Below are 72089 nucleotides of genomic sequence, written 5' to 3' on the forward strand. Positions count from 1 at the left end.
CAACCGGAACACAGGTACATCTGCAAAATCAGCTCCCGCCATAAGCAGTAATATCAGCTCAAAAATCTGCACACCCGCAGAAGTGTAGTATGAGTATAACCGACCCCATATACTCAATAAGTAACAAACCTAACCTTAGGTTGAAGGCAGTGATAAGCTTGGACAATAGTCAGAGTCCAACACCAATAACCAATAACAACTTGTAATAATATAATAAAAGCAGTACAAGTAATAATTCCAAGATTTGATGCTTAACTCGTTCACAGTTACGGAATATAGGCATGCTCTTCAAGCATAACAGTAAAAACCAAATTTTTCACCGAAATCACCAAGATATGAGTATATAAGAAAAATATAATTTTTCCCAAAAACTTTCAACAACAGATAAGATGTTTTATTATCAGATAGCATGAGGAAAGTACATCTCTATGCCTACATGTTAATGTGCATGTGAAGTCATGAATGTCACAATACCGTACATCATGAGGAAATGCATCTCTATGCCTACATAGAAAGTATGCATGTACAATGTAATGCAACAGAGTGATAAAACCATATACTCATACTCTCGGAGTATTCAACCTCACTCAGGACCTCCCAATCACTCAATATGCTTAATCACTCAGCGTCTCCCAATCACTCAGCACTCTCAATCACTCGGCACTCGCACTCAGTAGGTACCTACGCTCACTACTGGGGTATGTCAGTATCTGGAGGGGCGCATCCTGCCCAAGCGCTAATATAAGCCAATCATGGCACGCTGCGGCATGCAGCCATTCCCATCATGAATCAATAAAGCCTGCTGCGGCGTGCAACCCGGTCCCATAAATATCACTCATGATCAGGCCGTCGGCCTCACTCACTCATCCTCTCAAGTCTCTCATCATCATAAATATCATACCAATCAGCCCAAACAATGATAACATGATGTGACAACAAATGATAACTGAGACTGAGATATGATATGCAAATGAATGAGTATGACTGAGTGGGTTCCAACAGGATAAGCATATATCCTAAACATGGTTTCTAACATGGATCACAACTCAATTACTCTAGCACGTAGAAATTTTGTGGATAGAAACAAGATTAGGTCACTACACAGTACAACCGAATCAACCAAGTCATAATTCACATGGTGCACGCCCACATGCCCGTCACCTAGCATGTGCATCACCTCAACACCAAACATATAACATGTATATTCAGGGTTTCATACCTTCAGCACTAAGTTTAGAAGTGTTATTACCTCGAACAAGCCGAACCCAATACTGAGCAAGCCAAACAATACTCTAGAAATGCCATCCCACGTGTACGGATCTCCGAATGACTCAAAACTAGCCAAAAGCAACTCAAGAACATCAAATAATGCCAAAGGAAACAAACCCAATCGATAAAGGTGGGATCTTTAATCGAAAGCCCAAAGTCAACTATAAAGTCAAACTCGAGCTCGCACCTCATAACCCGGCAAAAGTTACAAAATCCGACAACCCATTCAATTACGAGTCCAACCATACTAGTTCCACTCAAATTCGACTCCGAATCGATGATCAAAACTCAAAAATTCAATTTATAAAATTTTAGACAAAACCCTCAATTTCTCCTTAAAATTCATAATCCAAATGAAAAAATCGAAGATAGATTCACGAATTATAATCGAAATCGAGTATAGAACATTTACCCTAATCCATGTGGTGAAAATCACCTCCAAACTTGCCCAAATCCTAGCTCCCCAACTCAAATATGCTAAAATGAACAAAACCCTCGATTTATAACTTCTGCCCAGCTATTTTCACATTTTTGAACAAATTCATGCTTATGTGAACTCGCATGTGTGGCCCAGCCTTTGCTTCTGCGAACATGCCCAAACTCAGCAGCCACTGCTTTTGCGATCATCTCTCCACTTTTGTGCATAAAGACCCGCACCTGCGACCTTCACACCCAGCCTGCCACTTTCGCTTTTGCGATGAATCGTCCGCATCTGCGGACTCGCATTTGCGTCCAAACCTCCGCAGATATGGAAACACCAGTATCAGCACTTGTTCAGCAATGCAACATGAGAAAAAATGATCTGAACCACGTCCGAAACTCACCCGAGCCCCTCGGGACCCCGTCCAAACATGCCAAAAAGTCCCAAAGCATAAAACGAACCCACTCGAAGCCTCAAATGACGCCTAACAACATCAAACCCACGACTTGCACCTCGTATCGAACTTAATGAACTTTTGAATTTTCAACTTTCAAAATTCGTGTCGAACCGTATCAAATCAACTCGGAATGAACTCAAATTTTGCACACAAGTCCCGAATGACATAACGAAGCTCTTCCAATTCCTGGAACCTCAATCCAAACTTGATATCACCAAATTCAACTCCTGGTTAAACTTATGAACATTTCAAACCTTCAAATTTCCAACTTTCGCCAACGAGTGCCGAAACCTTCTAGAAATATCCAAATGCAAATCCAGGCATACGCCCAAGTCCATAATCACGATCCAGACCTAACGAAATCATCAAAACTCCGATCCGGGGTCAAATACTCAAAAGTCCAACTTGGTCAACTCTTCCAACTTAAAGCTTCAAACATGAAATTCATTCTTCCAAACTAATTCCGAAACACCTGAAAACCAAAACCGATGATTCACACAAGTCATAATACATCATATGAAGCTACTCAAGACTTCAAACTACCGAGCGAAGTGCAAATGCTTAAAGCGACTAGCCATTAAATCGACGTGTAACCTTACCATGCACATACCCGGGGGTGATCCCACATCACCCAAATCCATATAAGTCTGACAACAAAACATAACTGAAGATCCTTAATTCAACCTTAGCTCATAAGTCTTAGAACCCAATTTCTAACAACTGGAATTCCTTACAAGACTCGAATCTCGCATTTACACAATGTATAAGTCTGAACAAGATGTATCAAGCCATAACCATAACCCAAGACATAATCACATGATATACCACACAACTCGCATAGTCGTATTAATAATTCTCGATCACAGTAGCTGCTCAAAACAAACCCAGTACCGGTAATAACCTCATACCAAGTAAAATGTCATTCAAAACCTTCATACACTGCCGATGATGAAAGAAACATACAAAAACTCATAACCACTCAGCAAATCAACAAGTCATGGAGCCCTCTCTTGTCCGTCAAGAACCAAGGCCAAATCCTAAGCTGACTTCCGATATTATTCTTCCAAACATAACATAATAAAATCCGATAGTATCCATTCTAGGTCCAATGACATTACCTCATCAAGCACAACTATTCTATTGACATGCCACACCAATACAACCTAATGATACAACCGTGCAATCCATGTACCAATAAGCAACAATTCAAATGTACTCAAACATAGAAAAATGACTGAAATGAGAGAACCGTCCTGCAAGCTGAACAAGTACCTCCAAAACGCAATGCTATGAACCCATCACACGTGGTAGAACCATGATACACGAATCAATCACAAAGGATCATATCTTAACATTACTCCACTGCGATGTGTGTCCCTATCCAAACACCGGTTCTATGAAATACCTCAAGCCACAATGCTCAAAATCAACAACCATATGCAATTTAACATCAAGTACGCGAAGTGCATGACCATAACCATGGAGAAGCAAATAACCCAATATATCACAGCCCGAAAGGACCATAACTAAGGCGCAATCAACCATTCAACACCCGAATAACCATCTCGCTTGAATTTCGCTACAAGGCCCAAACAGAACCGCACCATGTGTGCACATAACCAATGAATCACAACTCCTCGTAGCATAGAAGAGTAATATATAGAACTTATCAGAATACGAACAAGCTCAAATCTAACCGAATGACATACCCTTCAACAATAACGGTGTTGAGTCAACAAATTCGACCCGGTGTAGGATAGACATCCTCATTGGTCCTACCCATGGGCCCCCAAATCAACTCCGGTCCTCCCCAAATGGACAAATAGCCCTCCAAAATTCCACCATGATCTAACTATAACACGTATCACCATCTAGCTAACTTTGGCCACATCTTCCCAGTTCACAACTCCAAGACAATCTGCTTCTAAGAACTCCGAATCTCCAAATCCATATAACACATGGATCGCCATAGCTGATCTAAACTCCACCACTCGAATGACTAACACATCTCTCATACATAATCATTCCCACGAGAAATACTTCTATAATTCTTCCACACCACATAGAAAAATCTGAACATCAGCAGTCGATCAACCAAGAAAGTATCGCCATACCAATGAAGTATCTGTAAGTTAAAACACAGTGCGCCTTCCGAAATGCGCACCCAGGCAATACAAAGAAATACTAGCATTCATACGTGAGATCATGAACTATGGAGTATGTGCTGAGAGTGACACACTTTCTGTTAACGTTTTTCTTGTATTAGTTGGAGGTGAAACTTGTCTAAGGGGATAACACTTCTAAGTTTGGAAATCACATACCTGTTCCTGTTCTTCTTCTCTATTATTTTTCTTCTATTTTTTTAGACTCTGCAGCTTATTTTCATGGCACACAACACCTACATGATCGTGCCTATTGTTAGAATTTCATTTTATATTAGTATGCATGATGTGGCATTTCTGTGATCTCAATAGTTGGTCCTCACTTTCTAAAGATTTTCTATTGTCTTTGCTAGTATATTCATAGGATTTGAGAATAACAAATTTTGATCTCTTCCATTTTTACTGATTCTTTTCATCTATTTCTCGAGAGTCATCCACTCTGCTCAAATCTTATAATCACCGCCCTAACAGGCCGAATGACATGTGTACCATTAGCACGATGACACCCAAAGAAGTAATCCACACCTCTAAGCAACCGAATGAACCCTTTTTCTTTGGTACATTACATCCATCACGAACAACAACTCTAGACCATTTCCAAGACTTCCATATATCCATAAGGGGTATTAGATCATGTATCCCAAAATTCCTTACTCAAGTCATCCTCAAAACCAACCTATGCGAGTCATAACCGACCCACAAGTATGCCTCAGACCAAAACCAATATAACACATAACCATACAATCAAATCGCCGATGGCAAACTCCCCCACTTGGCTCAAAGCCATAGAATAAAACATCTGATAACTCATAATGCCCATACTCTATTACTGCCATAATACCGCAGTGAGATTCAACTAAATCCTTCATAAGATCATGTAACACAAACCATATAATACCTCAAATCATTTTCTAAGCTCGCATTCGTCCTCGTGACGGTCAAGTAAACTTTCTTAACCCATCCAAACTCAAATCGCAACACCTATACCCACTAGTAGAAAAGAAAGCCTACATACAACATCGTAAGGATTGCACAATCGTAGATTACCCCGCAGGTGATAACCCACTTGCTTAGCCTCAAACTGATGTCTCTCTATACCCTTTCACAGCCACAACTACTACGCAATCATTTAATCTTCCTGAGCCTGAACTTATCAATAAGAAATGAAAATCTTCTTCGTTCCACTAATAAAAAACATGAAAGATCCCTCAATACGATCATAACTCAAGACTGTACAACACAACGAGACAGAATTCAAGCATCCAATAGTCCTTTTCACATCTCAAGCAAACTCTTCCTGTCACATTCAAACCATCTGAATACATCCCATCGTCACATCCTACTCATCATATAGCCATCCAACCACTCACCGAGCCACCGGTCCTACTCATAGGGACACCACTGGAGATAGAAGTCTAAAAGCACATACTCACGCAACTAAAACTACCGAGCCTAAGTTGTGGTTCAAACCTGGCCTCAAGTCCTCTAGACTGGCCCATCATGAAATCATAGAAAACGCATCTCGAACCTCATCCATGGAATCACAAGACGTTGATGTACATCTGATACCGACCGCTCCCCTATACATACGAGTGAGTGGAAGGAATTCCAAGATATAAGCTTCAAACTGAATCAATGTCGCACGATAAGGAGAGAAAGATGGGAAGTTTATCCTAGATGCCATGTAGACTCTCGAAGATAGGTATGGACATCATCATACTGATCCGCAAGGCTCTACTAGACATTTTCTCATAACTCGTAGAACCTATGAACCTAGAGCTTTGATACCAACTTGTCAACATCCAAAATCCAACTAGTCGTGATGGCACCTAACCCTCATTTGTTAGGTAAGCCAATTAGCAACCATCCAATTCAAATGATATTTACTAAGAGAAGTAATGATAATACAACTGAACTTTTATACAAAAATCCCAAGGACTGGTAGTATAAATCATGAGCTTCTAAGATTTAGAGTTTATAAAACTGGTATGAAATAAATACATCATTTTTTTTGAAATGTACATAAATAAATTCTTTATAAATCTAAAGCTACCATGAACAAGAGGTAGCTACAACCGGAACACAGGTACATCTTCAAAACTAGCTCCCGCCTAAGCAGCAATATCAGCTCCAAAATCTGCACGCAAGGTGCAGAAGTGTAGTATGAGTACAACCGACTCCATGCACTCAATAAGTAACAAACCTAACCTTAGGTTGAAAGCAGTGATAAGCTTTGACAACGATAAGAGTCCAACACAAAACCAAGAACAACTCGTAATAATATACTAAAAGCAGTACAAGTAATAATTCCAAGATTTGATGCACAGCTCGTTCACAGCTACGTAATATAGGCATGCTCTTCAAGTATAAAGGTAAAACCCAAATCTTTTACCGAAATCACCAAGATGAGTATATCAGAAAAATGTAATATTTTCCAAAATCTTTCAACATATCATAAGGAAAGTACATCTCTATGCCTACATGCCAATGTACATATAAAGACATGAATGTCACAATACCGTACAATATGAGAAAATACATCTCTATGCCTACATGCTAAGTATGCATGTCAATTGTAATGCAACACAGTGATAAAGCCATATACTCATACTCTCGGAGTATTCAACCTCACTTAGCACGCTCAATCACTCAGCACCTCCCAATCACTCAACACTCTCAATCACTCAGTGCCTCTCAATCACTCAGCACTCTCAATCACTCGGCACTCGCACTCACACTCAGTAGGTACCTGCGCTCACTGCTGGTATGTCAGACTCTGGAGGGGAAGATCCTGCCCAATCGCTAATATAAGCCAATCATGGCATGCTGCGGCATGCAACACAATCCCATCATGAATCAATAAAGCCTGTTGTGGCGTGAAACTCGATCCCATAAATATCATTCATGAATAGGCCCTCAGCCTCACTCACTCACCATCCTCTCCAGTCTTTCGGCCTCACAAATCTCATGCCAATCAGCCCAAACAAAGCTAACATGATATGACAACAAATGATAACAGAGATTGAGATATGATATGTAAATGAATGAGTAGGACTGAGTATGTTATTGAAATTTAAGAAAATAACTCAACAACAAAAATGATCTCAGTGGGTCCCAACAGGATAAGCATACTCATACTCTCGGAGTATTCAACCTCACTCAGCACCGCCCAATTACTCAAAACTCTTAATCACTCAGTGCCTCCCAATCAATCAACACTCTCAATCACTCGGCACTCGCACTCATTAGATACCTGCGCTCACTACTGGTATGTCAGACTCTGGAGGGGCGGATCCTGCCCAAGAGCTAATATAAGCCAATCATGGCATGCTGCGGCATGCAGCCTGATCCCATCATTAATCAATAAAGCCTGTTGCGATGTGCAACCCGATCCCATAAATATCACTCACGAGCAGGCCCTCGGCCTCACTCGCTCATCATCCTCTCCAGTCTCTTATCCTCATAAATATCATGCCAATCAGCCCAAACAATGATAACATGATGTGATAATAAATGATAACAGAGACTGAGATATGATATGTAAATGAATGAGTATGACTGAGTAGGTTTCGACAGGATAAGCATATAGCCTAAACATGGTTTCTAACATGGATCACAACTCAATTACTCTAGCATGTAGAAATTTCATGGATAGAAACAAGATTAGGTCACTACATAGTATCACCAAATCAACCGAGTCATAATTCACACGGTGCACGCCCACACGCCCGTCACGTAGCATGTGTGTCACCTCAACACCAAACACATAACACGTATATTCTGAGGTTCATGCCCTCAGCACTAAGTTTAGAAGTGTTACTTATCTCGAACAAGCCGAATCCAATACGGAGCAAGCCAAATAATACTCTAGAAATGCCATCCCGTGCGTACCGACCTCCGAATGGCTCAAAACATCCCAATAGCAACTCAAGAACATCAAATAATGCCAAAGGAAACAAACACAATCGATAAAGGTGGGATCTTTAATCAAAAGCCCAAAGTCAACCAAAAAGTCAAACCTGGGCTCGTACCTCGGAACCCGACAAAACTCACAAAATCCAATAACCCATTCAATTATGAGTCCAACCATATTAGTTTCACTCAAATTCGACTCCGAATCGATGATCAAAACTCAAAAATTAACTTTATGAACTTTTCAACAAAAACCCTCAATTTCTCTTTAAAATTCATAATCCAAATGACAAAATCGAAGATAGATACATGAATTATACTCAAAACCGAGTATAGAACACTTACCCCAATCCATGTGGTGAAAATTGCTTCCAAAATTGCCCAAATCCGAGCTCCCCAACACAAAATATGCTAAATTAACCAAACCCTTGATTTATAACTTCTCCCTTTTATTTTCGCAATTGCGAACAAATTCACGCTTCTGTAAACTCGCACGTGCGGCCCAGCCTTCGCTTCTGCGTACACACCCAAACTCAGATGCCACCGCTTCTGCGATCGTCTCTCCGCTTCTGCGGTCGTGCTTCCGCGCATATAGAACTGCACCTGCGGTCGCGCAGATGCGCTCATGCACCCACACCTTTGACCTTCACACCAGCCTGCCACTTTGCATTTGCGATGAATCATCCGCATCTGCATCCAAACCTCCGCATATGCGGAAACACCAGTACCAACACTTCTGCAGCAATGCAACCTGAGACAAAATGATCTAAATCACGGTTGAAACTTAACCGAGACCATCGAGACCTCATCCAAAAATGACAACAAGTACCAAAGCATAACACTGACCTACTCGAGGCTTAAATCATGCCTAACAACATCAAAACCACGAGTCGCATCTCGCATCGAACTTAATGAACTTTTGAATTTTCAACTTTCAAAACTCGTGCCGAACCATATCAAATTAACTCGAAATGAACTCAAATTTTTGATACAAGTCCCGAATGACATAACGAAGCTCTTCCAATTCCCGGAACCACAATCCGAACCCGATATCACCAAAGTCAACTACCGGTCAAACTTATGAACATTCCAAACCTTCAAATTTACAACTTTAGCCAATGAGTGTCGAAACCTTCTAGAAATATCCAAATGCAAATTTGGGCATACGCCCAAGTCTTAAATCACCATCCAGACCTAACATAACCATCACAATTCTGATATGTGGTCAAATACTCCAAAGTCAAACTTGGTCAACTCTTCCAACTTAAATTTTCAAACATGAAATCCATTTTTCCAAACTAATCATGTAACACCTGAAAACACCGATGATTCACACAAGTCATAATATATCATATGAAGCTACTCAAGACTTCAAATCACCAAGCGAAATGTAAATGATCAAAATGACCGGTCGAGTCGTTACAATAATGTGGATTCTCTAAAGTTAATCATGTGCGGCTGCAATTGAGTTTTGTTTGGCTGCAAAATTCTCCGCGTTGATGACAAAAATTTTAGAGGTTGTGCATTTGGGCACTTAAGCTGCCCCCCCTTTTGTGCGGTCTACACTCAAAATCTGCAGTCACAAGTCCGATTGTGTTGTGCGCAACTAAAGTTTTGCGGCCTTAATTTGAAGTGTTTTCCTTGCCATCTCACAACACGTAACACTGGTTAGTGCAACACACATAAAATCTTATCAAACATAAGAAAACAACTTCTATACTAAGAAATGAAGAAAAAGAAAAGGGGAAAAGAGATTGGGTTGCCTCCCAAGAAGCGCCTTATTTAACGTCGTGGCATGACACAATGTTAAAGCACTAGCATTTGAAGTAAAGAACCACCACCATGTGGCTCTCACCAAATTTTCTCAAGTAATTCTTCACTCGATGATCATTGACTCGAAAAATTTCATCGTTCTCATTCTTCAAGTCCAATGCACCAAAGAGAGGCATATTAATAACTTCAAATTGACCACTATGTTTCGATTTAAGCATCTTGGAAAATATCCTCAACCTTAAATTAAACAACAACACTAGATCACCAACTTTGAATTCCTTGTCCCAAATATACTTGTTATGAAGGTATTTCATATTTTCTTTGTACAAGGATGAACTTTCATATGCATGATACCAGAAATCATCCAACTCATTCAAATGTGTAACCCGCAAGTTAGCGGTTATATCGCAGTCAAGATTTAGCTTCTTTAAGACCCACATTTCCTTGTGCTACAATTCAACCAAAATATGACAAGTTTTTCAGAACACCAACCGATATGGGGACATTTCGATAGGTGTTTTGTAAGCCGTTCTATATGCCTATAAAGCATCATCTAACTTCTTGGATAAATCCGACTGGTTAGCATTCACCATCTTTGAAAGGATACTCTTTATCTCCCGATTGGACAATTTCACTTGAACACTTACTTGCAGATGATAAGGGGTTGTCACCTTGTGATTAACACCATATTTTCCAAGCAACGTGTCAAAAGCCTTGTTGCAAAAATGCGATTCACCATCACTTATGATTGTTCGAGGAGTTCCGAATCTTGTGAATGTGTTCTTCTTCAAGAAAGACACTACACTTTTAGCTTCATTTTTCGGTAGAGCGATGACTTCCACTCACTTAGACAAGTAATGCACCGCAACCAAAGTATAGGTGTTACCAAAGGAACTCACAAATGAGCCCATGAAATCCATATCCCAAATGTCAAAGATGTCAATCTCTAAGATGGTTGTAAGGAGCATTTCATGTTTTTTTGAAATTCCACCGGCTCATTGACATTCATTACACCTTTTCACAAAATCATTTGCATCCTTGTAAAGGGTAGGCCAATAGAAACCGCAACTTAGGACCTTTGCCATTGCTCGTGATCCCCTATGGTGACCACCATAAGGTGAAGAATGATAAGCCTCGAGAATATCAATTTGCTTATTATCGAGTACATATCTCCTAATCACCCCATCTGTGAAAATTTGTAGAAGATACGGTTCATCCCAATAGTAGCCCTTGCAATCCCGCTTGATCTTCTTCCTTTGGTTTGAAGTGAAATCTTACGGAAAGATACCGCTAGCAATAAAATTAGCCAAATTCGCAAACAATGGTACCTCTTTCATGGAAAATGCTAGGAGCTGCTCATCAAGAAAGGAGTCGTTAATCTCAAGGCCATCATGTGGCTTGCTCCCCTCCTCCAAACGAGATAAGTGGTCCGCCACTTGGTTTTCACTTCCTTTCTTATATTGGATCTTAATATCAAACTCTTGCAATATAAGCAACCATCTTATCAACCGAGCATTGAATTCCTTTTTGCTCATAAGATAACAAAGTGGTGTATGAACCGTGTGCACAATGACCTTGGCACCCATCAAATAAGGACGGAACTTCTCAATAGCAAACACAATGGCAAGTAATTCTTTATTCATAATTATGTAGTTGACTTGGGCACTATTCATAGTCTTGCTAGCATGGTAGACCGAGTGAAAAATCTCATTGATTATTTGCCCCAAAATAGCCCCAACCGCTACATCACTCGCGACACACATAAACTCAAATAGTAAGCTCTAATCTTGGGAAATAATGATAAGAGTGGTTGTCAACTTGATCTTCAATTCTTCAAAAGCCCTCATGTAATCATTATTGAAATTGAACTATGTATCTTTCTTGAGGAGCTTTCACAAAGGGTTCACAACATTAGAAAAATCTTTGATGAATCTCCGGTAAAAACCCACATGGCCTAAAAAGCTTCGCACACCCTTGACCGAGGTAGGAGGTGGAAGCTTGGAAATCACTTCAATCTTTGCCTAGTCTACTTCAATAACATTCTTCGAAATCTATGACCAAGGATGATGCCCTCTTCAACAATGAAATGACACTTATCCCAATTGAGTACCAAGTTTGTTTCCTCACATCTAGCCAACACCCTATCCAAATTACAAAGGCATTCATCAAACGAATCCCCAACAATCAAAAAGTCGTCCATGAAGACCTCAAGGTATTCCTCCATTATGTCCGTGAAAATGGTCATCATACACTGTTGAAAAGTCGCTTGCTCATTGAACAAGACAAAAGTCATCCTCTTGAAAGCAAAAGTACCATATGGGCATGTAAAAGTTGTCATTTCTTGATCTTCCGGCGCGATAAGATTTTAGTTGTATCCTGAATAACTATCTAGAAAATAATAGAAAGCATGATTGGCCAACCTATCAAGCATTTGATCCATGAATGGAAGGGGGAAGTGGTCCTTACTTGTAAATTTGTTGATCTTCCAAAATTCCATACAAATCCTCCATCCAGTTACCGTTCTTGTAGGTATCAACTCATTCTTGTCGTTGGTAATGTCATGCCCCCCCTTCTTCGAGACACATTAAAATAGAAAAGTCCATCAACTATCGAAAATGGGGTACACAACTCCAGCATCCAACCATTTGGTAATCTCATTTTTTACCACCTCTTACCTTGCTTCATTAAGTATCATTTGATGTTCAATAGATGGTCTTGCACCATCCTCCAACTTCATCTTGTGCATGCAAAAAATGGGGCTTATACCTCGAATATCCGCCAAAGTCTATCCAATAACTTTCTTCCTCCTTTGTAGGACCTCTAGTGTGGAATCTACTTACACGTTAGTCAAACAAGAAGAAATAATAATCGGTAAAGTAGAACAAGGGCTCATACCAAGGTGTAGTGGCAATGGCTTCAACTCCAAAGTGGGTGGGTCTTCAATTAAAGGCTTTGTAGAAGGAGTCTTCCTATTTTCAAGATTCAATGATAACTTTTAGGGTGCATAGTTGTAACACCCTATCCCTTGAACACATACCATAAAACCATCCATCTAGTCATGATCAAAATTGAGCAAAACGGCTTCCAACATGTCACCCACATTGATTGTGGCACTAACATCATCAATTATGACATTGGTCAACAAATCCACAAAAAAGCACACCTCATTGCTATTTGATTGACGCATAGAATTGCACACATGAAATACCACTTGATCAACACCAACCCGGAAAGTGAGTTCTATGGCCTCTACATCACAAAGGGTCTAACTCGTAGCAAGGAATGGCCTTCCAAGAATGATTGGTACTTTATAGTCCAATTCACAATTTAGAATAACAAAGTCCTCATGAAGAATGAATTTATCAACCCGAAGCAATACATCTTCATTCACTCCCAATGGTCTCTTCTTGTGCGAACGGCCATTTGTAACCTCATAGATGTGGGTCTTGGTTTCTCAATCCCCAAAGTTTTGAAAATCGAGTAGGGCATTAAGTTGATACTCGCCCCAAGATTACATAAGGCCTTAGCAAAATCAGCACTTCTAATGGTACAAGGAATTATGAAAGTACCGGAATCCTCTAATTTGGGAGCCATAGAATGAACAATAACACTAACTTGATAAGTGACCTTGATTGTTTCAAAGTTTATTGACCTCTTCTTGGTCATAATATCCTTCATGAATTTGGCATAACCACGGATTTGATCTAATGCTTCCACCAATATCACATTAATAAATAGACCTTTCATCATTTGGATGAACTTTTTGAATTGATTCTCGCCATTTTTCTTAGCAAGCCTTTTGGAAAAAGGGGGGGGGCTTTGGCAAAGGTGCATTGGCCTTTTGTGCTACCGGATCTAGTATATCAGTCATATGTTTCCTAGACGGACTCACCTCCTCTTGGGTCTCCTCCACATTATCATCAATGTCAAGTCGGAATTCATGATTTACTCGAGCATCATCATATGGAACCTCTTCCTCTTGGAGAATTTGGTCATCATCTACAAATCTTTTTCCACTTTGGTTGGGTACATCCCCACTTTTTCACTCCTTGTGATAATCTCCATAACATGTCCCTTGTTGTTATCGCCTTTTGAATTCACTACCGTGTCACTTGGTAATGTACCATTAGGCCTAGTATTAAGAGATTGAGAGATTTATCCCATTTGGACTTCAAGATTCCAAATAGATGTGGTATGAGAAGCAAGTTGAGCATATGAATCCACATTCTTTTCCATCATTTTCCTGAACATGTGTACGATCCATTTCATTGCTTGTAGAACTTGAACCTGGGAAGGGTAAGAAGGTGGGTTGCTTGGTTGTTGATACATTGGGGCTCTTTGGAAACCCTAACTTTGATTGGCATGATTGTTGTTTTCCCCCCCAATTCCCTTGACCATTACCTTCCCAATTCCCTTGGGTATTGTTGTTGTGTCAATTCCCCTGGTTATTGTTGGAACCCTAATTTCTTTGGTTAGTGTTATTCCCCCAATTGCCTTGGTTGTTTTATGGTCGCTATTGGATTTGATTGGAACCATAGAAATTACCCATTTGTTCTTGATAATTGTTCGCATATTGTACTTCCTCATCTTGTTCTTGATAAGATTCATTTTGGTCATAACCGCCATCATCTTGTACATAACTCTCCAATGGGAGTTGAAATTGGGGACATTTAGTCCGCTTATTTGTGGCCAATACACTCACTCCTTCCACTGCATGGGCTTGCTTTGCAGCTTGAAATTGATGGAGTTGTACCTTGGCAAGTTGAGTCATAGTAGTAGTTAATTCTGCAATAGTTTGCCCATGATCTTGCAATTCTTTATGAAGGTGAATCACGTTGGGATCACCTTGAGGAACACTGGACCGGTATTGCCAAGATGAATATGTCTCTGCCATCTCAACAAGAATCTCACATGCCTCTGCATAAGATGTTATTATGAAATTACCCCGGGCTAGTTGATTTACCATACATTGGTTCATGGTATTGATTCCATGGTAGAATGTTTGTGATCATATTATCGGTCATATCATTCTTCGAGCACTCCTTCACCATAGTATGATACTGCTCCCAAATCTCATGTAAGCGTTCATTAGGTACTTTCTTGAAGGCCAATATTTCATCCCGTAAGGTTCCATATGCCTGGGGGAAAAGAATTTAGAAATGAACTTTGCTTCAAACTCATCCCATGTGTGAATAGAATGATTGGGAAAGAATTCCAACCAATCTAAGGTCTTTTTCCCGTATTGAAAAAGGAAATAGCCTTAACCTCAATATATCTTCCGAAGCATTAGTTTGTTTGCTTCCCTAATACGGATCTACAAAACTTTTCAAATGCTTATAAGCATTTTGATGCGGTGGTCCAGTGAAATAGCATTGTTGCTCGAGCAATCATATTGGTAATTTAAAATTTGCCCACCCTAATATGAGGAGAACTATAGCACTAGCATACCCGTCATTGGACAAATATTGGTGTTTCAACGCTTGGGGTTGTGGTGGTGGTAGAAGTGGGGGAGGTGGAGGTGCATTGTCTTGTTGCGCACGACCTCGGCGATTTATTTGTTGTACCAAAGCATTTCATCAAGTTGCTCCTCCTAGCCATCCACCTCTCCCAATGGTAAATTACCAAGCTCGTTGTTCGCTATTGGTAACGTACAATCACTAAAACAAGTAAGACGAAAGTAAAAGAAGATAATCAAGAAACAAACTCAAGTATAACACCGTAAACTCCCCGGCAACAACACCAAATTCCCAAGACACACCCTAACATGGGATATACAATGGTCATTTGCAATATATAATGCCCAACAAGAGTGGGAGTCGAACCACAAGTAGTTTAATATGGTATTAAGTTAAACACTCAAGTAAGCAACTTAATATATTTTAGATTAATATTCAGCAAATAGTGGTTTAGTAACTGTATTAATTATATTAAGATGTGTCTAAGAAACAATTCAACAAACACTTAATATGCATGAATTTGATAAAGTTGCAACAAATAAAGAAAGCCCTAGAGTTGTAGTCCTAACCTAGGTGTAAACCTAATGGGTAAAACCCGATATGCTTGCTTATTTGATTGGGATTATTTTGACTCTCAAACATCAAGTGCTTACGTAATATCTCTCAATTCAAGAGTGATTATGCCCAATTTAGCTTTATCAAGTCTTAATGGGTAGCTATAAGAATATTGGATTATGAGCACAAGTTGGATTATTGCTATATCTAGTCCAATTTTTTTAATCAAACCAATCAATTCCTCAACTAGTTCAAATTCTTATTAGCCAAGTTTTCCTAGACTTAGTTCCTCTTTCTCAAGTAAGAACAAGGTCAAAAAGGCATGAATCAATATTTACAATCACTAATTCAACTTTAAAGCATAAATATGGCTAAATAACACTTAACCCAATCATAAACAAGCATAATATTAATAACCCAAAAGATTCAAACTAGGGTTGGATTACAATCTTAGATAAAAGTCTAGCCACTCATGCTAAAAACATAAAAGCACAAATACAAGATGAAATTAGAGACATAATACAAAAATAAAAGAAAGATTAGATGATCTTCTCCAATTGTAGCTTAAACGTGCTCCAAATAGCTAATACTAACTAACTCCTAGCTGCTACTGTGAATTAATGCCCTAAAAAACCTATATATTTTTATTTATAGGACTCCCGAAGTTTCTGCCAAAAAGGCCCTTCGAAGGGTTTTGCGGCCGCAAGATGAGATTTTCGGCCCGCACTATGCTGAGCTTGACTTTGCCTTTGCTTCGGTGAGTGAAGTTTTGTGGTCTCCCATCAAACAAGACGGTCACACATCAGCTTTTTTGTCCGCACTATTTATTTTGTGGACCGCACTTGGAGAGGATTCAGAATCGGCTACCTGCTCATTCTCTGATCTTCTATTTTATCAGTGCAAAGTATTTTGCAGATTAAAGTATGACCGCACATTTTCTGTTGCGCACCACACTTTTGCCTGAGGTTCTGAGGCTTCAGTTCATGTATAGTGGCCGCACTTCTTCTTTCGCGGACCACAATTTACTTTTGCGGCCGTGTGTTTTTCTTTTGCGGACTGCACTTTTTTCTGTCCTTCTCCTCTTCACTAAAATGCATATGATTATCTCCTTTTGTGACTTTCTTCCTCCTAGGCCTTAAATGCTTCTCAGCAAACCTAAAGTTCAATAATTTTCATTAGAATCGAGAATTAAATTGGTACTTTCATACTAAAGACAATAGCAAAAAGGTACTATTAAATGATTAAATTCTACGCTTATTACCTCTCTATATCTCTTGTCTTTTTTTATTTTATATTGTTACTTTGAGCTAAGTTTTTTAATAAGTTATCAGTACGAGTTGCTCATTTCATGATATTTTTTGTAAAGATTATGTGTTAGGTGTTCTTTAACTTCCACGACTTCAGCCATACCTTTCAGCAGTAAGGAAACTTTATTCTAATTTATCTTCACAATGAAAATGTATGAGATCTCTTGGTAAGCACTACTTCTGTCATTATAAGGAAATGTGTACATGTAATTATATAATGAACACAATTATATATTTTGGGGTTGCAATGACACAGAAATACGACAATGGATATAATTGTGATTACTTACATGATATGTTTCTATTATATTATTGATAACATGGTTATCATATAACATACTCTTATGATTTGCATGAATACGTCAAATTGCACTTCGAGTTGCATCACATGGTAGTGATTATGGCTCGAGGGTGAGTCTCAGTGCACTTTGGCTTATTATGCCATTGTTTAAGGGTAAGACGATGGGTGCAGTCCCAGCGCGCCATGAGGGTAAGACATCAGGTTCAAATCCTAGTATGCCATGATGATAAGAGTTGCGTTTGAGTCCCAATGTATTATGGCCTAACATGCTATTATATGGGTAAGGCTTTGGTATGAGTCCTAACACATCATACTAATGATATAATTATGACTAAAGCGAATAATGTGCTTTTGATGAAAGAATCATGAAGCTCGTCCCACTTGATATGGTCGATTCTTGAAGTGAATATGGTAGTTGTGCATGATAAATCTAAATGAAGACAAGTGGTTGATGAATGAACATGTACGTGACAAAGATCAAAATAATAATATGCCACGACCCTAATTTTCCTCTGTAGGGTATCATAATGGCACTTAGTCTTTAAGACTAGGTAAGCCTAATAATTTGCGGAATAACTGAATATAAAACTGAACTCAAATATCAACACATGAAATATAAATACAACTGCGATTCAATTAATTTACAACTCCCAAAACCCGGTAGAAACAAGTAACCAGCTTCTAAGAGAAAATACTAAGTGTCTCTATACATTAGAGTCTAAAGAGAATAAGGAAAACAATATAATAAGGATGGAGGGGGACTCCGAGGTCTGCGGACGCTGACAGATATACCTTGAAGTCTCCACGTGTGGTCCAGCTCACTGGTATCTGGCCTGGTAGGAAGAAGTTGTATCTGCACAAAAGATGTGCAGAAGTATAGTATGAGTACACAACAACGGTACCCAGTAAGTGCCAAGCCTAACCTCGATAGGGTAGTGACGAGGTCAGGTCAGGGCCCTACTGGAATAAAAGGTAATGAGGCAGAAAATATAATAATACAATGAAGCTACTGAGAAATGAATCAACGAGAAATTACAGAAAGGTAACAACACAGTAAATAGAGGAAAACAACAGGGGCGCTCCCGAGGTAACGCCTCGTAGTCCCAAATGTAAATACACAATAGGGGGATCTCCCGAGGTACCGCCTCGTAGTCCCAAAAGTAAATATGCAACAGGGGATCTCCTGAAGTACTGCCTCGTAGTCCCAAAAGTAAATATGCAACATTGATGATAGAGGATGGTGATGTCATAATCCTTAAGCAGCTCCAACCATCTCCGCTGTCGCAAGTTAAGATCCTTCTGTTTAAACAGATGTTGTAGACTCCGGTGATCGGTGAAAACCTTACAAGGGACATCATACAAATAGTGCCGAAAAATCTTCAAGGCATGAACAATAGCTGCTAACTCGAGTTCATGGACAGGATAGTTCTTCTCATGCACCTTCAGCTGCCTAGATGCGTAGGCAATCACCCTACCGTCCTGCATCAACACCGTACCGAGACCAATACGCGACGCATCACAATACACCATATAATACCCTGAACCAGGAGGCAACACTAACACTGGGGCTGTAGTCAAAGCAGTCTTGAGCTTTTGAAAGCTCTCCTCACAATCCTCGGTCCACCTAAATGGAGCACCCTTCTAGGTCAATCTGGTCATAGGTGCAGCAACAGACGAGAAACCCTCTACAAATCGACAGTAATACCTCGCCAAGCCAAGGAAAATCCGGATCTTCATAGCTGAGGATGGTCTTGGCCAACTCTGCACTGCTTCAATCTTCTTCGGATCTACCTTGATCGCCTCACTCGATACTACATGACCCAAAAATGCCACTGGATCTAGCCAGAATTCACACTTTGAAAATTTTGCGTATAACATAATTTCTCTCAAGGTGTGAAGCATAGTCCTCATGTGATGCACATGATCCTCCCGACTCTAGGAGTACACCAGAATGTCGTCAATTAACACAATGATGAAATAGACAAGATAGGGCTAAAATACACTGTTAATCAAGTGCATGAATGTTGTTGGGGCGTTGGTCAGCAAAAAAGACATCAAGAGGAACTCATAATGACCATACCGAGTCCTAAAAGCAGTCTTTGTGATATCTGGCTCTCGAATCTTCAACTGATGATAGCCTAAATGCAAGTCGATCTTAGAGAACACTCTAGCACCCCGAAGCTGATCAAATAGGTCATCAATATGTGGCAATGGATACCTATTCTTCACTGTAACCATGTTCAACTGACAATAATCAATACACATTCGCATAGAACCATCCTTCTTCTTTACAAACAAGAAAAGAGCACCCCAAGGCGACCCACTGGGCCGAATGAAGCCCTTTTCGAGCAAATCTTGCAACTGTTCCTTTAATTCTTTCAACTCTGATGGGTCCATATGATAAGGTGGAATAGAAATGGGCTGACTGCCCGGTAACAAATCAATGCCAAAGTCGATATCTCTGTCGGGCAGCATGCCCGGAAAATCCACCGAGAATACATTTGAATAGTCCCTCACTATCGGAACTGACTCGACGGTAGGAGTATCAACACTAACATCACTCACATAGGCCAAATACACATCACCCCTTCTCAACCATTCATCAAGCCTTAAGAAATGAGACAACCATTCTAGGAACATGATCTAAGGTACCTCTCCACTTTAGCCGTGGTAGACCAGGCATAGACAACGTCACCGTCTTGGAATGAAAATCAAGGATAGCGTGATAGGGCGACAACCTGTCCATGCCCAAAATAACATCGAAATCCACCATGCTGAGCAATAATAAATCGGCTCTGGTCTCAAAACCACTAAGAACGATCAAACACGACCGATACACACGGTCAACAATAATAGAATCACCCACGGGTGTAGACACATATACAGGTGAATTCAGAAAATCACGAGATACACCTAAATATGGAGCAAAATAAGATGACACGTAGGAATAAGTGGATCCTGGATCAAATAAGACTGATGCATCTCTATGAAAGACCGGAACACTACCAGTGATGATAGAATCGAATGCAACTGCCTCCGTCCTAGCAATAAGGGCATAATATCTGGCCTGGCCTCCCCCTCTAGGGTGACCTCTACCTGTCCGACCTCTACCTCTAGCTGGCGGTGCAGGTGGAGTGGTAGCTGGTGCTGTAATCATAACCTGAGCTCTCGATGGAGCACCCAGTGCCTAAGAAATCTGTGGAGTTGCACCCCTCCTAAGTCTGGGCAATCTCTCACCACATGACGAGTGTCACCACACTCAAAACAAGCTCTCGGAGGACATGACTATTGCGACTGGCTCGGGCCTGATCGGTTGGATTGACTGCTGAAGGCAACCCGTATGGGAGGTACACTAGATACTGGCGATGCATAATAGGGATCCTGGGGCCTAGGAGTGGCCGGAGCACCACTGGCAGCTGGAAGTGTTGAATGAACAGGGAGACCCATTTAACCCCTGCCTTGACGAGCTGGAGCTGGGGCACGAGTACTACTATAATTGTCAAACTCTCGAGACCTCTTGGCCTCTCTTTCCTCCCTCTCCCGGGTCAGCATACCCTCTAACCTCTTAGCAATCTCTACTACCTGTTGGTATGCAATATCCATTTCCAACTCTCGGGCCATGCAAAATCTGATATTTTGGTTGATCCCCTCAATAAATCGACGAACCCGCTCGCGAACAGTATCAACCAAGGTTGGTGCAAGCCTAGCCAAATGACTGAATCGGACCGCATACTCTGACACGGTCAGAGAACCCTAGCGCAACTTCTCAAACTCTATGCGCCATGTATATCTAAGACACTAGGGAACATACTCCCTCAATAACATATCCGAGAACGGAGTCCAAGTGAGTGAAGTTGCCTCGGCCGAACTACCCAACTCATATGCTTGCCACCACTGATAAGCCGCTCCTATAAGTTGGAACGTATTTAAAGAAACCCCATTAGTCTCCACAACACCCATAGTACTAAGGATACGGTGGCACTCCTCAAGAAAAACCTGGGCATCCTCTGACCCCAAGACACTGAAAGTAGGAGGGTGGTACTTCTTGTACCTCTCAAGCATGAGCTGCTCCACCTCAGAATTGTTGCCCTAACCTCGGGCTGAACTGGAGCTACCAGCTGCAATGATATGATCTTTGGAACCTGTTCGACCTAGACCCGCTACTCTGGGGTACTGGTGATGGGAGTCTATGCCCCTCCCCCGACCTGAGATGTGGCAGGAGCAAGTGGTATCAATCCTGCCTGAGCAAAGGTACTGAACATGCTCAGAAACTGGGCTAGAATCTCCTGGAGGGCTGGTGCAGTAACCGGCATCTCAGGTGCCTGCTCTCCAACTGGAGCTACAGGTGGCTCCTTTGTAGCAGCTCGTGGGAGTGCTCTAGCTGCACCACGTAGACATCCTTGGCCTCTACTCCATCCCCGACCTCTCGCGGCTCTAGTAGGGGGCGCGGGCGTCTGGTCATCTGATCCAGCTGTACATGTCCTCACCATCTGTGAGAGAATATAAAGACAGAAATTTAGAATCCCGAAGACAATATGTTCGCACGACAAGGAATCAAGAAGTGAAAATTTTCCTAACAGTTCCATAGCCTCCCAAAGATAAGTACAAACGTCTCCATGCCGATCCGCGAGACTCTACTAAACCTGCTTGTGACTCATAACACCTATGAACCTAGAGCTCTAATACCAACTTGTCACGACCCCAATTTCCCTCCGTAGGGTATCGTGATGGCACCTAGTCTTTAAGACTAGGTAAGCCTAACAATTTGCGGAATAACTGAATATAAAACTGAACTCAATTAATTTAGAACTCCCAAAACCCGGTAGAAACAAGTCACAAGAATCTAAGAGAAAACAATAAGTGGCTCTATATATCAGAGTCTAAAGAGAATAAGGAAAATAACATAATAAGGATGGAGGGGAACTCTGAGGTCTACGGACACTGGCAGATATACCTTGAAGTCTCCACGTATGGTACAACTCATTGGTATCTAGCCTGGTAGGAAGAACCTGGATCTGCACAAAAAGATGTGCAGAAATGTAGTATGAGTACACCACAACGGTACCCAGTAAGTGCCAAGCCTAACCTCGGTAGGGTAGTGATGAGGTCAGGTCAGGGCCCTACTGGAATAAAAGGTAATGACGCAGAAAATATAATAATACAATGAAGCGACTGAGAAATGAATCAATGAAAAATTACAGAAAGGTAACAACACAACAAATAGAGGAAAACAACAGGGGCGCTCCCGAGGTAACGCCTCGTAGTCCCAAATGTAAATACACAATAGGGGGATCTCCCGAGGTACTGCCTCCTAGTCCCAAAAGTAAATATGCAACAAGGGATCTCCCAAAGTACTGCCTCATAGTCCCAAAAGTAAATATGCAACATGGATGATAGAGGATGGTGATTTCATAATCCTTAAGCAGCTCCAACCATCTCCGCTGCCACAAGTTAAGATCCTTCTGTTTGAACAGATGTTGTAGAATCCGGTGATCGGTGAAAACCTCACAAGGGACATCATACAAATAGTGCCGCCAAATCTTCAAGGCATGAACAATAGTTGCTAACTCGAGGTCATGGAAAAGATAGTTCTTCTCATGCACCTTCAGCTTCATAGACGCGTAGGCAATCACCCTACAGTCCTGCATCAACACAGCGGTGAGACCAATGCGCAACGCATCACAATACACCGTATAGGACCCCGAACCAGGAGCAAACACTAACACTTGGTCTGTAGTCAAAGCAGTCTTGAGCTTTTGAAAGCTCTCCTCACAATCCTCGGTCCACCTAAATGGAGCACACTTCTGGGTCAATCTTGTCATAGGTCGTGTAACATACGAGAAACCCTCTACAAATCGACGGTAATACCTCGCCAAGCCAATGAAACTTTGGATCTTCATAGCTGAAGATGGTCTGGGCCAACTCTGCACTGCTTCAATCTTTTTCGGATCTACCTTGATCGCCTTACTCGACAGTATATGACCTAAAAATACCACTGAATCTAACCAGAATTCACACTTCAAAATTTTTGCATATAACATATTTTCTCTCAAGGTGTGAAGCATAGTCCTCATGTGTTGCTCATGATCCTCCCGACTCCGGGAGTACATTAGAATGTTGTCAATAAACACAATGATGAAAGGTCAAGATAGGGCTGAAATACATTGTTCATCAAGTGCATGAATGATGTTGGGGTGTTGGTCAGCCCAAAAGACATCAGGAGGAACTCATAATGACCATACCGAGTCCTGAAAGCAGTCTTCGTGATATCTGGCTCCCGAATCTTCAACTGATGATAGCCTAAATGCAAGTCGATCTTAGAGAACACTCTAGCACCCTGAAGCTGATCAAATAGGTCATCAATATGTGGCAATGGATACCTATTCTTCACTGTAACCTTGTTCAACTGATGATAATCAATACACATTCGCATAGAACCATCCTTCTTCTTTAAAAACAAGACAGGAGCACCCCAAGGCGACACACTAGGCTGAATGAAGCCCTTATCGAGCAACTCTTGCAACTGTTCCTTTAATTCTTTCAACTCTGATGGGTCCATATGATAAGGTAGAATAGAAATGGGCTGACTGCCTGGTAACAAATCAATGCCAAAGTCGATATCCCTATCGGGCAGCATGCCCGGAAGATCCACCGGGAATATATTTGAATAGTCCCTGACTATCGGAACTGACTCGACGGTAGGAGTATCAACACTAACATCCCTCACATAGGCCAGATACACATCATACCCCTTCTCAACCATTCGTTGAGCCTTAAGAAATGAGACAACCCTACTAGGAACATAATCTAAGGTATCTCTCTCTCTAGTCGTGGTAGACCAGGCATAGCCAACGTCACCGTCTTGGAATGACAATCAAGGATAGCGTGATAGGGCGACAACCTGTCCATGCCCAAAATAACATCAAAATCCACCATGCTGAGCAATAATAAATCGGCTTTGGTCTCAAAACCACTAAGATCTATCAAACACGACTGATGCACACGGTCAACAACAATAGAATCACCCACGGGTGTAGACACATATACAGGTGAATTCGGAAAATCACGAGATACACCCAAATACGGAGCAAAATAAGATGACACATAGGAATAAGTAGATCCTGGATCAAATTAGACTGATGCATCTCTATGACAGACCGAAACAATACCGGTAATGATAGAATCGAATGCAACTGCCTCCGTCCTAGCAGTAAGGGCATAATATCTGGCCTGGCCTCACCCTCTAGGGCGACCTCTACCTGTCCGACCTCCACCTCTAGCTAGCGGTGCAGGTGGAGTGGTAGCTGGTGATGTAATCATAACCTCAGCATGCGGTGCCTAAGAAATCTGTAGAATTGCACCCCTCCTAAGTCTGGGGCAATCCCTCACCACATGACGAGTGTTACCATACTCAAAACAAGCTCTCTGAGGACATGGATATAGCGACTGGCTTGGGCCTGAGCGGTTTGATTGACCGCTGAAAGTACCCCGTACGGGAGGTACACTAGATACTGGCGGTGCATAATAGGGATCTTGGGGCCTAGGGGTGGCTGGAGCACCACTGGCAGCTGGAAGTGTTGAATAAATAGGGCGACCCATATAAACCCTGCCCTGACGAGCTGGAGCTGGGGAACGAGTATCACTATAAGTGCCAGACTCTCGAGACCTCTTGGCCTCTCTCCCCTCCCTCTCTTGAGTCAGCATACCCTCCAACCTCCTAGAAATCTCTACTACCTTCTGGAATGCAATATCCATCTCCAACTCTAGGGCCATGCAAAATCTGATACTGGGGTTGATCCTCTCAATAAATCGACGAACCCGCTCTCGAACAGTAGCAACCAAGGCTGGTGCATGCCTAACCAAATCACTGAATCAGACCGCATACTCTGACATGATCATAGAACCCCGACGCAACTGCTCAAACTCTGCACGACATGCATCTCTGAGACTCTTGGGAACATACTCCCTCAAGAACATATCCAAGAACTGAGTCCAAGTGAGTGAAGTTGCCTTGGCCGGACTACCCAGCTCATATGCTCGCCACCACTGATAAGCTGCTCCTCTAAGCTGGAACGTAGTTAAAGAAACCCCACTAGTCTTCGCAACACCCATAGTATGAAGGATACAGTGGCACTCCTCAAAACAACCCTGGGAATCCTCTGACGACAAGCCACTGAAAGTAGGAGGGTGGTACTTCTTGTACCTCTCAAGCATGAGCTGCTCCGCCTCAAAAACTGTTGCCCTAACCTCGGGATGAACTAGAGCTACCGGCTGTAACAATATGATCTCTGGAACTTGATCGACCTAGACCCGCTACTCTAGGGTACTGGCGATGGGAGTATGTGCCCCTCCCCCGGCCTGAGATGTGGCAGGAGTAAGTGGTATCAATCCTACCTGAGCCAAGGTACTGAACATGCTCAGAAACTAGGCTAGAATCTCCTGGAGGGTTGGTGCAGTAACCGGCATCTCAGGTGCCTGCTCTCCAACTGGAGCTACAGGTGGCTCCTTTGTAGCAGCTCGTGCGAGTGCCCTGGCTACACCACGTGGATGTCCTCGGCCTCTACCCCGGCCCCGTCCTCTCGCGGTTCTAGCAGGGGGCGCGAGCGTCTGGTCATCTGATCCAGCTGTACATGTCCTCACCATATGTGAGAGAATAGAAAGACAGAAATTTAGAATCTCGAAGACAACAAGTTCGCACGACAAGGAATCAAGAAGTGAAAATTTTCCTAACAGTTCCATTGCCTCCCAAAGATAAGTACAGATGTCTCCATACCGATCCGCGAGACTCTACTAAACCTGTTTGTGACTCATAACACCTATGAACCTAGAGCTCTAATACCAACTTGTCACGACCCCAATTTCCCTCCGTAGGGTATCGTGATGGCACCTAGTAAGGTCAGGGCCCTACTGGAATAAAAGGTAATGAGGCAGAAAATATAATAATACAATGAAGCGACTGAGAAATGAATCAATGAGAAATTACAGAAAGGTAACAACACAGCAAATAGAGGAAAATAGCAGGGGCGCTCCCGAGGTATCGCCTCGTAGTCCCAAATGTAAATACACAATAGGGGGATCTCCCGAGATTCCTCCTCGTAGTCCCAAAAGTAAATATGCAACAGGGGATCTCCTGAGGTACCGCCTCGTAGTCCCAAAAGTAAATATGTAACAGGGGATCTCCCGAGGTACCGTCTCGTAGTCCCAAAAGTAAATATGCAACAGGGGTTCTCCCGAGGTACCGTCTCGTAGTCCCAAAAGTAAATACATGACAGGGGGAGCTCCCGAGGTACTGCCTCGTAGTCCCAAAAGTAAATACACAACACATAACCTATAGAACAACGAATTTACAGCACGGAATCATACAGTTAAAGACTAAATGCAATATCACGGAAGCAAGTAATTCAACTAAGCATGTTGCACAAATTGCAAGTAAGAGTTAAGACACTTAGACATGTGATACTAGGCTAAACATGATAACTACACATGCTAAGGCAACTCAGTTAAGGAATTTAAAAGAAGACTACTCAGCAAGAACCAGAATTTTCATATTTAGCCCGTATATGCACTCGTCACCTCGCGTACACGGCGCTCACATATCACAAATTGTCACAACAGTACCAAATCCTAAGGGGAGGTTCCCCCACACAATGTTAGACAAGTCACTTACCTCATATCTTGCTCAATCAATCGATAAGAATGCCTTTCCCTCGATTTTCCGACTCTGAACGGCCTAAATCAAGCCAAAAGATATTATATACTATAAATACAACTACAAAAAATTAATTCAAATAATGAAACTACGACTTTAGCAAGAAATTAGAAAATCGCCCCAACCTGTCGACCCAGGTCCACGTCTCGGAATCGGGTAAAAGTCATAAATTATGAACACCCATTCGACCACGATTCCAACCATATAAATTTTACCAAAATCCCACACCAAGTCGCCTCTCAAATCCCCAAATTAAACTCTCCAAATTCCTAGCCTCAAACTCCCAAATTTCACCTTAAATACACACAAACTAGGTGGAAAAATCAATGGAGAAACAAGATTATTGATCAAAATTGAGTACAAGAGACTTACCTCAAGAAATCCCTCGAAAATGCTCTCAAAAATCACCAAAACCCGAGCACAAAATGTTTAAAATGAAGCAAAATCGTGAACCCTTATATTTAAGTGTTCTGCCCAACACTTCTGCTTCTGCGGAAACTTAACCGCTTCTGCGGCGTTGAAGAAGCGACCACTCACCCGCATTTACGGCTTCTTCCGCTTCTGCATCCCCTCACTCTGCTTCTGCGGACTCGCTTCTGCGAGCCTCCAAGACGCTTTTGTGGTCCCAACTTCCTTGCCCAATTTCACTTCTGTGGCTCAAAGCTCGCTTTTGCGGGTGCGCATCTGCACAAACACGTATGCTTCTGCAGACGGCCTCCCAAGCACTGGTCCGCTTCTGCGATCACTCTTTCGCAGAAGCGACCCCGCTTCTGCGGCCTTCACGCCGCACCTGCGACCACAGGCCATTTCCCGCATCTGTGCACAAATGCTCGCTTCTGCGAGCTTTCACCTGCGGTCAATCCTGCGCAGGTGCGATTGCACCAGAACTGGTGCACTTTGGCCATTCTCACACGTCCAAATTGATCTGTTAACCATTCGGAAACCACCCGAGACCCCCGGGACCTCGACTAAATATACAAACTAGTCCTAAAATATCATACAAACTTAGTCGAGTCTTTAGATCACATCAAACAACACTAAAAATATTAATTGCGCATCGATTCAAGCCTAATGAACTTTAAAACATTAAACTTCTACATCCGACGCCGAAACATATCAAATCAAGTCTGATTGACCTCTAATTTTGCACACAATTCCTAATCGACATTACGGACCTACTCCAACTTTCGGAATCAAAATCCGACCCCAATATCAAAAAGTCCACTCCTGGTCAAACTTCCCAAAAATCATCCAACTTTCCAGCTTTCGGCAATTGATGCTAAAATGACCTATGGACCTCCAATTCAACATTCAAATATGCTCCTAAGACCAAAATCACCTTACGGAGCTATTGGAACTGTTAAAACTCCATTCCCGAGTCGTCTTCACACAATTCAATCCTATGACTTAACTTTCATTTTTAGGGACTATGTGTCACATTTCACCCCGAAACCAAAAACCAAATCTCCCGGCAAGTTACGTAACCATAAAGTGAAATAGAGGGGGTGATAAATAGGGGTTCGGGTCTAATTCTCTCAAAACGACCGGTCGGGTCGTTGCATAATAATTATCATTATGGTAACTATAAAAAGGAGAATAATAAGGGCTTTTAAAGTAATCCTTCAAAAAGTGAAGGCAATATTAGCATTAATATGGTATGGAAAAATAGTAAAGCATGTTCCGATAATTATAATCCATTGCTTGAAGAGAATGCGACTTGTTAAATATTGCAAATATTGTAATGACCCAACCGGTCATTTTGTGTAATTGCGCCTATTTCCCCTTTTTATTCTTTACACATGTATGTTTATGATTTTATGACTTACAGGGTTGATTAGTTTCGTTTCGGGAAGCCTTTGGGTTGATTTAGACAATTTAATTCGTGACTTAGAAGCTTAAGTTAGAAATGTTGACCAAACTTTGACTTTTATGAAAATGACCCCGGAACAGTATTTTGATGGCTCTGATAGCTTCGTATCGTGATTTGGGACTTGGGCGTATGTCCGAAATTGATTTCGGAAGTCCGTAAGTTGATTTAAGTTGTTTTGCCGAAATTTGACAATTTGAAGTTGAAACGTTTGACCATAGGTTGGCTTTTAGCTACCGAGCTCGGAATTTGATTTTGGGACTTGGAATAGGTCCGCTATGCTATTTAGAACTTATCTGCAAAATTTGGTATCATTGGAGTTGATTTGATAGGATTTAGACGTTTAGTTGTAATTCTTGAGATTCTTGAACTTTACTTTGACGTTTATGCATTTTAGTGTTCGATTCGTTGTTATTGTCACGAACCAAAAACCAACCGTTGTGATGGAGCCTATCGTGGAACTAGACAAGCCACTACTCAACTATCTCAACACAGTAAAAGCTTTAAAAATATAGGCGGAAGCAATTAATATTTAAGAAAACTCTTTTTTGGAACCGAAATAAACCCGCATCATAATAAAATCTATCCCAAAACTGGGGTGTCACTGAGTACATGAGCATCTACACCAGAATAAAGTCTACTACAATGTCTAAGGAGTAAAAACTGAAGTACAGATAAAGATAAAGAAGGAGAGTCAAGGCCTGCGAATGCCATGCAGCTACCTCGATAGTCTCTGAGATCCTGTCTCCTCAATCAGCAGCCGCCGTAACCAGAAGTACCTGGATCTGCACATGAGGTGCAGGGTATAGCATGAGTACAACCAACTCAGTAAATGACAAGCCCAAACTGTGGGCTGAAAGTAGTGACGAACTCAACCTGCACAATTCAATACATAAAATAACAGTGCAGAAATGTAGACATGCTTTCAAGTTCGATAGATATCTTAAGACAGTAAAATGGATCAATCTGAATGATATGAAAAATATAACTCCACTACTTCTACCATGCCAATGCACATGTTGTATGTGATGCACCATGCTAACAGCCTTATTCGCTCACACTCTCAAATGCTCAATCACTCGGTACTGTATATGGCCCAAACGGCCCAGGGAAGATCCATCATCCCGGAATATATACATCACTGACCATCAGTCACCCAGTACCGGGTAGGGCAAATCCAGCTCATGGAGAAGATCATTCTCTAGGTATAAACTGCTTCGGACAAGATCCATGTCCAGGGAAGATCCATCCCTCAATAATATCAATCGCGCTTACTGGGGATGTGTGCAGATTTCGGAGGGGCTCCTTCAGCCCAAGCGCTATCATAAATCAGTATAACCACTGCGGCGTGCAGCCCGATCCCATGAATGTCACTCATAATCAGGAACCCGACCTCACTCAGTCATCAATCTCTCTAGTCTCTCTCACGGGCTCACATTGTCATGATACTAGCCCGAAAACAATGATATGATACATCAATAAATAACAACATAGACTGGGATGAGATATGAAATGAATGAATATTACTGAGTACGAAATATCAATGAAATCGGTAAGACGACAGCAAGAAATGACCACTATGGGTCCCAGAAGTACCGGAATAAAGCCTAAACATGATATCTAGCATGAGTGACAGCTCAATTACTTTATCACATGGTGCCATAGAGTCAACCAAGTCACAATTCTCACGGTGCATGCCCGCGCGCCCATAACTTGGCATGTGCGTCACCTCAATACCAATCACATAACACATAATTCGGGGTTTCGAACCCTCATAACTAAGTTTGAAAGTGTTACTTACCTCAATCCGGGCTAAACTCTACTCCAAAATGCCCTTTCCCCTTAAATCAGTCTCCAAACATCCCGAATCTAGCCACAAGCAGTACAATACAATCGATATAGGTTAAAGGAATCAATTCCACAAGAAAAATACGAAATTATAGCCAAAATCCGAAATCGCCCCCTCCCCCTCCCAAACCCGGCCCTCGGGCCCACATCTCGAAATCCGACAAAAGTCACAAAATTCAAAATCCCATTCACTCATAACCATACCAAATTCATCAAAATCCGACACCAATTGGTCATTCAAATCCTCAAAAAATCTCTCCAAATCCCTAGCCTCAAACCCCAAATTTACACCTCAAAAATACACCATCTAGGTGGGAAATCAGTGGGGAAACATAATTATTGAAGAAATATGAACACAAGGAACTTACATCAAGAATTCCACTTAAAAAGCCTTCTCAAAATCTCCAAAATTCGAGCTCAAAATGATGAAATGAAGCCAAAATCGCGAAGTTAGGGGGTAACAATCAAGGCGGATGGAACAATAATCAAGGCAATCGGGGATCGGGTTTTCGAAGGCCCCCGTTGTATCAACAATCAAACAACCCGCCTCCTTATCATTCCCATAACCCAAGTTCTTCAAACAATGAGATAGAGCATATTGAGAACTTGTTCAAGAAAATTATAGAAAAGAATGCCGATTCGGATGCCCAACTTGCCTCAAGCTCTTAATTCCCGTCCTAAGGGGGAGCTACCAAGTGACACGGTGGTAAATCCAAAGGGTAGAAACAACACGGGGCATGCTATGACCATTACTACAAGAAGTAGAAGAGGTGGGAATGCATCCACCTCAAGTCAAAAGCAACTTGTGGATGATAAGCAAGTGGAACAAGAAGAAGAGGTCCCAAACAATATGGTGCAAGCAAATGATAAAGTTTGGATTGATATTAATGATAGTGTGAAAGAGACACAAGAGAAGGTGAACCCGTCTAGGGATTACATTATTGACATACCGGAGCCGGTAGTGTAAATGAATAAGGCACCATTGCCTAAGCCTCCACCTTCATACCCTCAAAGGCTTGCCAAACAAAATGACGAGAATCAATTCAAAAAGTTCATCCAAATGATGTCTCTCAATCAATGTGCTATTAGTTAAAGCTTTGGAACAAATGCCCAGTTAAGAAAAGTTTATGAAGGATCTTGTGACGAAGAAACGGTCAATGAATTTTGAAAATATCAAAGTCACTCATCAAGTGAGTGCAATTATGCATTCAATGGCTCCTAAGTTGGAAGATCATGGTGCTTTCACGATTCATTGTACAATTGGAAGTACCGAGTTTGCTAAAGCTCTTTGTGATCTTGGGGCAAGTATCAATTTGATGCCCTATTCGGTTTTCAAGACCTTGGGAATTGGGCAACCAAGACCCGCCTCTATGAGATTGCAAATGGCCGATCGTACCATGAAGAGACCTTTGGGAGTGATTGAAGATGTCTTGGTTCGTGTTCATAAATTCATTCTTCCGGCGGATTTTGTCATTCTAGATTGTGAAGTTGATTATGAGGTGTCGATTATTCTTGGAAAACCTTTGCTTGCTACAGGGAAGGCGCTTTGTGATATTGAAGCCGGAGAACTCACTTTCCGGGTGGGCGATGAAAAAGTGGTATTCCATGTGTTCAAGGCCATGACGAACCACATAGCAACGAGGTGTGTTCTTTTATGGACTTGGTGACCGATGTTATTATTGATGATACAAGTGCCACAACCAATGTTGGTGATATGTTGGAGGCCGTCTTGCTCAACTTTGATGATGAAGAGATGGATGACTTCATGGAATGTGTGAATTCTTTGCAAGGAATGGGGTCGTACAATTATGCACCCCGAAACTATCTTTGGATCTTGTAAATAGGACAACTCCTCCTACAATGCCTTCCATTGAAGAGCATCCTACCTTGGAGTTGAAGCCATTGCCTCCACATCTTATGTATGAATTCTTGGCCCTTGTTCCACTTTACCGGCTATCCTTTCCTCTTGTTTGACTAACGTCCAGGTAGATTCTACATTGGCGGTGTTACATAAGAGGAAGAAGGCTATTGGGTGGATATTGGCAGATATTCGGGGGATAAGCCCCGCATTTTGCATGCATAATATCAACTAGGATGAAGGTACGAAACCATTACGAAACCATCTATTGAACATCAAAGGAGACTCAATGAGGCTATGCAAGAAGTTATCAAAAAGGAGATTATCAAGTGGTTGGACGTCGGGGTTGTCCACCCCATTTTCGATAGTTCATGGACTTCTCCGGTTCAATGTGTCCCGAAGAAGGGGGCATGACGGTGGTCACCATTGACAAGAATGAGTTGATTCCTACAAGAATGGTGACCAGTTGGAGAGTGTGTATGGACTATCACAAGCTCAACAAAGTCACAAGAAAGGATCATTTTCCACTTCCTTTCCTAGACCAAATGCTTGATAGGTTGGTCGGTCGTGCTTTCTATTGCTTCCTTAATGGGTATTCGGGCTACAACCAAATCCTTATCGCTCCGGAGGATCAAGAGAAAACAACCTTTATATGTCTCTATGGTAATTTCGCCTTCAAGCGGATGCCATTTGGTTTGTGTAATGCACCAGTGACTTTTTAAAGGTGTATGATGGCTATCTTCACGGACAAGGTGGAGGACTACCTTGAAGTTTTCATGGATGACTTCTCGGTGGTTGGGGATTCTTTGGATGATTGTCTTGCAAATTTAGATAAAGTGTTGGCAAGATGTGAAGAAACAAATTCGGTGCTTAATTGGGAGAAGTGTCATTTCATGGTCGAGGAAGGCATTATCCTTGGCCACAAAATCACAAAGAATGGAATTTAAGTTGACAGGGCAAAGATTGAGATGATTTCTAAACTTCCACCTCCAACTTCGATGAAGGGTGTGTGAAGTTTCTTAGACCACGCGTGGTTTTACCGGCGTTTCATCAAAGATTTGTCTAAGGTGGTGAACCCGTTCTGCAAGCTCCTTGAGAAAGATGTTAAGTTTAACTTCAATGATGATTGCATGAGAGCCTTTGAATTATTAAAGTTCAAGTTGACAACACTCCCATCATCACCGCTCCAAATTGGAGTGTCCCTTTTGAACTCAAGTGTGATGCAAGTGGCGTAGCGGTCGGAGCTGTTTTGGGGCAACGCATTAACAAGATTTTTCATCCGGTCCGCTATGATATTAAGACCATGAATGGTGCCCAAATCAACTATACCATTACGGAAAAAGAGCTCCTTGCCATTGTGTTTGCAATTGAGAAGTTTCGCCCGTACTTCATGGGTGCCAAAGTCATTGTTCACACGGATCATGTGGAACTTCGTTATCTAATGAGCAAGAAAGATTCCAAAGCTCTATTGATGAGATGGGTTCTTTTGTTGCAAGAGTTTGATATTGACATCTAAGATACAAAAGCGAGTGAAAATCAAGTGGCGGACCACTTATTTCATTTGGAGGAGGAGGGGAGGCCGCATGATGGCCTTGAAATCAATGACTCCTAACCAGATGAGCAACTCTTGGACATTTCGATAAAGGAGGTGCCATGGTTCGTAGATCTGGAAAATTTCCTTAAGTGTGGTATCATCCCGGATGAGTTATCTTCAAACCAAAGGAAGAAGCTCAAACGGGATTGTCAAGATTATTATTGGGATGAACCATACCTTTTTTGGATTTGTACGGATGGGGCGATTAGAAGATGTGTACCGAAAGAAGAGCAATGTGAAATTCTTGGGGCTTGTCATTCCTCGCCATATGGTGGAGCACGAACGGCGGCACAAGTGCTAAGTTGCGGTTTCTATTGGCCCACTTTTTACAAGGATGCTAGTGAGCTAGTGAAAAGATGTGATGAATGTCAACGGGCCGGTGGAATCTCATAGAAAAATGAAATGCCTCTCACTACCATTTTGGAGATTGATATTTTTGATGTGTGGGGTATTGACTTCATGGGTCCTTTTGTGAGTTCTGTGGAAACACCTACATCTTGGTCGCGGTTGATTATGTGTCGAAATGGGTTGAGCCCGTTGCTTTACCCAACAATGAGGCGAGAAGTGTGGTGGCGTTCTTGAAGAAGAACATTTTCACAAGGTTTGGTACTCCGTTGGCTATTATAAGCAATGGGGGGGGTCATATTTTTGCAATAAGGCTTTCTACACTTTACTTAGCAAGCATGGTGTTACTCATAAAGTCACGACTCCCTATCATCCATAAGCTAGAGGTCAAGTGGAAGTATCCAACTAGGAGATACAGAGTTTTTGTCCAAAACAGTGAATGCTAATCGGATGGATTGGTCCAAGAAGCTTGATGATGCATTATGGGCCTATCGGACGGCTTACAAAACACCTATCGGAATGTCGCCATACCGGTTGGTGTTTGGCAAAGTTTGTCATCTTTCGGTGGAACTTGAGCACAAAGCCATGTGGGATCTAAAGATGTTGAATCTTGATTGGGATGTAGATGCTAACTTGAGGGTTGCACATTTGAATGAATTGGGTGAGTTTTGGTACCATGCTTATGCAAGTTCGTCCTTGTACAAAGAAAAGATGAAATATCTTCATGACAAATACATTTGGAACAAAGAGTTCAAGGTGGGTGATCTTGTGTTGTTGTTTAACTCAAGGTTGAGAATCTTTCCCGGGAAGTTAAAGTCTAAATGGAGTGGTTCTTTTGAAATTGTGGGTGTGACACCTTTTGGTGCATTGGACTTGAAGAACAAAAACAATGAGGTATTCCGAGTTAATGGTCACCAGGTGAAGCACTATTTGGGAAAAGCTGAAGATAGCCACGTCATGGTGGTAATTCATTTCAATTGATGGTATTCTGCGTCATGCCGCGATGTTAAATCAGACACTTCTTGGGAGGCAACCGATGTTTCTTTTTCTTTTCTTTTATTATTTTTTAGTTAGGTGTTATTTTTGTGCTAACTTGATTTGAAGTGTGCTACAGGGATGAGTGTGCCTTACAGGAATGGTGGACAGAAATCTAGCTAAGTGTTGCAAGATTTGCGGACCACAGTTGAATGGTGCGGACCGCACATTTACAGTTGCTGCAACAAAAGTGCTCTGTGGCCGCACAATTAACTTGCGGACCGCACAAGTGGAAGGTGGAATATACCAACTCTCTGAAGTTGGTCTGTCAGAAAAAAGGTCAATCTGCGGCCGCACCAGGAAACCTGCGGCCGCAACAAGGAATCTGCGGCCACAAACAAAATTCTGCGGATCGCAGATAGAGACTACAATTGAAGCCTCATGTAACAGAGTACAGACCACACATGAAATTGTGCAGCCGTGCTCGCCCCTCTTTCCCTTAGGAATATCAAAAGTATAAATAGAGGGCTAGGGCTATTGTTACTCTTTTCCCTCTCTGAGCAAAATCACAATAATCTTTTGAAGTTTCTTGTTGAGTCTACATGTGCATTCATACAACATCTTTGATCAATCACTCAATACACTCATTCATTTGGTATGCTTCACAATCTTGTTAATCTTTTTCTTTTAATTTGTATATTTTTAGTCAATTTTAGACCATTTGTCAATAGAATTCAATTGTACATAATTGTGGGGGTAAATCTGTAGTGGATTAACTAGTACCTGTTCAAGGGGGACTGTGTAAATGTATTCTCATGCTTTTAAGATGTTACCATGTCAAAATTTGCACAAAAATTTTAAATCCTAGATTGAAATAACTGATTGTTCGTATATTTTGAATTTTGCGGCCGCACCTGAAATTGTGCGGTCTGCAGAAGTTGACTATAGGTCAGTTTAGTTAAGAATGAGTCTGCAGCCGCAATAAAAAATTTGTGGACCGTATAATTTCTATTACGGCCGCAGAACAGCTCTTTCACCGTCTTCAGAGAGTTTACAAATTTGTGACTCAAATGTGCGGCCGCAAGACAAATTGTGCGAACCGCATAAAACATGTTGCAGCCGCATATCAGCCAATTATCTGTCATCAAAGAGTTGGCATAATTCTGGATTCTGATTTGCGGCAGCAAGGAAAAAATGTGCGAACCGCACTTCACATCTGCGACCATAAGAGAGAATTGTGTGGTCCGCAGTGCCTCATCTACAGCCACAAAGAAAAGTATGTAGACCGCAGATCCTTATTCTGCAAGCTTGATTTAAATGTGACCCTCAATGTATTTTCTGGTGTTTTCTTGTATATCTCCTGTGTCTGATTGAACATTGAATTGCCACTAACAACTATTTCTACTTGATACAGATAATGGTTGGATCGAGAGGCAGAGGTGATACTGCCAAAGGGAGGGGTGAACCTTCTAGGGGTCGAGGCAAGAGTGACTTACCCCTCGGCCAACAAAGAACAATCGCAAAGAAACCTACAACATGCATAGGGAGAGGTGTAGACCTTTCCGACACCAGCTCTTATGTCCTATCTAGGGAAGCATCAGAGGGCAACTCAGCCTCTGTACAAAAGCAGTCGACTGTCTAGTTAAGGCCTTCAAGGAGGTATCAACTTAGGGACGACTCGTCCACATCTCATAGCACTTATGAGGGCTCGAAAAGTTCTAGACGGGATTCTGAGCCATCTACTACACCTGTCCCTGAGGCACTAGATACATCAGTTCAAGACATCCCCGATGATGGCAGAGGGGGAGATGCTACAGTTGTCGGCCTTGAAAGAACAAAGAAGAAAGAGGTTTGGGAGAATCAGTTTGTCATCTTGGTCACCTTCACCATCTTCTATCAATGGTGGCCAGTGAGGTCGCTTACTCTTGAGCGGCAGTTTCAGTTGAAGGATTTGGAGAAATATAACCCGGTAGTGCTGAGACAGTTCAAGAAATGCAAGTGGTGGATGTGGTTTACCTAGAGTGTGGTGGATGCCAAAGAATATCTTGTCCGGGAATTCTATGCCAATGTGGCGCATATCAAGAAGGGGACAAAGGTAACCCAAGTACGTAAACTTAAAGTGAGATTTGATCAAAATACTCTCAACACGTACTTGGGTTTCGAAGATGTCGAGCCGAAGGAATACTTGAAGCATGCAATGGGAGATACAGCCCGACCTTGGTTAGCAGAGATTCTAGCATCTCCTGGGCCACCACCACCATGGATCACAGCAGGGGTTCCTATTCACATGAGCACTCTGAGCTTTGAGGCAAAGGGGTGGCAAACCTTTGTCTGCAGCAGACTGGACCCGAGCTAGAATGAGACCTATCTCCCGATTCCTCGAGCGATTCTAGTTTCTTCTATCATGGATGGATACCCTATCAATGTGGGTGCCGCGATGTAGGCAAACATCTCAGTGATTGCTCGGCAAGATGACTCGTCCTACCCGTATCCCAACACTATTACAGAGTATCTCACGGATGCGAGGGTTGAGCCGAAGGATTATGATACAAAGGTGCGGCCGAAGAAGCCTTTCTCATGGTACTCACTGATGGATAAGAACAACCCTAAGAGAAAAGGCCAGCCGTCTACCACCACAAGCCAGTGTGATGAGCCAACGGTGGTAGTTGCAGAGGCAGTTGATGTTCCATCTACTTCGGCCTAGCCTTCCTCTAGTGCCGCATCCATGCCTCTACCATCATCTTCAGTTCCTACTGCAGTTCCTATCACAGATTCCACCTCGGCTTTGAAGCCGGTGCCTATGCCTACTGCCTCACTTTCTGCACTATGAGTCTCCCAGATATTGGCGAGCCTCAACAACAGGATGCTGACAGCCATTGTAAAGTTGTCTGACGTATCCAGTGTTGTTGCAGCACAATCTACTATTCAGGCACCTCAGATTACCCCATCAGTTGAAGAGACATTAAAAAAGCTCCTGGTGAACCAGAACACCATCATGGCTACCTTGGTACAGCATGGGTCAGTGATCGAAGAGCTGGTAAAAGAAGTAAAGACGATGAGAAAGTCCCAGGCCTCCAAGAAGTCAGTGGACAAGCTCCGGAGACAGGTTACAAAGCTTGTTGCAGCAGGAGATATCCCTTTCGACATGTTGATTGACCCACACCATTCAGGCCCAGATCCTGCAGCACCAGTGGCACCATCTGGCCAGTCTGAGGAGCCAGACTCTTTTGCCGACACTGCCGAGGTAGTGCATCAGATGTTCACTAACCCAGTCACTCACAGAGTTGAGGATGATGAGATCTAGTTGGATGACACTGAGGGCGGTGATATTTTTGTGGACACAGAGATGTCTAAGGAGCCATAAGAAGTTTTCTTCACTATTTTCCCTCTTTTACTATTATTTTGTTATGCATTGAGGATAATGCATACCTTTATTCGGGGGTGGAGTTTATTTGATCTTACTTGGTACATTCTGAGACCATTGTCCTGTAATAACTTGATACTATTTTCTTTCTTTTTCTTATTCTGTATAGATTCTCTCTTTTTCTCTCATTATGTATATTTAGTAGTTCTTGTCTATTAGCTTCTTTATTTTTCTTCCTTTGTGAGTTATTAGTTTGAATTAGCAGCTTTTTTGTTTGTTTTAGTAGCTTCTTTTCTTTGTTTTAGTAGATAATAAGCCTTTGGTTTTCTTAATGCCACGGTTCTTTCCAAAGGTTGTTATGTCACTACTAGAAATTAGACTTATGGTGACGGTTCAAAAACCGTTGCGGAAGGAATTAAAACCGTTGCCATAGAGATATTACGACGGTTTTGTGGCCGCTACAATAGGTTTCATCGTGATAGATCTATAGCGACGGTTCTATGTAACGATTTAATAACTGATGCAAAAGACGGTCTATTACAACGGTTATTCTTTGAATGATGTTGCGATGGGTTTTTTATTCAATAGAACGGTTACAAACCGTTGCAATAGAGTTCATTAGCAATTGTTGTTCAGGCTATTGCTACAGTTATTTTATACTATTGCAGCGGTTACTTAATGTTATTGCAACGGTTACGTTATACTATTGCAACAGTCACTTTTGGCTTATGCGATTTGGGGCTCATGCTATTGCAACGGTTATATTGATATATTGCGACGGTTATTTTCTGGGCTACTGCAATGCCTATCATATCTCTATTGCAACAGTTAAACAAACCAACAATGTAACACGCCTTGAAATATATATAATTTACGAGAAAAATCTATTTTTAAACAAAATCAGAATCCATAATAGGTGTAATATCCATAAAAGAAAAATATATAACAATATCTGCCAGTGAATTGGAACACATAGGTTTCCAAAGTGTACAAAAATAAAATATTTCTACAACATATGTAAAGTTTCATCATGAATCAACCTAATACTCCTAAGTAAGATCTTCATCACTTTTGTCGCCTACTTCAAGTTCTCCACCTACAAATAATCAAAAAAATAAACAATTTAGCAAAAGTTTTATAAAAGGATTTCATCACTTAAAGATATATGTATATTAATGTCATGACACGTAATAAGATTAAACAAATTGACAAATACACAATCTCATACTTACTTACCAAAATGGAAAAAGAACCCAAACACTACCCTACCTGATACACTTCGGAATATAAAAGGTGACATAGTGCAATATTAACCCTTCTCCGTGAAAAACCCATTTGGTGTATCCATATGTAAACTCATAAGCAACTAAGTGATCCTCCACCACATTTCTATAATGCCAATAATGATTAAAGCACTTTTTATACGGGCATAATATTTTATTTCCTTGGGAAGATCGTTCAAACGCTTTATCAAGAAAATCATTCACACCACGAATATACTCATCAGTGGATCTTCGAAGACTCATCCAACTTTTATCTCCATTACTCATTTATCCTACGAGACACAAAAGTAAATCAACAATTAGTAATCCCTTTTCCAGTAAGCTACAATTGTAGTATTCAAGTATGATGTATCACCAAAGGTAATACATGCACCTTGATTCATATCCAACTCCCCAATATTGCCAGTATTCATTCAGTCAACCATTTAATAATCACTTCCCACTTTTCCATACTAGATGTAAATATTTAGTGCAAAACTGGAAGCCACTAAAAAAGAAAAAACAGAAAGGTTATAAAGTTGATTACTGATCAACGACATCTAACCTACTCATGACATGGGGAGAAAAGATCATATTTTATTTTGTAAAACCAGACTCAAGTATTAGAATTGCAAAGGAATCAATTTACCTCTTAGATTTCAATTTTACACTCAGAACTATACTAGTAATTTTGGGACATATACTCGACCACAAGCATCTAAAAGGGACCTTTCAGTAGGAGGATTTTATAAAAATTACCAAACTTTGGGACCTTTTTGCAAGAGGATTTTATAAAATTACCAAACTTTAGGACTGATCAAACCATCTAAAAATATATGCATCAATTAAAAAAAGATACAAACATACATTATAAATACATCTTTTTTATAACATGTTCTTACTAATATGATAATAATCTGATCACTTGAGTTGTAAAGTTTTTTGAAGTAAATTCCTGCAAAAGTTGTTTATATTACATATGCATCTGTTAAAAAAAATTCAGATTGCTTGTGTCATGGCAAGAAAAACAAAAACAATTCTCCCTCATTTCTATATACAAACAACAATAATTTATATACCTTTTACAAACAACTTAATCCAAGTACCATATAAAAACTACAACATTTCCACATATTGTTTACCAACAAAGTAAGACAATTTGTGGAGTACGAATTACAACCTATACACATATACCTTTCACCAATAATTTGACATAGGCAAACTAGTAAGTCACAAAATATATCAAGGAAAACATATGAGAATTTTCAAGAATAAGAAATAAGATCCATGTAGACAACGTCAAGTTACCTGAACTGATGGAGTGTCCTCCAAGTTCACCAAAAAAGCCAATTCAGATGATAAGAAACTAGTTGTGGAGTCTTTCCCACTATCTTGAAAAGATGGTGAAGCTTGGATATTACGACAATACCATTTTCAGCGAGCTGCAAAAATTTGAGAATACATAAATCACCAAACGACCATTAGAAAATCTTTTTTAATATATAGAGGAACTCCCTTTTGGTACATCCGATAAAATTGGAACGATACAGAGAAGATCAACATAGCCCCTGCAAAAGGATGATACACACAAATCGAGATATGATCCAAATTTTCCCTATCAAAAGATATTATCTATAAAGGAATTGGTAATACGGAGTGCATTTCAATAAGTGTGCATATTTTTTGGTTTTTTGTTTGTAGACTTCTATACTAATGCTCTATTTCTAATGCTTTGAAGCCAAGGACCACTATCCATCTGATAGTTAGCATGTTATCATTAAGGAGAAGGATCTGGTTTTATTTTTTCACAAAGTTTTCTATTGATAAAGACATCTGAGCCAAATTTGAAAGCCATCTATCACAAGTTAATACTTGCCTTTATTTCTTCAATATCAAGATTATTAATTTGATCAATTTTCTTTCAAGAAGAAATGCATACCCATAATTGTTTTAATTATTTTTATAAAAAGGATGAAAATATGAATGTGTAGTTGCAGGGACAAGAAGGGACAGTGGATCTTTGCTTGTAAGGTAGCTTTGATCATTCTCTCCTCAACACTACTTCTGTCCATTATCATAAGCTTGTTGCTTATTCAGAAAAAGCTCGGACACGTCCCGTTGTACATCTATATAAGTGTATATATATATATATATATATATATATATATATATATATATATATATACACTATGTTGTTCAAGATAACCTTAACTTGCTCATTGACTTGCCAACATGGTTAACCAGGAGCAAACTTTTAGCTCTAAATTGCTTTTATTGGCTGCTAGTTGTCTACTTGTAGTATGTACAAAGTATGTAAATTGTGCTCCATTCGATGAAGCAGCGAATCAGTTTCATTTTCTTGTTATGTTTGTAAGATTGTTTGTTTCTCTAAGTTTGATTTTGCATTTCTGAATGGATATAATGACGGGAGAGATGGAAGATGGATAGTGGACAATAGTGCAGAAGAGTGGGAACCAATTTGTGGTGAATGGCCAACCTTTTTATGTGAATGGATTCAATACTTACTGGTCAATGGTATTTGCTGCTGATCAGTCCACAAGGGGAAAAGTTACTGAGACGTTTCAGCAGGCGTCTGTTGTCGGTCTATCAGTATGCCGGACTTGGGCTTTTAATGATGGCCAATGGCGAGCTCTTCAGAAAACTACTGCTGTTTAAAAGTAATATAATTCATCCGTCAAAATTTAAAATAGTAATAAAGTAGCATTATTTAAGAAGATTTATTTTGGTTATTTTTGGTCGGTAAGAGTAAGATAGAGACACAGAACAAATTGAAGTATAGAAAAAAATAAACTTCTCACATTCCTCTTTACAATATGGAGATAACTATCCAGGAGAGGATGATTTTGCTATTGTACGGGTTATTTTGATGCGAGCATCTTGCAATATAGTGTTTAGTACCTTGTATTTGATGGTCCTAACTAAGTTATCCAACTTTTGTTGGTGGACATTCTGAACTTTACACTTCGACAAACTTATGTTCAGTCTCCCAAGTCTGTAATCTCCATAAAATTTCTAGGCATTGCTGCAATTCGCCCTAGTCTATTTGCTTAATCTGATTGAGGCACACATTTAAAACCAAGTTAGAGTTCAGGCTAAATGAAGGGATATTGACACATGTATACAACTTTAAAGAGTAAGTTTGGCGTAATTTAGCCAACAATCGACGTTAACGTACAATGGGAGCCTCCCTATTTTAGTCCAGAAACTGCAAGCATTCAGACTAAACTATGGAAGGTCTAGTCGTTCTGGGTGGTATAATTTTGTTAGAAAAGAGCACTAAGGTGCAGCACGCGCGCGCACACACTCACATTGTACCTGTACTTAATCAACATTAAGAAATTGAGTCAACTATTACTATTAGCAGTTGTATGCATCTCACTTTCTGCTATAACTACAAGGGTGCTAGCAGGGCAGCAACTATCTTATTTAGCGGGCTTTTGTTGTGGCTTCTTGTTAATATTTTATTGCTCTTATTTCTATGCTATATTGGGGATAGTTTTTATTTCTTTCATGTTGGGCATAAAAAAAAGAGCATTTTAGATCAGGTTATGCATAAAAAAAAATACAGAAAACCAAACAAGAGCATTTTAGAACACCCATTGATAAAAAACATTGACAAATTGATCAGGTTATGCATAAAAACCCATTGATAAAAACAATTGATTAGGTTATGCATAAAAATAACACCCATTTTAGAACACAAGAGCCAAACAACCAGAAAACCAACAAAAAAAGTAAAATCCCCATATATATATACAACAATTTTCTCCAACTCTCCCAACTTTAAATTTCCCTATTTAAGTTTTAGAACTTGTTGACCTCAACAATGGAGTTTTGAAGGGTATTTGTCACTTTAATTCCTCCCAAACAGCAGTAAACTCAATATTCAGTACAAAATAAACTTCGAATAAAATTTTGGCTCAAAGAATTGAAACCCAGTTTCTCAAACTCCAATTTTACTAAAACCCAAAATTTAAGCAATCTTATTTAATTTTTTATCATAGATTTTTTTCACGGAAAACTCAAATCTTCACCAAATTTGAGATACAAACTTTAAACCACACTAAAATTAAAAACCAAAAATAAATTAGAACAAAAGATAGTAACTTCATAGAAACCCATTTGTGTATTTTGTAATCTTTTTCAAAAACACTTGAATGGAAAATCTAGAGATAGGGAACTTATAAGCCATGGAGGAGAGCATGCAGATCTATTGTGGTAGAGAGCAATATTGGTCGAAGCCTTCGCTGGTCGAAATCCTTCGCCGGTCGAAATCTCGCTGGATGTGGAGCCCTTTTTTGCTCTTGAAGAAGCTTCACTGGAGGGTTTTTCTCAATGAACTGAATAGAAAAGAAGAAGACCCCTCTTTTACTTTGACTGGTCGAAATCCTTCGCGTGGAGCCATTTTTCGCTCTTGAAGAAGCTTCAGAGGTTTTTTCTCAATGAACTGAATAGAAAAGAAGAAGACCCCTCTTTTACTTTGATACATGTAATTTTGGAATTATTTTTTAATTAAAAAAGGAGCATTCGCGGGTTTAGTGAAATAATTGAAGGGAAATTAAATCCTCTTTTTAACATAGAACCGTCCCCACAGAGTTATTTTACCAAACTGTCTCCATATGTATGTGGCAACAGATGAAATCATTCGGACATACAAAACGTCATAATTCTCATTTATGCAAACAACCACATTTTATGTTTATACTATCACTCCATTAGTACTTTCAATTACTTACAATATCATTATTTTATTAGCTTTTTTTTTTTGCCATATATATTATTCTTCATTCATGGCACGGTGGCCGTATCTCATATTCCATACTTTCATTTCATTATTTTCAAGGCTTATCATCATAAACATCAACATAGAGAATATTCTTAAAGTACCTTTCCCCAAAAGGGCAATACACAATTTCAACTCATAAATATTTAAAGGCTTAAAACAAATTGGAATACTTACGAAGCGTAGCATTTGTTAGAATAACTATATTTGGACATGACTTGAGTACATAAACTTTTGAATAATTCTATTTTCGGAGTCAATTTAGAATAATTGAATCAAGGATCATTTCATAATATTTCATACATCATTTCATTTCATTTCATTGGCGCTATTTGCCACAATCATAACTTTCATCATTGATACGGTGTCTACACTTTATATCCCCAACTCACTACCTTTACTTTCAAGCATCTTTATAGATTATCGACAATAAAGAACCTCTAATCACGACTTTTAGTATCCCTATGAGCAATTAAAAGTCTTATGTACATTGAGACTTCTTACACAATTTGGCATAATAGCCTTCACTTTAAACACTACTTGGAATCATAATATTTTTATATCCAACTCATGCTTTGAACACATTCCCGAAGGATAACATCATATGATAAGAGCATCCTGAATACATTTTGAACATATACCTTTCAACACAAAGCTTATTCGGAATAGTTAATTTATAAAGGATAACTCGGGACTTACAAGAACATCATAAAATTCAATTCTAGGAAAGAGGTTTAGCCAACATAACTTGCTTTGAGCTTTCCTTAAATTACTACAACGCTCCAAAAATTCTAACAATCCCAATCTATTTTGAGACATAACAAAATTGAACTATAATTAGGAAGATATCCATGGTCTCAGCTCATTTGAGCATTTTATCAAATACTAGGTGTGCAAATTTAATTACAAGGTTCTTCTACAAGATTTCCTTCACTCCTCAACCCAATATTTACCCATTTGAGCTCAATAATCTTCCACACAAACCTTATTAGTACAAGCATGTATAAATAATACTCTCATACCCAAGAATCATAATCCTGATCAACCATTTTCTACCCAAATTCGAAATTGAAGATTAGGAGTTTGAATCTTACCTCTTGAGTGAAGATCTTGTGAGATTTTCTTGTTGGATTTCAAGACTTGAACAAGATGTTGATGAACAAAACACTTCATCTACTTCCTCTCTCTAGAATACTCTCACTTCTCTCTAAAAAAAACCTCAGATAAATGCCCCAAAATAAGCCCCAAAGCCTATTTATCAAAATGGGGTCGTGTTATGAAAATAAAAAAATTAACCCTCCGAAATCAAGTCTGCGGTCGCATAATGGACCGCAGAATGGATCTGCGGGTTGCACAATGCACCGCAAAATCGGTGCCAAAAATTGGGCTGTACTGGTCCATTCTGCGACCAATTTTGCGGCCGTAGAAACACTTTCGCGAATACATAATTATTCTGCGATCGCAGAATTGGTCGCAGAATCTCATTTTTCCAGCCTTTGGTAATTTGGTCATAACTTCTTGTAAGAGTGTCCAAATGAAGAACTGTTTGAAGCGTTGGAAACTAGACTCAAAGGGCTTTAATATGATATATAGATAATCTCCTAATTAGTTATAGTTTGGTAGAAGCATATATTTGAAGTAGGATTTTGTGCGAACTCACTTGAACCCATCATAACATTTTCAGCTTGACTTAGCCTTTGGGCTCTTCTTAGACCATAAACCATTCTTAATGCACATCATACATATATTATCATGATCAATTAATATCATTCATATAATAGTCCTTTTCTACACATAAAATAATATAATTAGCGCACCTCAACTTTCTTAATAGCGCTTAAGTACTTCAAAAATTTTCTGTGTTGTTACATTCTCCCCCACTTAAGAACATTCATCCTCGAATGATTTAAAAGTCACCTATAATAATAGAGTTACTATCCTTTTACCTAAAACCATTATGCATAGGGCACTTATGACTACATGGGTCTTATACTTCCTATCCAAAATCTCAACTTACTTAGGACCCTTAAAATTTGGATATCTTTACAAATTCTTAAACATTTTGGCAGAGTTTCCCCTGTAACTAGGCCTATCCACCTGCCAGAGTATCACGCCCCAAACTCGGGGAGCGTGACCGGCGATCAATCGAGAGAACTCGGCCGAGCATGCATATTAGGTTTCCTTCTACTCAAACTCATCTATGAATAAAGAAGAGATGTACTCCATTAATCAAACACTCAAAAGATTTCATTAATAACTTCCATTTTATTCCCATTAGCAGCTCCATTCATAATTTTCAAAATATTACGAGTTTATATAATTAATAAAAAACATGATTTCCAAATACCAACATTTCTAGTTCGATTCCCAACATTAACCACAACCTACAACCTGTCTACGGAGCCTCTAAGTACAATAGAAGAGTAATATGGAAATGTCGGCAACAAGGCCCCGGCTATACCTCAAAACACAGTACATGAGAAACAAAAGATACATGACCCCAAAATGAAGTGGGGCTCACCAAATCAGCTAAAAAGAGTGTACTGCTATCACTAATCAATGCCGCCTGCTATAGAACCACCTGCATCCATTAAAGATACAGCGCCCCCGGCAAAAGGGGCGTTAGTACTGTCGAATAGCACTAGTATGTATAGCTAAAAGTCCTCTTTCAAAATAGGATACCCATATAAGAAAAGGCAACACATAGAAACAACAAGTCATAATCAACAATATCCAAATGTTCAGTTAAAATATAATAATTTTTAAAATATGAACTTCATATACAACTTTGGTTGGGAGATCATTAGCACCGATATACCACTATTCACAATACCAATGTTCACAATACCGATGTTCACAATACCAATGTTCACAATACTGATGTTTACAATACCAATTCCACCGTACTTTAGCACGGAATTCGATCACGACCCGACCGGCTAGGCTATCTCATTAGAGACATCAACCACAATTACTATCATTACCAATGCCACCGTAATTTTAGTACGGAGTCCGATCACGACCTGATCGGCTAGGCTATCTCCTTAGAGAACAATTAATATCAATACCAATACCATCATAATTTTAGCACGGAGTCCGATCACGACCTGATCGGCTAGGCTATCTCCTTAGAGAATCAACCACAATTAATATCAATACCAATACTACCATAATTTTAGCACGGAGTCCGATCATGACCCGATCGGCTAGGCTGTCTCATTTGAAGACATCAACCAAAATCTCGATTTCAATTAAGAGGAATAATTTTATCACATCAATTTCATCCCAAATAAGGGGAATAATTCCATAAAATAACACAGGTGCAAATGTATTTACCTCATCATCTTTCACATTGTATAAATCTCCACTAGTATTTTCAACCAATAACAACAATAATATTTCCTTGGCTCTTTTGGCCATTCACAAGGTTCTTTATTCAAGGCACGATGGCCCTATTTGATATTCCACACTTTCATTTCTTCCCTCTCATGTATCATCATCATAAATATCAATATACATATAATATTCCGAAAATCACAACTTTAAGTTCATTAGAAGTGAACAATTTAAGTACAATAGATTTCTTTCCGAGAAATGGAGTAAAATGATTGGCAATTGATGCGCAAGTTAAAATCATCAACAAGTAACACCCCATTTATTCTTGAAATACTTTTCCCCAAAAATGACAATGTACAATTTCAACACATGAGTATATAGAACTCGAATCACACTGGATATATTTATAAAGCAATGCATTAGTTAAAGCAGCCACTTATGGGCATGAATTGAATACAAAAGCCCTTAGGCAATTCTATTTTCGAAATCGTTTTCAAACAATCGAATCGAGGCTCATTTCATATTCTTTATCGCATCCTCTCAAATCATTTGCACTACTAGCCACAGTCATAACTTAGGTTCTTGGCACGTTAGCCATATACTATATCCCCAATTAAATTATTTCACTTCCAACCATCTTTATAGGTTATCAACAATAAGACATTTTCAATCAAGACTTTAGATACACATATGAACAATTAAGAGTCATAAGAACATTGAGATTTTCTCACACGATTTGGCATACTAGCTTTCATTTAAAATACGATTCAAAGCCACAACATTTTAATACGCAACCCATACTTTAAAACTTACGGGAATATTATGGAATTCGATTCTAAGAGAGAAAGTTTAGCCAACATACCTCAGTTGAGCTTTCCTTAAATTACTACAATATTCTAGAAATTCTAGCAATCCCAATCTATTTTGAGACATAACAAAATTGAATTATAATTAGGAAGATATTCATGGTCTTAGCTCATTTGAGCATTTTATCAAATACTAGGTGTGCAAATTTAACCACAAGGTTCTTCTACAAGATTTTCTTCACTCTAAAACCCAATCCTTACTTATTTAAACTCAACAATCTTTCCACAAATCTTATTGATACATGCATGTATAAATAATACTCTCATACCCATAAATCATACTCCTAATCAACCATATTCTTCCCAAATTCGAAATTGAAAACTAAGGTATGGAACCTTACCTCTTACATGAAGAACTTGTGAGATTTTCTTATTAATCTTCCAAGATATGAGCAAGACTTGACGAATAATTAGCCTAGGGTTTCCTCTCTCTCTAAAACACTCTCCCTTCTCTCTAAAACATCAGAATGTTTGCTCAAAAATGACCCTTTGCGTGTATTTAACGAAGTTGGGTAGGGTTGTAAAAATCCAAAATGAAGCACCGAAATAGGTTCTGCGATCCATATGCAATCTCATAATCAATATGCGGACCGCATATCGGTCGCATAATTGCTGACCAAAATGACCAAAAATCTGTCTGTGTCTGCGGTCACTATACGGTCTGCATAACTGTTATGCGGTCGCATAGTCGACCGCATAATTGCTTCCAGACTGACCCTCTCCTGCCTCACTTTTTCGGCCATTATGCGGCCCGCGGAGTGATTCTGCGGTAGCATAATGGACCGCAGAAATGCGTTTTTCCGCCAAACCTTAAATTCATTTGCGAAATTTTACGGGGCTTTACACTTAAATACTTCAAAATTTTCCGGGGTGTTACACAGAGAATCCCAGAAATCAATCCTAAACAACATATAGATAATACCACTTTGCACCATATATATGAAATCAACAACTGTGACTCTCGAGGCCAACTTTATGATCTTTCTTACCTTTGGTCGTATCCTTGACTTTTCCTTCCTCCATTACTTGGACAATTGGGCACCTCACACATTATACCTGTTATGTGCGTCATTACTTTAATCCTTAGGCCTTTCTCATTTCGGAGCACGATGTGACACTCATTGGTATTAACAAGGGAACTCCTAAACTAACTTGGAACCTTAGCGCATGCTCGAGGATAGAAGAAGAGAAACATTTCCTAAATGTCATTCTAGACTCCCTATTATAAGTGTAGCCGGCAACACACCGATAAGAGGGACTCTACTGACACATCTTCATGACACCTTAGGACTCCTAAACCATGCTCTGATACCAAGTTTGTCACGTCCCGAACTCGAGTGCGCGACCGGCGCTCAACCGAGTGAACCCAGTCGAGCAAGCCTACGTTACATCAACCTCTCATCATAACTCATGAATGATTTATCAAAACAAAATTAGATCAATTGAATACATTTGGCTCAATGGCCCATAAATTTATTTTTTTCCCTCGTGATGGGTACATAGCTTCACAAATATCTGTGAACATAAATACATGACGAAACTCAAAACTTAAGTACATGACCCACAGTATACATGAAGCTTCTATGACGATAGGTACCTAAGTACATAAAACCAATTAGACTCGAATGCCCACTAGAATTGTAGCGAGCTCACCATAATCTGATGCGCAGAAAATCCCTAACAAGGATCCATATCATCCTGTAGAAGTATACTTGTATCCATTAAACGATACAGCACCCCCGGCAAAAGGGACGTGAGTACATGTGAAATAGTACTCGCATGTAAGGCTAACAGAACAACATATGAAATCATGGTAATTCAAATAAGAGTCATATGAAGTACATCAAGAACTACAAAATATCCCATAGATTCACATTTCAGATCTCGTTATACTTACATCATTTTAAACTTTGTTTAGGATTTACTGAGCCATATGAACTATGTGTGGAATACATAATATAAAGTATTTGAAACAACATGTACAAACAAGGCCAATGAAAATGGCACGTAATGTCTGCGTTAACAATGCGTCTTACTAGACCGTCCATATCCCTCTCTTATCGTACACCTATACGTTTCATAGACCGTCCTTAGTGTTCACATATTATATTAAACACTTATGTGTATGTGTTTCATAGACCGTTCATAGGATTCCATAGACAATACACATATGCGTCTCATAGACCGTTCATAGGATTTCACAGACAATACACATATGTGTTTCATAGACCATTCATAGGATTCACATATACCATACAATACACCTGTGCATTTCATAGACCGTTCACAGTGTTTACTTACACAATACACATGTGCTTTTTATAGACCGTTCACAGTGTTTAGTTACACAATACACATGTGTGTTTGATAGACCATTCACAGTGTTTACTTACACAATACACATGTGCGTTTCATAGACCGTTCACATGATTTACATATACCATACAATACACATGTGCGTTTCATAGACCATTCACAATGTTTACTTACACAATACACATGTGCGTTTCATAGGCCGTTAAAGTGTTTACTTACACAATACACCTGTGTGTTTCATAGACTGTTCACAGGATTCACATATACCATACAATACACTTGTGCGTTTCATAGACCGTTCACAGTGTTTACTTACATATTACACATGTGCATTTCATAGACCGTTCACAAGATTCACATATACCATACAATACACCTGTGTGTTTCATAGATAGTTATCAGTGTTGACTTACACAATACACCTATGCATTGCATAGACCGTTCACAGTGTTTATTCATATTATATTATACACCTATGCGTTTCATAGCCTATCCATAGGATTCACATATTATACACATATGTGTTTCATAGCCCGTCCATAGGGTTCATATACATCATTATGCACATATCTATATATAAACTCAAAGCGACATATTTAACATTAGCACATGCATGGTGAATCAAAAGTCAATTTCAATGGCACATGAGCCCGATTTCTTTGCTTAAGGTTCATCATCATTTTAGCATAGGACATCTCCCTTTCACCTCGTTATTCACTCACTTGACATCTTGAGGTCATTAGCTAAGTTCATGATTCTTGAGGACTTAACATCAAAGTCATTTACAAACTATAGTTGAAACTATTGGAACATACAATACCTCATAATTCTTATTTAGGCAAACAACCACATTTCATGTTCATACTATCACTTCATTAGTACTTTCAATTACTTACAACATCATTATTTCATTGGCTCCTTTTTGTTTTGCCTTACATATTATTCTTCATCCATGGCACAGTGGCCGTATCTCATATTCCATACTTTCATTTTATTACTTTCAAGGCTCATCATTATAAACATCAACATAGAGAATATTCTTAAAGTACCTTTCCCCAAAAGGGCAATACACAATTTTAACTCATAAATATGTAAAGGCATAAAACACATTGGAATACTTACGAAACGTAGTATTTGTTAGAACAACCACATTTGGACATGACTTGAGTACATAAGCTTTTGGATAATTCTACTTTCCGAGTCAATTTGGAATAATTGAATCAAGGCTCATTTTATAATATTTCACACATCATTCATTAATATGAGATTTCATAACATCACCAAAACATAATAAGATCAATAAAAACATCACCATAAGGGGTAGACAACTTCATAGACTATTAGAAAAACATCACCATAAGCAAAAGACAACTTGAGAGAAAACTTCATAATGCATGGACTACTCAAGATTCCGGGTCACAGAAAGAGACTTGGTGGTGTTGGAGACGGATTCAGTGTCACTAGTGATAACAATAATGGAATTGCTCTTAGCTCCATTATGACGGATGGTGTGGGCATATCATCAAGCATGGTATAAATTGAAGTTAGCGGATGCTCCTCCAATACAATCCTTACCCTCCTCAAGATTTCCTTCACTCCTCAACCCAATATTTACCTATTTGAGCTCAACAATCTTCACACAAACCTTATTAGTACAAGTATGTATAAATAATACTCTCATACCAAAATATCATACTCCTAATCAACCATCTTCTACCCAAATTCGAAATTGAAGACTAGGGGTTTGAATCTTACCTCTTGAGTGAAGATCTTGTGAGATTTCCTTGTTGGATTTCAAGGCTTGAATAAGATGTTGATGAACAAAACACTTCATCTACTTCCTCTCTCTAGAATACTCTAACTTCTCTCTAAAAAACCTCAGATAAATGCCCCAAAATAAGCCCCAAAGCCTATTTATCAAAATAGGGTCGGGTTATGAAAATAGAAAAATTAACCTTTCGAAATCAGGTCTGCAGTCGCATAATGGACTGCAGAATGGGTCTGCGGGTCGCACAATGCACCGTAAAATCAGTGCTAAAAACTGGGCTATATTGGTCCATTATGCGACCAGTTTTGCGATCGCAGAAGCACTTTCGCGATCGCATAGTAATTCTGCAATCGCAGAATCTCATTTTTTCAGCCTTTGGTTATTTGGTCATAACTTCTTGTGGGAGTGTCTAAATGATGAACGGTTTGAAGCATTGAAAACTAGACGCAAAGATCTTTAATTTGATAGGTAGATCATCTCCTAAGTAGTTATAGTTTCGTAGCAACATTCATTTGAATTAGTATCTTGTGCGAACTCACTTGAAACTTTATCCCATCATAACATTTTCAGCTTGACATAGCCTTTGGGCTCTTCTTAGACCATAAACCATTCTTAATGCACATCATACATATATTATCATGTCAATTGATATCATTCATATAATAGTCCTTGTCTACACACAAAATAATATAATTAGCGCACCTCAACTTTCTTAATAGCGCTTAAGTACTTTAAAATGTTTCTGGGGTGTTACATCCTCGAGCCTTTCTCATTTGATAACCATGCTACAAGCCTTTACCCGTTAGATCGTGACCCTCTCTTAGCACCCGAACTTTCCGTAATACTCTTGTGAAATAATTAGCTAAAAACGTAAGTTTGGGGGAGAGACGAGGAGCTTGAAAAAGGTATCAAGGCACAAAAAAGGAGAAGAAATGATGAGAAGAAAAGGCAAGAAAACAAAAGAGCAAAAAGAAAAATACAAAATAGTGAATAAGTGGAAAAGTTGAAGGGATTCAATGAGAGGTAATGATACCAAACATAAAGAAATCAAAGAGGGAGAAAATAAATGTAATGATCAAGAAATAGTGATGTTAAGTCTCTCTAGTTCCCCAAGGAAAAGAAAGTGCTTCAAAGAATTGGTAAAGTGTGAGCCGAGAAATGAAAATAGAGTGCTTAAGTAAAGGTATAACCACTCACCCATATTGCATCCAACCCTAATCCAAAAGCCTTCATTACATCCCGAAAGAAGTCTTATTTGATTTCAAGCCGAGTGAGCTTAGATTAGTGGCGATCTACATGAGGGGCAAGCCTATGGTACTTGAAGCCGTACTTGCAACATTCTCTTGAGAGAGATGAGTGAACCTTTCCTAAATCCTTGGATTGAGTGCAAAAATTCTTAAGTGAGCCAGGCAACCAGAAAGTAGAAGAGGAAGAGTTTGAAGTCCACCATGACCTACATGATAGAATAAGAGTCCTTGATAAGTAAAGTCAACTTTTGATGCTCAAATGTCACTTTAGAACTATATGTGCATAAATGTTTAATTTGTCACCTTGTTGATAAATACATAGGTAGTGTGGGTAATTGCTAGTCCAAACTGATGTGTGGATGACTCACCTTCGACTCGCTGAAATGACCCTTAACTTTTGGAGGTGGGAACTAATTTATTTACTTGAGGACAAACAAATACTTAAGTTTGGGGGAGTTGATAAGTGGGGATTTTGACTACTTATTAGTGCCTCTTAACTTTTATTTTAGTCTAACAGCATTGAATTGTGTTCCCAAAACTAATGAAATTGTGCAAATTTGCAGGAATACTGGAAGTTCAGCTCCCGAGATAAAATTCGACTAAACCAGGAGCAGTCTAAGAACAAGGAAATAAAGGGCACAAACACACAATGTGCGGTCCGTAGAAGGAATTTTGTGGCCGCAGAAGAAATTATGGACCGCAAAATTCCATCTGCGGCCACAAACAAAGAAGGAAAAATTAGCAGATAATTGTGCAAATTGCGGACCTCACATGAATTGTGCGGCCGCAAAAGCTGGGCTAAGGGTCAAGATCAGAGAGTATGCAAAAAGACCAAGTTCAGAGCCTCAGTGAATTGCGGACCGCACAAGATTTGTGCGCCGTAGAAGATTTCCTTATGGCCGCAATCCTAATATTGCGGACCGTAGAAGAGTGCCTTTCGTGGAATAGTTGCCTTGCGGTGGCAGTTCAGAAATGTGCTGCCGTAGAACTCCAGCTCCTGCCAGATGAAGAAATCTGCGGATAACCTCCCGAGGGGTATTTTTGTTCGAGATTTTCAGCCTTGTATAAATAGATGCGTTTCACAAAATTAGGTCAAGTTTGAACCTCTAAAATTACTGTTGCCGTTTTTCTTTGCCATTTTAGGAAGTTTTACTTTGTTTTGGAGTATTTACAATAGATCTAATCATTTTAAGCTTTTATTATGAGTTTAATTAGTCTTTCTTCTCTATTTTCTTCAAACTCAATTATGAGTAGCTAGATTTCTACTAGGATTGTGACCCAACCCTAGTGTGTAAACCTCATGGGTATCTGATTTAGTGCTTATTTATGATTGGGTGTTTATTATTTAGCTTAGTTCATGCTTTAATTGTGGGATTAATGGTTGCAAACATTAGTTCATGCCTGTTTGACTTAGTCTCTACTTGAGAAAGAGAGGCTTAGTCTAGGATAACTTAGCTAACAAGGAATTGGGTCAATTGAGAGAATGATTAAAATAATTAAAGGGTTCAACCTAGAAATAGTAATAACCCGACTTGAGCTCTTATCAACTATTTTGAGTTATACCCATTTGGTCTTGAGAAAGCTAAATTGGGCAAACCCACTCTTTGACTGAGAGGTATTGAGTGGGCAATTTAGAGTTGATAGCTATAATACACCGCAATCAACAAAACAAGCATTAAAGTCTATCCCATTTGGCAAACACCTAGGTAATGGTCACAGCCCTAGGCTTTTTATCAATTTGGAAAAACCTCAAAAACAATTAGCTCTAGTCTTCTTTCTTTATTTTGCAATCTTTAGAGTAAAATTAAAAATAGAAAACAAATCTTATTGTGGAAGTACAATCTAGATAATACAATCACTCACATTGAAATATATACCCGTAACTCCTATCTTAGCTCCCTGTGAATTTGACCCCTACTCTTAGTTGGGTTTCTATTATTGCAAACGACCATTTCATACCTTTTTTAAGGTGTGCTTTGGACGTGATCATGCATCAACTCGGATAAGCTTATTTGGAGACTCGAGGTAGATCTGCTGGTGTCCGCAGACTTTGAAGTCCCCTTCCTCTTTCCTTATTTACTATTCATTTCATTCGAGATAGTTGTACTTATTTCAGACTTTATATGTAGCACTTCTAGAAGTTCGTGCACTTGTGACTCCAGATTCAGGATGTACTTAGATATTTTTGGGTATTATTCCACTTCGCACTTAGTTTTAGTTTCATTTCAGTTCAATTGGTTTAATTATTTGAGTTGTTTAAAAACTAGCTTAAGAATTTCTATAACGTTGGCTTGCCTAGCAAGTGAAATGTTAGGCGCCATCACGATCCCGAAGGTGGGAATTCCGGGTCGTGACATACCTGGATCCTGATCAACATGAGTCTGCTGCTCTGGAGTACAGGCGGCGGGAGTCTGAGATCCTCCCCTAGCCTGAGAAGTAGCTGGTGCAACTGGGATCAACCCCGCTTGAGCAAAGATACCAAACATGCTCAGGAAAGGCGCCAAAGTCTCTTGAAGTCCAGGGGTAGCAACAGGTGCCTCAAGTGCCTGCTCCCCAACTGGAGCTACTGGTGGCTCCTCAGCTACTGCTCTGACAGGTGCTCTACTTGTAGAACGTGCCCCTCCTTAGCCTCTACCTCTACCTCTACCCCGGCCCCTAGCAATATTGACCCTAGGGGCAGCATTATCAGTAACTAATGTTCGTGTCCTCACCATCTCTGAGAGAATAGAAGGACAAAGGCTCAGACTCCGAAATAAACAAATATTCATGATAAGGAATGAAAGAAGTGGAATTTCCTAATAATTTCATAGCCTTTCGAAGATAAATACAGACATCTCCGTACCGATTCGCGAGTGTAGAACCCCGAAAAAATTCGAAGTACTTAAGCGCTGTTAAGAAAGTTGATATGTGCTAATTATATTATTTTGTGTGCATACGAGGGCTATTAATATGGTGGATATCAATTGTATATGATAATAAAGTGTACGAGGCATATTATAAGTGATGTGGGGTATAAGAAGAGCCCTAAGTCTAAGTCAAATTGGAAATTGCATGACAGACTAAAGTTCCAAATAAGTACGCACAAGACCAAACTTTGGGCGAGCATATCTACATATGTATAAGGAGTTATGTGATGTTCAACCTATCAAATGAAAGATATTCAAGTCTAGTATCTAACACTTCAAACTGTTTGTCATTTGGACACTCCTATAAGACTTTATAATCAAATTAACAAAGGCTGGAATAATGTGATTTTGCGATCAATTATGCGACCTCAGAATCATTAAGCGAACTGCAAAAGTGGTCTGCGGACCACGTAATGGTCGCAGACTTGACCAGAGTAGCCTAGTTCTGGGCATTAGTTTTGCGGTCCATTGTGTGGACCGCATACCTATTGTGCGGTCCATTGTGCGACCGCAGACCTGAGTTCGGAGGGTCTATTTTTCTATTTTTATAATCCGACTCCATTTTGATAAATAGTATTTGGGGCTTATTTTGGGGCTATTATCTGATGATTTTAGACAGAAGTAAGAGTGTTCTAGAGAGAGGAAGAAGCTCAAGTATTTTGTTCATCAAGATCTTGTCCAAAGCTTTGAAATCCAACAAGAAATCCCTCAAGTTCTTCATCTAAGAGGTAAGGTTTCATACCCTAGTTTTTAATTTCGAATTTGGGCAGAAGATGGTTGATTAGGAGTATGATTCTTGGGTGTGAGAGTATTGTTTTTACATTCATGTACCAATAAGGTTTGTGGGAAGATTATTCAGCTCAAATGGGTAACGATTGGGTTGTACAGTGAAGGAAATCTTGTAGAAGAACCTTGTAGTCAAATTTGCATAGCTAGTGTTTGATAAAATGCTCAAATGAGCTGAAATCATGAATATATTCCTTATTTGTGTTCAATTTTGTTATATCTCAAAATAGATTGGGATTGCTAGGATTTTCGTAACGTCGTAGTAATTTAAGGAAAGCTCAAAGCGAGGTATGTTAGCTAAACTACTCTCTTAGGATCGAATTCCATAATGTTCCTGTAAGTTTCAAGTATTGTTGGCTCAAGTTCCTAATTCCTATGTTCCGGGTTATCCCTTATAAACTTGACTATTCTGTATGAGCCTTATGTCGAAATATATATGTTCAAAGTGTTGATTATGTATTAAAATGTTATGGCTTTGAGTCGTGTTTCAAATGAAAGCTAGTATGCCAAATTGTGTGAGAAAAACTCGATATGCCTAAGACTCTTAATTGCTAATATGGGTACCTAAAGTCTTGATTGGAAATGTCTTGTTGTTGATAATATATAAAGATAATTGAAAATGAAATGAGTGAATTGGGGATATAGAGTGTGGCCAACGTGCCAAGAATGAAAGTTATACTTGTGGCTAGTGGTGCCAATAAAATAAATGTGAGAAAGATTATGAAATGAGCTTTGATACAACTGTTCCAAAATTATTTCAAAAATAGAATTGCCTAAAAGCTTATGTACTCAAGTCATGCCCATATGTGGCTATTTTAACTAATGCTATGCTTGGTGAGTATTTTCAATGTATTTTGCATTCTTACATATTCGTGAGTGAAAATTGTGTATTGCCATTTTTGGGGAAAAGTATTTCAAGAATAAATGGTGTGTTACTTGTTTATGATTTTAACTTGCGCATCGATTGCCAATCATTTTACTCCATTCTTGGAAAGAAATCTATTGTGCTTAAATTCTTCATTTCTAATGAACTTAAAGTTGTGATTTTCGGAATATTATATATGTTGATATTTATGATGATGATACATGTGAGGGAAGAAATAAAAGTGTGAAATATCAAATACGGCCACCGTGCCTTGAATAAAGAATCTTGTGAATGACCAAAGGAGCCAAGGGAATATTGTTGTTGTTATTGGTTGAAAATACTAGTGAAGATTCATACAATGTGAAAGATGATCAGATAAATACATTTGTACCTATGTTACCTTTGTGTGCAAAAATAAAAATAATATTTTTGGGAAGTATCATTAGCAAACCGAGGAAGGGTGGGTTGTAACAACCCCCACCTAAAACTACACGTGCCGGTGTAAGAGTGAATTGTGATTATTCCCCTTATTTGGGATGAGATTGATGGGTTGATATTATTCCCCTTAATTGGGATAAAACTGATAATAATTGTGAATTGAAAAAGTCAACCCACACGACATATGTGGGAAGGCGGCCTAGCTGATCGGGTAGAGATCGGACGCCATATTGCGCACATGGTGGTACTACTCTTGGTAACACTTTTCTTTCGCATCACATGTCGAACCACTTTGTTCGTGGGGAGATGGCCTACCCGATCGGGCGTGATCGAATTCCGTGCTATAAATACGGTGGTATATCGATACTAATAATCTCCCAACTAATAATATATATTAATTTCGTATTTTAAAAATTGTTATGTTTTAACTGGACATTTGGATATTGTTGATTGTGACTTGTTGTTTCTATGGTTTTCCCTTTCTTATCTGGGCATTCTATTTTGAAAGAGGACAGTTAGCTTTACATACTAGTACTATTCCATATCCACTAACATCCCTTTTGTCGGGGGCGCTGCATCTTCAATGGATGTAGGTGGTTCATCAACGGGCAACTTTGGTCCTCGTTAGCAGTTACTCCTTATTCAGCAGGTTTTGGTGAGCCCTACTCTATTTGGGCCTGATATCATTTGATGTTGTACTTTGTGTATTAAGGTATAGCCGGGGCCTTGTTACCGGCATTTCCATATTACTCTTCTATTGTACTTACACTACTGGAAAATGAGCCTATGGCAACGGATTTTTTGCAACAGTTACAAAACCGTTGCTACAGATGACATATTGCAACGGTTTTAACCGTTACCAAAGGTTTTGGATGTTATTAGTTCACTTTAGCAACCAAACCGTTGCCATTGTACAATAATTGTTGCCGTAATATTTTCTATAGCCACGGTTTACTTAACCGTTATATTTTATTTATCTGTGGCAACGGTTAAATATTATTAGAACGGTTTATGTTCCCCCAAAAATTTTCGCTAAACCCGCCAAAATTCTCTTTCTTTAATAACTTTTTTTACTTTTATTTTGTAATTTTAATATTTAATACTTATAAAATTACTCAAATCCACAACTTTTATTTCTATTCTTAAAAATTAAAATTAGAAGACCCTTTCTCTTAAGACCCCTCTCTTTCTAAATACCTCATACCCCTTAGGCAAATCACCAAAATTAAGATTCTTTAAAAGCAAATAAATAAATAAAAAAGATCCTTGAGAGTGTTTCAATTCAAGCAACTTCTCATCTTATGTAACTTTGTCCCACCCACATCCTTTTCTACAAACAAACTGAAATAGAGAATGTTACAAGCACACCAGATCAAGATAAGAATGCAAAAGGTTAGCAACAAAAAGATAATTTGATAGGAACCTATGGGATCAAGAATAGCAATAAAGTTTATTCTCTATCTTAGGATGTTTAGGGAACGATTATATGAATATAGTCTTATATGTTTTTATAATCTTTCCCTAATTATCCTAGGACAGAGAATAAACCTCATCGACATCTTTGATGAAGCACACTTCTTCAGATTATTCCAGTTAAAAATAAGATGAAACACACTAATATGTGAAAACGTTGATGGTATTATATCCTCCAATTATGACTTTCCACAACAGTTTCATAACTCATACCAACATGTGAATAACCAATATTTGATTTATGAATGCTTACAAGGACACACAACCTTGTCCTATTTTGGTTTTACTTCAAATGGTAATAACATAATGACAATTCATCAAAGTTCTCTCATTTTTTCTGTAATTTTGATGGTGTAGAATTTTCAGTTCTTTCGCTATTAGTTATGCTCATGTTCTTCTGGTACAGCAAGTCCACAGTCAGCAGTCCACACGAGAAGAGGATTGCAAAGCAGAAACGTTTGAAGAATGACACAGCGAACCTCCTTAAAAATGGATTGGATGACAGCACCTACAATAGAGTAATTTTTTTTCTTTGTCAAGATTAATTAATATAAAGAAATTGTATAATATGAAATACGAGCAGAGTTAATTTGATCATAAGGATATTGGCCCAAACCTTGGTCTAGTATAACAAACAAATCGACCCAAATTTATGCTTATTGCCTTGTATTTTTCTAACCCTCCTCTGCAGCTAACTTTCTCGTTGTCCCTTTAATAGTGAACTTCTTATTCTTCCCATTTTATTGCTAAAATGCTTACAAGGACACACAACCTTGTCCTATTTATTTCTCTTTTTTCTTCTTCTGGGGATACATAATTAATCAAATTCAATACAGAATAAAATTGAATCTTGAAGCAAAATAGAGTAACCCCAAATCAGAAGATACAGGCATTTTTAGATAACAAATGGCATTTTTTAGCATCAGCAACAAAAGAAATTAAGATATAATCAGTAGCCACGCCCTTTCTGAAAATCCGACATCAATTTCCATCACTTTTCAAAAATTAATAATTTCAGAGAAAATTATTTTACCATAGCTACCAAAAAGTGAGATATTTAATACACTAGCCACACCCTAAATATTAGAGAAAAAAGAACGATTAAAGAAGAAAAATACCCAAATTGAAAAGAGAAAAACTTACAGCTAAAGTCAATTTCTCAGAGACTGCCTTTTGCGTTGAAGATTTTCGCTATTGAAGTCACAGGCCACCGATATTGGTTGAATAAGACGATGTTGAGCAGATAGACTGAAGGTTTGCAAAACGGACACAGATCTTTTCAGATTTGGGGATAAATCTAATTGTTTTAACTGGGTCTGTTTGGATTTGAAAGATTTCTCTGATTGAAAAGGGAAAAATGGTCGGATCTAAAAGATTAGAGTGAATGGGTCAGTGAAAGGGAATAGAAAGAGAGGAGTCTATGGGAATAGGATATCTATGGAAAAAGGAGATAAAAGTTGGATGAATTTGCTAAGTTGGATGATATTTCTTATTTTTCACACTAACCTAATTGCACTAAATTTGTAGGAAATCTTAGATGGATTACAACATTTTCTTACGGGTGTACTCTCATTATATCCCAAAATACTGCAATTGGCTTGGCTTGGACTTCTATTTGTTTACGTTTAGGATATAGTTGAATTGTGCTATGTGCTATTAAGTCCATGTCATTCATTTGTTGCTCACATCTAATGCTCGAAGTTGGAATAGGTAATTGGATATTATTTCAGACTTTGCAGCTGTCCCAATTCACTTAGATTTGGCATAGTTTATTTATGTATTGCATGTTGTCTTCCTCATATCAGTACATCTGATTTTGTGCTCTTGTGTATATTGTCAATCTTAGTTTTTGTGTTTCGTTGTCACTGTTTTAATATGCTTCTCTGCTAGTTAGTTGTCATGTCAGTGATGGATTTTCATACCTAATAGACCTATAAAGGTACTATGGTTATACCAGAGGCCCACTATCAATCAATTTTTTGCTAGGATTCAAGTTAGAAAAACGTTCTCAAATGATAAATGAAACTAAAGAAGAGAAACTCTTTGGATGTATCTTGTTGTAAGCTACTCGTCCCTTAATGGTCAACCTGCTGCTATGTAGTGGATATAGTAGTAGGTTTAACTTGTTATTTACAAATGTTTCTTATGCTTGGTTTTTTCTTAGTAGTGATTGTCAGCTCAAATTCTTTTTTTTCATCAAAATTATGTCTAGTCCATCCTTCATGCTGCAGTTATATGGGTTTTATTTTTCTAGCTCAATATCTATTGGCACCAGAATTGGTCCAAAAGATTTGGCCTCTTTTCGGCCAACGCCCCTGGTCATCGTGTAGGGAATCAAGTGGACCATGTCCACAGTTTCGTATTACTCTCTCACTTTTTAAAATTCTTCTAATGGTTTGATTTGTTGTCTTTACCTAGCGGGGTGAACTTGTGCAAAAATGTTCGTCTTGAGACTGCAACCAGTGTTTATTTGAAAGTTTTTCCCTTGCTCTTGCTTAAAAACTAGTTCATTTACAGTGCTGCAGCATGTTCCTAGGCTCATGACTAGCATCTTGTATGTCCAATCTTTTCTTTTTCTTTTTTATTCCATATATTTAGTCCAGGCATTCAATATCATTTGGTGCTATGAGCATTCTTAGACCGGATTCACTTGAAGGGTAATGACTTTACTTATCTCTCTTTTGTAGGACAAGAAATGGAAGATGAAGGCAGCGATGATCTAAACCTTACTTTAGATGAAATTTGAATTTCAATAGATGAATGTTCTAGGAATCTTTTGCTATTAAATTTTGAAACTTACTATCTTGAAATGTATTAGACTTGTGTACTTCGGGTAGAACATTTGCTTTATGGATATTATGAGCTTGTTATTATTAATAGTTTCATTTTGTGATTTTTTAAATTTTAGTGTTATTATATATATAAAAATTTATTTACAACAGGGGCTATATTTTTTTTAAATGAACTGTTACAATAGCCTATGTAAACCGTTGCAATAGGTCCTATAAACCGTTACAAAATATCCTATAAACCGTTCCAATAAGTAGTTAAAACCTATGCGATAGCTTTTTCTTCATTGTTGTAGTTTATTATAAACCGTAACAATACAAATAAAATCGTTACAATAGTTTAAAGAAACCGTTGTTATATCCTTACATAACCGTAACAATAGCTTACATAAGTGTTGCATTAGATAATATGGTAACTGTTTTAAACTGTTGCTTACACAATATAGTAACAGTTTTAAACCGTTCTAATTTGAAAGAATAATCGTTCCAGCAGAGAAAGGAAAAATCGTTGCGATAGACGTCTCTATAACAACGGAGATGAAAACCATTGCAAGAACTGTTCCTATAGCTCTATTGGCACGCGGGCGGATGTAACGGTCTGTAAATTGTTGCAATATCTCTATGGCAACGGTTTATCTACCTAGTGGAATGATTTTTCATGCGTTACCATAGACTAATTTTTCAGTCGTGTTAGAGGCTCCGTAGATAAGTTGTAGGTGGTGTTTAATGTGGGGAATTGAACTAGAAATATTGGTATTTGTCAAACATATTTTTTATTATATATATAAACTTGTAATATTTTAAAAATTATGAACGAAGCTGCTAATGGAATGAAATAGGAGCTGTTAACGAAATATTTCCAGTGTTTGATTAATAGAGTGCATATCACTCTTTATTCATGAATGAGTTTGGGTAGAAGGAAATCTAATAGGCTTGCTCGGTCGGGTTCACTCGGTTGAGCACCGGTCGCGCTCCTCAAGTTCGAGGCATGACAGCGAGACTCTACCAAACTTTCTCGTGACTCGTAGAACATATGAACCTAGAGCTATGATACCAACTTGTCATGATCAAAAATCTCACCTTAAGGATCGTGATAGCACCTAATCTCTAAAACTAGGTAAGTCGATAGGTTACAATAGTTAAACCATTAAAACATGATATTATGAAGCAGAATTTAATATAAATATGGAAATAAAGGTGATACAAGCCAATACGGAGATAATCACAATAAATTCCGAAGACTATGTAGTACAGAGTCACGAACTCTAACTGAATACATAAAAATAACTCAAAATACAATATCATTCGGGTAGAGAATTAATAGTATAATGTAAGGAAAGGACTCCAAGGGACTGCGACGATCAAAGCAGCTCTACCTTGAATTCTCACGATCAAAGAAGCTCTCACTGCTTGGATCCGCTATCTCCAACACCTGATATGTGGGGATTTTGACTACTTATTTGCGCCTTTTAACTTTTGTTTTAGATAAAAAAAGTTTAAAGGTATTTCCAAAAACTAATAAAATATGCTTACTTACAGGAGTATTGAAAAATGAGCCATTACGATGAAATCAAACTCAAGAGGAGTGCTTTGGAACAAGGACAAAAATCAAGCACAAAAAGCTAAAGTGTGGACAGCAGAATTCTGTGTGCGGCCGCAGAACATGAAGAAGAATTAACAGAGCTGCAATGTAAGGTGCGGACCGCACAATAATTGTGCAGCCGCAGAAGTTAAGGTTTAGAGAGTTCCAACTCCAAGCTAAGCAAGAACTGCAGACCGCACAATAATTGTGCAGCCGCAGAAGTCAAGGTTCAGAGAGTTCCAACTCTAAGCCCAGCAAGAACTGCGGACCGCACTATAATTGTGCAGCCGCAGAAATCAAATGTGCGGCCGCACTCAAAATTATGCGGTCTGCAGAACTCAAGAGACGCTGCCGCAGTGCAGAATTGTGTGGCCGCAGATCCTACTCCTGTCAAGAGCAGAAGCAAAGTGCGGACCGCACACAAAATTGTGCGGCCGCAGAACTTCCGAAAGAGCAATTTTATCCGAAAATTCCATCTTTGTATAAATATTCTACTTTCACGAAATTAGGTCAAGTTTTGAATACCAAAAAGTCTGTAGCTATTTTTCTTTATCTTTTATGCAACTTTAGTTTATATTGTTGATTTTACATTGGATTTTCATCTATTAATCATTCAATATGAGTTTTATCATCTTTTCTTCTTTATTTTCTTCAATATCCACTATGAGTAGCTAAGTCTCTAGCTAGGGTTGTGACCCAACCCTAGTGTGGGAACCTAATGAGTATTTGATTTAGTATTTGTTTATAGTTGGGTGTGTATTATTTAGCCTAGTTCTTGCTATAATTATAGATTAATGGTTGCAAACATTGGTTCAAGCCTATTTGACTTGGTCTCTACTTGAGAAAGAGAGACTTAGTCTAGGAAAACTTAGCTAACAAGAGTTTGGGATGAAATCAAGTGATTGATAGTCCCAATTAAAAGGTTGAACTTAGAGATAGTAAACCCCGACTTGAATAATTTGTCAACTATTTAGTTCAATACCCATTTGGACTTGAGAAAGCCAAATTGAGCAAAACCACTCTCTTATCGAGAGGTATTGAGTGGGTATTTGAGTGTTGATTGCTATAATACACCCCGACCAACGAAACTCGCTCTAATGCCCATAACCCATTAGGCAAACACCTAGGTGGAAGTCACAGCCCTAGACCTTTTACATAGTTGAAAAACAACAACAAAAACATTCCTCTATAGTTTCATATTTTTCAATTGCAATCCTTAGTATAATTTTAGAAGTAAAATCAAAACAAAGTTTGTGGAAGTGCAATTTAGACAATTCACGTGCTTAGACCAAATACATACCACTAATCCCATCTACGCTCCATGTGGATTCGATCCCGACTCCTAGTTGGGTATTATTATTGCAATCGACCGCTTCATAACCCCAATTTGAGGTGTGACTTGGGCGAGATCAATTATTGGCGCCATTGCCGGGGAGCATAAAAATTGATTTAGCTATATATTTGGTTTTATGTGTGGATTGTCTTCTTTTCTTTCCGTGTTACTAATATTTTTGGTGAAACAATTCTAGGTGAAACAATGGCTCTCAACAACAATGATCCTCTCGGAAACATGCCTTTGGGGGATGTGGACGTGGAAGATTAGCAAGTTGAAGAGGTTCCTCTTGAACCTCATGCAAATAGATGAGGCCGATCACCTCAAGACAATGTTCCCGTTCCACCCCCACCTCCACCAAGAGCGGCTCCACACCTGGTGTTGCCGAATCTGGAGTCACAATTCACGAGCATTCTAGAATTTACTACAAATAATAGTCTGAGAGAAATATAACTGCTTGAATGAAAGAAATAGTAAAACAGAAAAGATAGACACGGACTTCAAGTTCTGTGAACACCGACATATCTACCTTGAGTCTCCGGATAGCGGATCCAACAACTAAAATCTCGATCAACCCGAGCCGGTACCAAAATCTACACAGAAAGTGCAGAGTGCAGTATCAGTACAAACGACCCCGTGTATTGGTAAGTGTCGAGCCTAACCTAGACGAAGTAGTGATGAGGCTAAGATAAGACACCGATAAATCAACATGTACAATTAAACAGTGTATGTACAAATAACAACAATGAAAGCTATGCAGGTAATATCGGGAGGGGGAAACATGCTAAGGGGAAATACGAGATAAAGAACTATAGCAAAATGATAACTGGAACCGTCAATATACTATGGATCAACAGGAATAGTGAATACAGTAAAGGAAAAATGCACAGCATCACCCTTCATGCTTTTACTCTCAACCTCACCATAAAATCAATAGAAACGGAACGGCATCACCCTTCGTGCATTAACTCTCATATCATGGCACGACATTATCCTTCGTGCATTAACACTCACAATATGGCACGACATCATCCTTCGTGCATTAACACTCACAATATGACACGGCATCACCCTTCGTGCATTAACACTCTTCCTTACCATAATGCAATGAACAATTAACAACAGGGAGATAGAATAACATGTACAAGCCTTACTTTAACATTTGGTTCCACAATATCAATCTGAGATTCCTAACTCCCTCACATATACATTGGCGGTGCATAAGTACTCGTCACCTCACATATACGCTGCTCACATGAATTTCACATAGCAAATAATCTGAGATTCCTAACTCCCTCAAGTTAGGGTTAACCACGATACTTACCTCGCTCCAAAGGCCACTCAATACTCAATCACAGCTTTCCCTTTAGAATCCACCTCCAAACTACTCGTATCTATTCAAAAACGACTCAATAATATCAATTATTGCTAAAGGAATTAATTACATTGCATAAATTTAGATTTCCCAAAATTTCCTCCAAAAGTCAAAAATCGACCCCGGGCCCGCTTGGTCAAAACCCGAGGTTCGGACAAAAATTCATTTACACATTCACCCCCGAGCCCGGATATATAATTTGTTTTGGAATCCTACCTCAATTTGAGGTCTAAATCCCCAAATTTTTGAAATCCCTAGTTTCGACCCAAAACCCCTAATTCTACCATGAAAACTCTAGATTTTTAGTTGATAATTCATGAAATGTAATGGGTAATTGAAAGAAAATGGTTTAGAATCACTTACGAACACTTTTGGGAAGAAATTATCTGTTGGAAATCGCCTCTAGCCTGATTGGTTTTTGAAAAAAATGAATTTATGGCTTAAGTCCCGTTTTGATTATGTTTTAAGTGTTGGGCGACAGTGTTCATCGCGTTCGAGAGGACACTGTCGCGTTCGCGAAGAATATAGGTTGCCAAGCCTTCGCGTTCGCGAGACCTTGCTCGTGTTCGCGATGGTTACTCCCCCCTGACCTTTGCGTTCGCGAGACATTGCTCGCATTCACGATGAAGGAAAGACCAACCCTCCACCAGGTCCCAAATTCTTCGCGTTCGCGATGAGCCGGTCGCGTTCGTGAAGGGTAAATCCCCCATCACTTCGCGTTCGTGACCAGGCCTTCGCGTTCGCGAAGAGTAAAAATCAGCCATTCCAGTTTCTACTTCGCGTTCGCGAGAGTGCCTTCGCGAACGCGAAGAAGGAAACCAAAAGGCATCAGAATCTGTAGAAAACTAGATTTTCCAAAGTCCAAACATCCCATAGCCTATACGAAACTCACCCGAGCCCTCAGGGCTCCAAACCAAACATGCACACAAGTCTAAACATATCATATGAACTGGCTCGCGCGATCAAATTGCCAAAATAACACCTAAAACTACGAATTTAGCACCATATCGAATGAAATTTTCAAGAAAGCTTTAAAATTCCTATTTCCACAATCGAACATCTGAATCACGTCAAATTAACTCCGTTTCTTACCAAATTTCACTGATAAGTCATAAATATTATATTGGACCTATACTGTATTCCAGAACCAAAATACGGACCCGGTATCAACAAGGCCAAACATCAACCAATTTCTAAAACAATTAAATTTTCAGACTTTTAATTTTCATTAAAAATTCATAACTCGAGCTAGGGACTTCCGAATTCGATTCCGGGCATACGCCCAGGTCCCAAAATACGATACCGACCCACCGGGACCTTCAAAACACGGATCCGGGATCGTTTACCAAATATATTGACCGAAGTCAACTCAACTGAAGCTTTAAGGCAAAAATTCTTTTTTTTATCAGTATTTTAAACATATAAACCTTTCGGGCCAATACAGGACTACACACGTAAATCGAGGAGAGTAAAAATGAGATTTTTAAGGCTTAAGAGCGCAGTATCGAGTTCAAAAATATAAGATGACCTTTTGGGTCATAACATTCTCCACCTCTAAAACAACCGTTCTTCCTCGAACGGACATAGAAAAGTACCTGAGCAGGTGAAAAGATGGGGATATCTACTTCGCATATCGGACTCGGACTCCCAAGTAGCTGCCTCAACAGGCTGACCTCTCCACTGCACTTGAACTAAAGGGTAACTCTTTGATCTCAACTGGCGAACTTGCCGAGCTAGAATAGCCATCGGCTCCTCCTCGTAAGTCAAATCCTTGTCCAACTGGACAGAGCTGACATCTAACACATGGGACGGATCGCCGTGATACTTTCGAAGCATGGACACATGGAATACCGGATGAACTGATGATAACCCCGGTGGCAATGCAAGCTTGTAAGCTACCTCTCCTACCCTCTCTAGAATCTCAAAAGGTCCGATATACCTAGGGCTCAACTTGCCCTTCTTTCCGAATCTCATTACACCCTTCATGAGTAATACCCAAAGAAACACTCTCTCTCCGACCATGAATACAACATCACGAACTCTTCGATCGGTATAACTCTTCTGCCTGGACTGAGCTATACGAAATCGATCCTGAATAATCTTGACCTTATCCAAGGCATCGTGTACTAAGTCTGTGCCCAACAACCGAGCCTCTCCCGGCTCGAACCACCCAACGGGCGACCGACACCTCCTACCATATAATGCCTCTTAGGGAGCCGTCTGGATGCTTGACTGGTAGCTATTATTGTAGGCGAACTCCGCAAGGGGCAAGAACTGATCCCACGATCCTCCGAAATCTATAACACTTGCGTGGAGCATATCCTCCAAGATCTGAATAGTGCGCTCGGACTTCCTATCCGTCTGAGGATGAAACGTTGTACTCAACTCAACCCGCCTGCCCAACTCACGCTGTACTGCCCTCCAGAAATGCGAGGTGAACTGCGTACCTCGATCAGAAATTATACAGGGGCACACTGTGAAGACGGACGATCTCAGGAATGTAAATCTCTGCCAACCGCTCCAAAGAATAGGTAACTGCCACAGGAATGAAGTGCGCTGACTTGGTCAACCTGTCTACAATGACCCAAACTGCATCGAACTTCCTCTGAGTCCATAGGAGTCCAACAACAAAATCCATAGTGATACTCACCCACTTCCACTCAGGAATCTCTATCTTCTGAAGCAAACCATCAGGTCTCTGATGCTCACACTTTACCTACTGGCAATTTAGACACCGAGCTACAAATGCAATTATGTCTTTCTTCATTCACCTCCACTAATATTGCTGTCGCAAGTCCTGATACATCTTGGCGGTGCCCAGATGAATAGAGTACTGGGAACTATAGGCCTCCTCAAGAATCAACTCACAAAGTCCATCCACATTAGGCACACAAATACGACCATGCATCCTCAAAACTCCGTCATCTCCAACAGTAACTTGCTTGGCACCACCGTGCCACACTTTGTCTCTAAGGACAAGCAAATGAGGATCGTCATATTGTCGATCTCTGATACACTCAAACAAAGAAGACCGAACAACTGTACAAGCTAGAACATGGCTGGGCTCAAAAACATCCAACCTCACGAACTGATTGGCCAAGGACTGAACATCCAATGCAAGCGGTCTCTCACAAACTGGAATATATGCAAGGCTACCCATACTAGCTGACTTTCTACTCAAAGCATCGGCCACCACATTGGACTTCCCGGGATGATACAATATGGTGATATCATAGTCTTTCAATAGCTCCAACCACCTCATCTACCTCAAATTGAACTCCTTCTGCTTGAACAAATACTGCAAGCTCCGATGATCTGTGAATACCTCACATGGCACGCCGTAAAGAAAGTGCCTCCAAATCTTCAGCGCGTGAACAATAGCTGCCAGCTCTAGATCATGAACAAGGTAATTCTTCTCGTGAACCTTCAGCTACCGTAAAGCATATGAAATAACCTTGCCATCTTGCATCAATACCGCACCCAAACCAATACGAGATGTGTCACAATATACTGTATAAGATCCTGAACCTGTGGGTAACACCAATACTGGTGTCGTAGTCAAAGCTGTCTTGAGCTTCTGGAAGCTCGCCTCACACTCGTCTGACCACCTGAACGGGACACCCTTCTGGGTCAACCTGGTCAACGGGGCTGCTATGGATGAAAACTCTTCCATGAACCGACGGTAGTAGCCTCGCCAAACCCAAGAAACTACGGATCTCTGTAGGTGATGTAGGTCTAGGCCAGTTCTGGAATGCCTCAATCTTCTTAGG

The 72089-nt window shown here is 39.6% G+C and overlaps 1 long non-coding RNA gene and 1 other non-coding gene across 2 annotated transcripts; one reads left to right on the forward strand and one right to left on the reverse strand.

Moving 5' to 3' along the window:
- Positions 1-40043: 40043 nt before the first annotated feature.
- LOC104086639 (uncharacterized) lies at positions 40044-44938 on the reverse strand. Its single transcript, XR_684140.4, has 3 exons — positions 42962-44938; positions 41744-41877; positions 40044-40269 (listed from the first exon to the last, which is right to left on the reverse strand). It is a non-coding gene; the product is annotated as an uncharacterized lncRNA (long non-coding RNA).
- Positions 41944-42049, forward strand: LOC117274275 (U6 spliceosomal RNA). Its single transcript, XR_004504375.1, has one exon. It is a non-coding gene; the product is annotated as a U6 spliceosomal RNA (small nuclear RNA).
- Positions 44939-72089: the final 27151 nt, after the last annotated feature.

This window comes from Nicotiana tomentosiformis, chromosome 1 (assembly GCF_000390325.3).
Source record: "Nicotiana tomentosiformis chromosome 1, ASM39032v3, whole genome shotgun sequence".
NCBI lineage: Eukaryota > Viridiplantae > Streptophyta > Magnoliopsida > Solanales > Solanaceae > Nicotiana > Nicotiana tomentosiformis.